At 32.4% G+C, this 72,089-nt stretch overlaps 10 protein-coding genes across 10 annotated transcripts in view; 4 read left to right on the top strand and 6 right to left on the bottom strand.

The window, feature by feature from the left end:
* The window catches only part of TRIADDRAFT_31757 (uncharacterized protein), a gene marked incomplete at both ends in the record, with an annotated part of 1,935 nt that extends 999 nt beyond the window's left edge, over nt 1–936 (bottom strand). The window contains one exon of the mRNA XM_002116926.1: nt 1–936. This exon is cut by the window's left edge and continues 756 nt beyond it. Within this exon, the coding sequence (XP_002116962.1) occupies nt 1–936 (936 nt within the window).
* Nucleotides 937–6,624: 5,688 nt separating this feature from the next.
* TRIADDRAFT_31731 (uncharacterized protein) lies at nt 6,625–8,447 on the bottom strand (the record flags this gene model as incomplete). Its single annotated transcript, XM_002116925.1, has 2 exons — nt 6,625–6,762; nt 6,858–8,447. 2 exons carry the CDS (start codon nt 8,445–8,447, stop codon nt 6,625–6,627), a joined length of 1,728 nt encoding a protein of 575 aa, XP_002116961.1.
* Nucleotides 8,448–16,146: 7,699 nt separating this feature from the next.
* Nucleotides 16,147–16,908, top strand: TRIADDRAFT_5525 (uncharacterized protein; the record flags this gene model as incomplete). The annotated part of the gene is made up of 1 exon (XM_002116991.1): nt 16,147–16,908. A coding segment is annotated over one exon (762 nt), but the record flags the coding sequence as incomplete, so codon positions are not given.
* Nucleotides 16,909–27,985: 11,077 nt separating this feature from the next.
* TRIADDRAFT_5049 (uncharacterized protein) lies at nt 27,986–28,831 on the top strand (the record flags this gene model as incomplete). Its single annotated transcript, XM_002116990.1, has 1 exon — nt 27,986–28,831. A coding segment is annotated over one exon (846 nt), but the record flags the coding sequence as incomplete, so codon positions are not given.
* Nucleotides 28,832–35,232: 6,401 nt separating this feature from the next.
* Nucleotides 35,233–36,338, bottom strand: TRIADDRAFT_61032 (uncharacterized protein; the record flags this gene model as incomplete). The annotated part of the gene is made up of 5 exons (XM_002116924.1): nt 35,233–35,354; nt 35,461–35,698; nt 35,848–35,941; nt 36,077–36,162; nt 36,285–36,338. 5 exons carry the CDS (start codon nt 36,336–36,338, stop codon nt 35,233–35,235), a joined length of 594 nt encoding a protein of 197 aa, XP_002116960.1.
* Nucleotides 36,339–40,033: 3,695 nt separating this feature from the next.
* TRIADDRAFT_61031 (uncharacterized protein) lies at nt 40,034–42,220 on the bottom strand (the record flags this gene model as incomplete). Its single annotated transcript, XM_002116923.1, has 3 exons — nt 40,034–40,060; nt 40,693–40,824; nt 41,567–42,220. 3 exons carry the CDS (start codon nt 42,218–42,220, stop codon nt 40,034–40,036), a joined length of 813 nt encoding a protein of 270 aa, XP_002116959.1.
* Nucleotides 42,221–44,390: 2,170 nt separating this feature from the next.
* TRIADDRAFT_63412 (expressed hypothetical protein) lies at nt 44,391–46,602 on the top strand. Its single transcript, XM_002116989.1, has 5 exons — nt 44,391–44,474; nt 45,415–45,462; nt 45,759–45,961; nt 46,135–46,348; nt 46,443–46,602. Exons 2-5 carry the CDS (start codon nt 45,417–45,419, stop codon nt 46,547–46,549), a joined length of 570 nt encoding a protein of 189 aa, XP_002117025.1. The 5' UTR covers nt 44,391–44,474; nt 45,415–45,416; the 3' UTR covers nt 46,550–46,602.
* Nucleotides 46,603–47,521: 919 nt separating this feature from the next.
* Nucleotides 47,522–50,736, bottom strand: TRIADDRAFT_64312 (expressed hypothetical protein; the record flags this gene model as incomplete). The annotated part of the gene is made up of 7 exons (XM_002116922.1): nt 47,522–47,857; nt 48,315–48,386; nt 48,524–48,631; nt 48,743–48,816; nt 49,071–49,155; nt 49,694–49,815; nt 50,628–50,736. The coding sequence occupies 7 exons, from the start codon at nt 50,734–50,736 to the stop codon at nt 47,786–47,788; spliced, it is 642 nt and encodes a 213-aa protein (XP_002116958.1). The 3' UTR covers nt 47,522–47,785.
* A 3,298-nt stretch (nt 50,737–54,034) lies between these two features.
* Nucleotides 54,035–55,418, bottom strand: TRIADDRAFT_31801 (uncharacterized protein; the record flags this gene model as incomplete). Its single annotated transcript, XM_002116921.1, has 5 exons — nt 54,035–54,133; nt 54,227–54,334; nt 54,646–54,719; nt 54,918–55,002; nt 55,251–55,418. The coding sequence occupies 5 exons, from the start codon at nt 55,416–55,418 to the stop codon at nt 54,035–54,037; spliced, it is 534 nt and encodes a 177-aa protein (XP_002116957.1).
* A 1,469-nt stretch (nt 55,419–56,887) lies between these two features.
* On the top strand, nt 56,888–60,595 carry TRIADDRAFT_61027 (uncharacterized protein; the record flags this gene model as incomplete). The annotated part of the gene is made up of 13 exons (XM_002116988.1): nt 56,888–56,991; nt 57,715–57,754; nt 57,842–57,921; nt 58,085–58,160; nt 58,249–58,344; nt 58,449–58,481; nt 58,585–58,691; nt 58,823–58,975; nt 59,043–59,100; nt 59,195–59,371; nt 59,447–59,505; nt 59,732–59,781; nt 60,507–60,595. 13 exons carry the CDS (start codon nt 56,888–56,890, stop codon nt 60,593–60,595), a joined length of 1,122 nt encoding a protein of 373 aa, XP_002117024.1.
* Between the last annotated feature and the right edge of the window lie 11,494 nt (nt 60,596–72,089).

Here is a 72,089-nt window from a genome sequence, read left to right as displayed (position 1 = left end):
TAATCCAAATCGACCGTTATTAAGTATATTCATAGCAACTTTAAATCCTTCTCCAACTTTTCCTATCATATTCTCGACCGGAACTTTGACATTATCAAAATAAATAGACGCAGTATTAGACGATTTTAATCCCATTTTCTTTTCCGCTGGACCGCTTGTCACACCGGGAAAATCTCTTTCTACAATAAAAGCTGTTATGCCTTCAGTAGTCTCATCGGAATCTTCTTTTCTACGTACAACTCGAGCGAAAACAGTCATGATATCCGCAAAGCCACCATTAGTAATCCATATTTTATTACCATTTAATATATAATGTTTACCATCGTCATCAAGAACTGCTTTAGTTCGTAGAGAAGCAGCATCTGAGCCCGCCATAGGTTCCGTTAGGCAAAAAGCTGCTATCTTTTTACCCGTAGCTAGATCAGGTAGATACTTTTGCTTCTGTTCATCGGTGCCAAATAGTACAAGACCTTTATATCCAATCGATTGATGTCCACCTACGGTGACACTGAATGATAAATCGTATTTTCCAAATATTTCTAATATGCGAGCATATTGTGTATTCTTAAGTCCTAGTCCGCCGTATTGCTCTGGAGCTAGAAATCCCATTCCTCCAATTTCTTTAAATACAGAAAAAGCTTTTTCTAATGTGGTCTCAGCGATATCATTCTGTTTGGCATCGTGAACTTCAGAAAAGTATTTTTCAAATGGATCCAACATGATCTTTAATGTTTCTTTCGATTCATCATTTAAGGCATCTGGATAAGGAAATAGTTGATTAAGTTTAAGTTTACCGCTAAATATTCCTCTAGTGAATGTATCACTCTGATCCTTGTAACGTAAATTCTGTGTTGTCGATAGAAGACGCAAAGGTTTGGCCAATAATTGCCTTGGCAAATGGCGGCATTGACAAACAGAACGATAAAATTTATTCATTCTTACTGAGTTCATTCAGCAATTGATCGTAAAGAATTACAAATGACGAAGAAAATAGCCAGTAACCGTGAATATAAAACAATTTTCGTCGAAGAATAAGTTAGTAATAAGTTAGTAATGAATCTCGAGTAGTTGAAAGCGCTTCTCTTTCTGAAACGTGTAGATCAGTTTGCCCCGTTAGAATGAAAACTAAAAAGATAGTAAAGTGTTCTATCGTATCATCGTAAATAGTTCATACTAAATTAGATCAAATTTAGAAACAATATGATTTTCTAAAAGTAGTCGCGAATCTATAATAAGATATTATTTATGTTAAAGAATTAAGGCATTTGTCTCATTTTTCTCATCGCTATTTATTGTTATGTCATTGGGTCCTTTTGAATCATCGCCGCTTGCATTCTAGAATCAATCGAACTAAATTTGTAAGCAAACAATGCAGTTTACCAGAAATAGCCCTGAAGCCAAAAATAGGATATTGTTTTATTCAAAAATGGACATATTTGTATAAATTACTTTTATAGCCATTGGCTGTTCAAAAACGCAGACATAGGTTTCAAAGTATTGCTGCATCATTGGGGTTCCATTCCAGAGCAATCAAGTAATTCCGTTTCTTGAATATCACTCAAAGTATTGATTCTGTGAGAAATAGTTTTAATATTTACTAGTTTACATCCTATACACGACAGGCAGCGGTTAAATTGTAAATATGTTAATATTCTTTCGTTTCTACTTGATGTCGTCAACGAACTCAACGATAAATCTTTAATCTTTATAGTCAAGCCATGATATTATTGACAATAGTTTTGCTTTCAAATGCCATATGTTCATTATGAGTAAATTGTTAGCAGTAAGTTTGCCAACACCTTTTCAGGAAAAACAATCTCTTATTTCATTTCTTTACTGTCAGTAATTGCTTGCTCCGTATATTTTACATTGATGAAACAGTTTCCTGAGTATTAAGTACACCGAAATGTTTGATTGCAGTACGTTTAATTCTACAATTTTATTACAAGAGGCAATCATTTACACTACACTATAAATTACTTTTAGTTTGAATTCCCCATAGATATTGTCAATATTTCAATTGGCAAATCAATATTTGCAGAGATTGGATTACAGCATCACTCGAATCCTACATACTATTAGTACCTAAAGTTAAAAGCATCCATGTAATACCGTACCAATAAGAAACATCAATCTTGATAGCATTTGCTATGAATATCAGCTTTAAGGGCAATGTAGTATTGCAGGACGTTTAAAATCGGATTAGTGGATCAGGTGCTATTGATATGTTCAAGTGCATCTAATATTTACCAACATTACTATTATGCTAGTTAAATTAAAGGCATTCCAAGAACTCAAATACAGTATTAAACCTTGTGTTGTCATTTCAGCTTTTTACAACATTAATGTATGTAGAAAGTGCACTAGCAATACTAAGGGAAACACGAGAAAATGTAAACTAGTCGCTATTCTTAATAAGCAAGTAATGATAGGGTGATGGCTGGTATGTTGCAATTAGGGGGTAATTACAAAACTCAATCATTGCACCTTGATAGTTGCTGCTACTTCTGGTATCGCTATTAAGAGATTAATTGCATCAATTATCAAAATCAATCATCATTTAATATGTAAGATAATTTCATATCATTTTAAGCCGTCGATTACTTTAAACATTAGTAGTGAATATATGTTATGGCCAATGTCGATAATGCCCGCGTTCTTGTTACCAGGAAAAGCTTTCATGCACATCTCACACTGTATATCTTTAAGTGTTCAATCTTTAGATCAGATTTGATGGAGTTTATCTATTTGTTATAACATTTAAAGTCAAGTAATAGAACATATCTATGGTTTAAATTTTAATTAATCTAGTTGTTACGATGCGTAACTTTAAAAGGATAGTTTTATTTTATGTGCACCAGGAGTTTCTGACGAGACTATAAAAGGCTGGTGCCTGAAGATCACTTTTTAGTTAGTTAGTCGGTTAGATAGCCAACTAGTTTATCAATTGCTATTGAATTGTAAAGACTATAATCTTGGATGTCAAGATTCTTTCAGTAATAATAAATGGTAGTAAATCTCTGACTACCTCGTCTACACTATCTGTGACGCTATATTTATACTATAGCATTCGGTCATTGGAACTAAATTATTTGGTGATATAGCTAATTTCGCCTCTTTATGTCAGTAAGTGGCGTTCTCCGCAAGGATTAGGGTGTGTAGACTACTTTGTCACTAGTGGTGTGCGACACTAGTACATCATATAAGTTAATTGCAATGGTAGCCAATTCATAATGATGACAGCAAAATTGCCAAAAAGCTTAAAATTGGAGATAAGTAGAAGAGGTTATAAATAAAATATCACTCCTATATGCATTGATTAGACTAGCTAGAATTATTATTTAGTGATACCCTTAAATTAAGGCCGCCGTTCATTCCTTCTTATTATTATAGCATTTGCCGACTTTATTAAAAAGCTATGGTGCCGTAATGATAGCAATTCAATAATAAACATGCCCCTTAAGTTCGCCAAATAGTCGAAGGATTTACTAAATAAATAATCACTCATAATATTCAAATATCAGTTGAAAATCTTATCCTGCCGGAGCAACTTTTACCTCAAAATTAGTAATGCAGTAGAACTCATTCACGCTCGTTATACTTCCCGTATAATATACGGCCTGTATATACTCGTATTTGTACTTTTATTGCACGGTTCAAGCTTGCAGTTTTGTAGTCGACTGTTGAATTGAAATGACTAATTAATTATCTTATCATATGTGAAATCATTTTTATTGAATAAAACGCTATACACCATAGGTATAAAGTTCAATTTTAGGCTCTTTCAGGAGTAGTATATGTTTTGTCTATATAAACTTCTAGACTGGCACTTGACTTGATCGATCGGATATTGTGACCTCCTATCGTCAAATGCTATTTGAGTAAACCATGATCTAGTAGGTGGAGCTTTCTAGCAGTCTACGCGAATTGTCTAGATAAATAAGTATCATTTTCTACTGTAATTCATGGCCTAGTATGTGGTCTGTTCTAGTAGCCTATGATATCAGTTCTAGAATATGGTTGGTCTCTTTCTAGCTCTCTAAATGGTTCACACGGCCATCAACCTTTGTAACTCCAAGGCCGTGGAAATTAAGAAGATAGTTTACTGTTAATTAATTATGAAATATTCTATACAAATATTTGATAATATAACCTTGCCCCATGGGCTGACCCTATTTAGATGATATGAATGTCTATTTTGGCCATTCCATTAACCTAGGCCATTTCTTGGCCTTGTTTAGCTAATTAAATAGCCCTTTACTATTAGTTATCAGGGATCCATTGAAGTGATATAAGATCACATAGCAATCGCATTCCAAATTTCTTCTAAGTAAGAGTGGCCTAATTGCCAAGTATATCACACCGATGGTAACATAAAGCATATATTTATCCAATTAATCTCTTTCTTCATTTCTAGTCAAATTCAGATATTTAATTGATCCATATTATAATTTACAGTTTAATTATCTGAATCAAAATTAGGCTGGGTTTATCTGTTCCTATTTTCTACCTATGATTATCATAAACTTCGAATGTTCTAAGCTCTTCACAGTACACACCCACTAGCAAAGTAATGCCCTTTCTATACTCTACGACCTCAATAGGCGGAAACTTTTCAATTACATCGTTTAACATGCAGTCAATTCAACCAGATCAGTTCTAAATGATAGTATTAGACTCTAATATTCTATCAAATTAATCGAAATTTTCTAAAAGAAAATAGTAAATTTAAATTTCATCGGTCCAAGATTCAACGTCTAGACTCAAATCCTGTCAAACATCAAGAAAAGTACATGAAATAATATAACGGGCTAAGATACATAGCCTAGTCTCAGCCATCATTACCCATTCATAACATTTATACTGGCATAATATAACAGAACGTACGGGCTAACTTTTTCTTTTCTAGTCAAGTTTTCGCATTAGATTGGTAATTAATTCAGTACTTTCATCTACTACATCTTCTTTTATCCTTTCTGATTTAAACTTACCTAGTGGAAGTTATATCTCAAGCGAATAGATAGTATGGTAAGTAATAAGGCCCTACTGCAGTCATTCTACAAGCTTCAATATATCCATAATTATAATCGAACTAAAGTCTTATCTAAATAAACTATGCATGTACCGAAGCAAAGTTCAATCATCAGCTATACTCTAAATTCGTATCATATTAATTTGGAAAACTATTATAAATTCTATAGAATGCAAAGATTATCTCCTTACATATTCATCTACCTGTGCAGTAATAAAGTCCAATATCCATTAATATTAACTACTGTGATAATCATAACAAAATAATACCGTAGCTCCAAATTTAAAATTATAAAAATAAATCAATCGCTTAACTAAATATTTATCTAATAAAAGTTAACATTAAGGTCATTATCAAGTTATTATAACTAACCAATTACTCTATGAAAAATAATGTTATACTCTTTATTATACTTTAAATGTATATTAGAAGTACATATAAATACAGTATTTATTAACAGCGAATTATGCCATATATGTTATTATTACCCTGAAAACTTTCGATTAAATCTGGTGATTCTTAACCTATTTAGTTTAAAGATCAGTTCTAGTTAAGTTTTCTATTTCTTCTAGCATTTAAAGACGAACAATATATCTTGTTTACAGTTCAAGTTTCTTATTATGTAAATATCATTAAATAGTTATCAGTCTACTTTTGAAGCATAATTATACTGTACGCTATACACCTGTACATGGTGGAAGATTTTGAGCAGTAATATTATACAAATACAAAGGAGAACTTAATGGCCATATTTTACGTCAAATGCATGAAGTATTACCAGCAAGATGTCATTACAATAGTAGTATTTAGAAATCCAGACGGTATGCAGCCGTGAATTATCGCATACATTGCGTATGATATATCCTACTGATGATTATAGTAGCGTAATAATTTAAGAACAAAGTTTGGAATAAATCGTATGCAAATGAGGGTATCGATAAGATTATTGACCTCGATCTATTTATTTTATAGGCCCATTTTAACTGTCATCAGCTGATTACTTTATCGTAAGAAATAGCTATCGTCTACGTCGATATTTGTAATTAGAGCATGCCTCTACCTAGCCTGTGATGTTATAGTCATTTATATACGAATTAGTAAGGAAAGTGAAAATTCGTGTTAGTTCTCTACCTCTTATGAAATTATCTGAAGGGCTATCGTGTGACTTTCCTAAGTAAAAATTACGAAGTCGTCTAATTTTATCGATGCTATTTTTGTAATAAATTTTTTAAAACAAAATGGATCAAAACAATACTATTCTCGTTTATGTAACTGTGAATTATTTCTAGTGCTGATATAAATCAATATGCAATAGTATTAATTGATGATGCTTCAGATACTTTTACTATAGTATAAAGTTTATTTAAAACTCTAATCCATTATTACCAATCGAGATTTACATCGACGAATAACCTAATTACTACGTATATTTAGTAGCAAATCATGCACACAAAATACCATTAGTAAATTAAAATTGATTTATGCATGTTATTAATGTAATTGCGCGCACGTTGCAGACATTAGTACTCGACTAGTGACAATATCCGAGAACTGAATAGGCTAAATCAGAAAGTGGACAATCGTATTGCCAACTAGAAACCTAACGGCCGAGTAGCTACTATGGCGTCGTTTTGACTAATGTCGCTTGCTATTTGAGAGAAAGCTGCAAAAGTGGTTAAATTTTCCGGATCTTTAATTGCTTGAAGATCTCTTTTTACGCGTGTACAGCCCTATAGTAAAAATAAAAGCAAGAATGGTATTGTAAAAATGCAGATGATATAAAAGAGTAGTAAAAAGGAAATCAAGTCTTGTACTATAAAATCACCTCAACTACAAATGTCTTAGCTAATAGCTGCTCGTGATTAGAGCTTGCCAAGCCTTTATTAATGGCACCAGTAGCTCTAGTAAGTACAGCAGTCATAGCAAATAAATCGACAGCAGAATTAGCCAAACGTGTCAATAAAAATTGCTGATTGCCAATATCTTTGCCATGCTTGTGTAGCAATAGTTTGACTGCTGATGAAAATTCTTCAACACGTTGTGTAACTTTCAATGCAGAATCACGTAAAGGAGTGGCAACGGCTTCAACTAAATCACTATTACCTTGCTCTTTATCTGATTCTTGCGATCCACAGTCTTTCATTGATTTCTGACTCTCTCTCATTCTCTTAGCGGCTGCTTGAATACCAGTAGACGCAACAAATAATCTTAAAGTATCGTTAGCTCCCTCAAAAATACGAAATACCCGAGCATCTCGTAAATGGCGTTCAATGTCATTATCTCTCATATATCCATTCCCACCTAAAACTTGAATACATTCATCGATACAATACCAAGCAGCTTCTGTTGTAAATATTTTACTCATGGCGGTTTCTAGCTGAATATCCGTTATACCTCCATCCATATTATTGCAAAGGAAAAGTGTAATCGATTCAATCGCATAATGAAACATGGCCATTTTGGCTAATTTTTCTTGAATCGCTTGAAATTCGATTAATTTTTGATTAAATTGAACCCTAGTGTTGACGTGATCACTAGCCCGGCGAACTAACTCCCGAGTTGTGCCCACTAAAGATGCATTTATTCCAAATCGACCAGTATTGACAATACTCAGAGCAATTTTAAAACCTTCTCCTACTTTCCCTATTACATTCTCGACTGGAACTTTGACATTATCAAAATAAAGAGCTGCAGTATTACACGACCTCAAACCCATTTTCTTTTCTGGAGGACCATTGGATACGCCAGGAAAATCTTTTTCTATAATGAAAGCTGTTATGCCTTCAGCCGTGTCTTCAGGATCTTCTTTTCTACGTTCAACTCGTGCAAAAACAGTGATGATACCGGCAATGCCACCATTGGTAGTCCACAATTTATTACCATTTAATATGTAATGCTTACCATCGTTATCCAGAACTGCCTTAGTCCGTAAAGCAGCAGCATCTGAACCTGCTGTAGGTTCCGTTAGGGCAAAAGCTGCTATCTTTTTACCTGCAGCCAGATCAGGTAGATATTTTTGCTTCTGCTCTTCAGTACCAAATAACACAAGGCCTTGATATCCAATAGATTGATGTACACCCGCAGTAATCGTAAATGATAAATCATACTTTCCAAATACTTCTACCACTCGACTAAATTGGGCATAATTGAACTCAAGTCCACCGTATTTCTCTGGAGCTTTAAGTCCCAGTCCTCCAATTTCCTTAAACATAGCAAATGGTTTTTCTAGAGTAGTTTCATCGGTATCGTTCTGTTTGGCATCATGAACTTCAGCAAAATACTTTTCGAAATTATTTAACATTATCCTTAATGTCTCTCTCGCTTCGTCATTTAATGTATCAAGATAAGGATGGAATCGTTTGGTTTTTACTTTGCCGCTAAATATTCCTCTAGCGAATGAATCATCTCGATTCATGTTATCGAAAAGTTGTGCAGTCGTCGATAGAGGGTGTAATAGCTTTATTAATGATCCTGTCCGCATGAATTCATTTTGACAGGCAAAACGAAAAACCCTATACATTCTTTCTGAACTTAGCCGATAGTGGAACATGATGACTTACCAATGATCAAGAAAATAATCAGTAGCGCTTTTATTCGAAAATAGTTTCCGTCCAAAGATGAGTAATTCGTTGCAAAGTCTTTCCTTTCTTTAGCTTGGAAATGAATGCAATTTCGATCTGCCCAACGATTGAAAGCAAAAAGAATAACATCCAGTCAAAATGATTGCCCTATTACCCCTTACATTCAAAAGTCAACTTGGGTCAAATTTATAAACAATACGTAACTAGAAACTGTCGGATCATCGATCTAGACTAAATTATTGGTACAATATGGTAATCATGATCCTTGATGTAAATGTTCTGTTATTCTAGCACCTAACCTTTGCCACTATTTTTCTTGTATATATACCTTCAACTGAAGCCTTCCGCTGCTTTGCTGTAATAGTATCCTTGTAAGGAGGACGATCCAATCTCCGCGTAAAACAAGCAGCCTTTGCCGGTATCATAGTAACTTTAATTATATCGAAAATTATTGAAGGCGTGCAAAGGTGATATCATTCAGTGAAATCAATTGCTATCATCACATTACCCTAAATTACATTCAAGGATCTCTAGAGAATTTGAGCAAAAGTAATTTCATAAGCATGTTATTTATTATTATTCTAGTAAGGTCAAATGATATTAATGCAGGACCCCATACTAAGACCACCAATGGAAATTATTTATGTTAAGGAGTCATTCAAGATACTGCACATAGCGCTTGGCAAATAAATCCAGACATTGAGATTGATTCCTTTTCTTTGTTATATTTCACTAGATATCATAAATTTACTTGCAGCCTTCAAGTAGCCTTCAGCACCCAATGACAATAGTCTTTTTCATTTAAATCGAAATAAGCCAGCCATCATGACAAGATTTATAACAGTAAACTACTGTACCGGAGGGTAATAGCAATTTGCAGGAGAATAGCAATCTTTGTTCTGCATGAATGAAAAGCATGGAAATCTCTCCCTATTCAATAGCTCTATAATAGTAATACATTCACATTATTAATCAGTAATTTGTAAGATGCCAAGTGGTGCTACGTATAAATTATAAAAGTATGCAAGTAATTTCATTTCTTGACTTAAATACAAGCAACCAAGTATAACGCAATAGAACTAGAACTATGGATTATTTCATATTGATCATCTTTTCGCCATTCAGCTGAATCCAACAGCGAATGGAAACTAAAGATAGTAATAGATTATGCTGACATATATGCGTACAGTAAACCTGTAGGAGGTGAATAGCAAGTGAATGATTTATGATTTAATACGAGGCAAAATGATGGGTAAAATGCCAGTAAACAGCGAAACGTCGTCTTGTACTGTTTTGCAGTTTTTGTTTAATTAATGCTTTCACTGCAATGGTTGAAAGCTTTTCATAAGTCTTTATTTATACTACTCACCTACTTTGCAATTTAGCATGAACTACAAGTTTACAATCATCAATATGGCTTACTTGATGCAGTTATAGATTAAATACTATCTTACTGCGTTATCTATCCTTAGTACCTGTAGTGCATGGATTGTAAACCTTAGGTTTCCAATCGATAATTCAAAATTTGAGCTATTCAAATACTTTTGTAACGCATAGTACTATACATAAGAGCCTTTTCACCATATTGGCCGTAATTAAAACATATTTCATCAAGACATTCGGGTACAGTTCTACACTATATACTATCATTGAATATCCTTAGCATAGAACTGCTGAAATGTACTGAAATCGTAATATTGCAGTAGCATCCTAACATGATTATATGACCATCTGAACAGAACGAGGCATCGATATCCCAATAATATACTGTCATATCTGCCTTTTTATCTAAAATCTGGCTTTATCTACTTTGTCTAATTTAGCCAGTAGCATTCATTAATACTAACTTAATCTAATGAAAATTAAATATAGTCCTTATATATTTTTAATACGATTATACGACCATCTGAAAATGCTGAGGCATAGATAGCACAGTGACTTACTGTCACCTCTCCCTTTATATCAAATTTTACATTATCTACAATTTACAAGTTGTTACAAGTTAACCAGCTAAATCCATTAGTTAATGCTAATCTAATCTAATCTAATCTAAGTTAGATATAATCTTTATGAGGCATAGATAACGCAGTGACGTACTATACGATAGATTAAAATACGACAGCAAGCATCGTCATGTCTCCTTTTTTTTTATCAAATTTTTACATTACAACTTAACCAGCAACTTTCATTAATACGAACATAATCACGTAATCTGACGAGAGTTAAATATAGTCCTTAAGCCAATCTAATACGATTACACGATCGTCTGAACATGTCGAAAACGCAGTTCATTCTATACAGTTTGCTAGACATGATGATATGCAACAGTCCCAGGTACATGTGCTACCACATCATGCAGTGTCAAATTTACTATAGTAGTATTCGCTAGTCCATTTGCGTTCAGATTGCTGCTAAACATAAAACTACATTTCCACGATTCCACCAATAGCAATCATACGATGCCTTCATTACTTACAAAAATAACGAACAGAAACAATTATTGAGGCAACATTCCTTTTCTTCCAACACTAGCTAAAACTTTGATATCTCTTCTGACGATTTCAACACTAGCAATCACTTCCCTATCAGGAAATTTATTGGCCATGACCTTAGCAGATAAATAGACGTGCAATGATACGAACATGAAACAGAACGATATCCGAAGTCCTAGCTATCCCTACTGTTCTATTTCCAAAGCGACAATCCTAGTACCAGCATGGTCCTTTCTTTCATGGTCTCGAGACCATTATTGCTTCTTTCGATTCGCCAGCGAAGTACATTGTCGATAGACCTTTCGGAAAGATTTAAGATAATAATATTAAAGGATAAAATTTATAGCTTTAATTCGATAACGTACTTGACAACAAATATTAAAGTGTCCTCAAATATAGACAGTAATTAAATATGAGACAAACTCTATTTTTAATAAAAGGGAGTTAACAGATTTACTTGTATGGCAAGCCTTCATACTAGCAATTAAACTTGTTATCTTTCTAATCATGAAAATGATATTACTACTTCACTCAATTTACGATCCACTGTCTCTCCCAAATCAATTTAGGACTGTGCCTTACCTACTTTTCTTAATTAGATAAATGAATGTAATTCGTAATAATTACAGTAAAGGAAGTATAGGATGGAAAGTCTTCTAGACACTTGTTTCAAGGGCAGAATACCCCCAAGCTTAATTATTAGCCACATTCAAATAGTTCGATGCTATCGTATACCCATGGTAATCTTGCTTTAAATAGCTCATCAATTCATCATTATTGTTAGCCAGAAATGATTAATTGCTTATTATTATATTAGGGACCACGGGACCTTACGTTTTTCGCATTTTTGGTCCTTTCGAGAAAAGTCGTAAAGACAAAATATTTTTGAGGCTCTCGATCATGCTTTACTGGTTTTTCTTAATTATACAAATGAATAGCATTAGTAATTGTTGAATGAAAGCCAATCTAAATTTAGGTTGAAAAGTCTTTAATCAAGTCTCCTAACATCATGGGAGAATACGTTCAAACTTATCAGCCACTATGAATTAATTTCAGGTACTATCGAGTACATCTGATAATTTTTCTTAAACTGGTTTCTATTATTATGTCTTTCTTCTTCACTGGTAGACCGCCATTAGATTTTTATTCTATAATGGCTGCCAACCAGAAATAATTGATAGCTCAATACTATACCTTATTTCCTTTTCTCAATTAGCCAAAAGAATAAATTTCGTGTAGATAATAATTGGATTGAAGTAATTAGGAGGCCATACAGTAATCTAAATTGGGGGGGGGGGGCGAAAGGTCTTCTATCAAGGTTCAAATCATCATGGAAGAATACCTTCAAGCTTATTATCGGTAATTAAATAATTTTAGTTACTATCGTGCCTTTATGGAAGCCTTCCTTATGCTGGCTTCTAATATTACGATACCACTCTGTGCCAGCAGATAGGCTTCAGGCCTTCAACTCATCACTGTGGGTAGCCAGAAATGATTGATAGCTTGACGTGATGTTTGTTTATTTGTTGTTGTTTTTGTTGCTAATACTGTTATTTACTTATGCCAAAATTGCCAATAGCCTCCAAGTATAGTACTGTATAGAATTAAAATTCATCTTTATTAATGTAATCATAATAGACTGAACCTATTTTTAGGCGTACGTCATTTCAGTGTAAATGAATATATAATATAATTATAATGATAGCACATTATTATAATTAAGGTATTAAGGATATCTACAGTAATCGTATAAGAATTATTTCAAAAAAAGTATGAAATTTGCAACTCGGTAAATAATTCTATTTACAATTCTACGAAGCAAACAACCTATTACGTGTAGTGCAATGATTGTAAATATGCAAAGAAGTTATTTAGGCAATAATCAAAAAACAATTGCAACATTATTTTCTCTCTTTTATTAATGGATCCCATTAACAGAATCATTACACACATGATTGACAACTATATGACAACGTGATTAAAAATATTGTATAATCTTTCCATTTATAAAGTAAGAGATAGACTATGGCTAGTCAATCTAATTCGATGGATTAAATAGACGATGATGAAGTATTTTAGTTACGCTCCTTGATATAGCCGATCACACCAATTCGAAATTTATAGACAATTAGAATCTCATTACATCTTTATACAAAGATAATATAACTACAGTTCTACTCCAGCCGCGTACAACTACTAAACACTTCTAGAACGAGCTACTAGAATAATCGAAGCAGCCAGCTTATGTATTTTGCATAGCACTCGGAGCTACAATCGGCATAACAACATTCTACTGTATTTTATACAAATTTAAATTATTATTAATTAATAACAACATTTTACGGTGCACCATCATTAATCCAATACGGATACAGCTACAGTATTTGTGTAGACATTATTTCTGCTATTTAGAGTACTTGAATTACAGTTCTATGTTTACCTCTAACCTTAACCTTAATAGTACCTCGACACGCAACTGTACATACTCAGTAGTACTCTAGCATAGGATCTTCCACTACAGTCTACATTCATAAGCTACTAAAGTATACCCGAAGATAAATATAGAAATTCACGCTATCATGATCATACGGAATATGGCTAATAGTCTACAATCTCAATAATAAGTTACGTCACAAACTCCTAATTCCTAATCAAGCCGGACCTACTTAATAGTTCAGCCATTCTAGCGTAGTAATATACATATAAGATCCAAGTAGTTAAATTCAGTGGCCAACAACCAAATTCTCTAAATTTCTATTAAGCTTAAAATTTGTTAGCAAATTGACCAGTCGTTCTTATGCAGCAATAATGATGGCACACAATTTCAAATTTTAAGGCTATTTAATATTACATGCTATGACCGTGTCATTTTTTAATTATTCTAGTGCATTACTCTAGAATGTGCCTTCTCTAATTTATGCAAGGATAAAGAGCATTTTTATTGCTTCTTTGAGAATCTCTTATAAAATATAATTTTTATATTATTTGCTCACCTCCATTCTAAGCTCTATCTTCATTTATTCCTCATATATACGTAACTAAAATCTAACACAATAACTGCTTTGATTGACAACGTAAATTTACGTCAGAGCTGGAATGTAAGGCTCTATAGTAATGTATTATAAACTCTCGGCTGAACCTCTAATAGAGGTAAATAATCATCCATGATAGAAACAAGTTCCTAATTGTCTCATTTAGTTAGACAATCAAGGTATCATAGTACTACTTTCTTCATAATAAATGGTCAAACTTAAAATCAAGTAGATTTACAACGCTATTTTGTATTATATAAATTTGATTAGTTCCCTAGTTAAGGTCAACAATATTTTCAGGCATGTCACGGCGTTAAAGACTAGCATTAAGTAGAAGTTCATGATTTATAGCTTGCTATTAGGTTACAGATTATAACAAAACATATATATTTCATTTTCTCGTAAGAGCAAGTGAATTAGTGTAATGATTTCGGTCTAATTACAATAGTTATGTGTTCGGAAATTCAGTAATAGTACAGTGTAGAACTGTACTGTATGTCTTAATAAAGTAAGTGTCGATTATATTATTAGGGTTTAGAGCTCATGTACTGGTATCTACATACATAATTTATAACAGAGCTCAAACGTTAGATCTAGTTCTGATCATGGTGGCCTCATATTAAATACATCTCTATCAATTTAAGGTACAGCTTAAAATCATACAGACTTAGGACTCGGCATAAATGATAGTCATGCCATTTATTAGTATTAATTCCCATGTATGTAAACTCTGTAACTGCTTAAAAATATGGTTAGAAAGCTCAAGAGCGAATTACTTTTGTTTGCTGAGAAGAGAGTTTGTTAATTTATCATTTATGCGTAAGAAGAAGGTCTATATCGCTGTTATCGTAAAAGTTAAAGAAAAAATTCAAAGTTACCACAGAGAGCTAATCTTGACAGGTAATTCGGGATAGAAGAAGACCGAGAAATATCTCCGGTTATCTTTGTAGTAGAAATGTGTTGGTATGAGTGACCAGCCATAATCGCCATATTTCCTGCTTGAGCTATTGTGCCTTCTAATTTATGAGTAATACCAAATTCTTAAAATATAACCTCAACTATGTGATTGATTGATTTCTAATCCAGTGTGACGATATTTTGTTACATATTTGGGTAACATATTCACTATTTGTTAGCCTCCACTTGCAATAATAAGGTTTTTAAAGCACCAATTAAAACAGAAAGGAATTCTAGAAATTAGCTGCAATACTATTATAAAGTAATTAGATGGTATCTTTCTAACATGCAATACTCTGCACTGCACCTATGCAACCTTTTAAACTAATTAATTACGATATTTATGGAAAATGTACTAAAACTGACTTGTATGACATGATTAATTAATTTAATTATTTAATAAATATGCACCTACTTGATTATTGCGCATAAACCTTCTCATCGGCTAAAGAATTACGAAAGTCAATCATTGCAACAGAGTAAGGTTAAAATTATTACAGTATGTTGCACCGTAAAATACAAGACAGATTATCAATAATTATTAAACAATCCTATAGTATAAAATGCAAAGTATGAAACTATATCGATTACTTTCCTTGATGCACTGATATCATACTGAAAAAAATATTTCGAATCAAACATATTCCAAGTTAAAACTCTTTTCTATTTATATCATACTTAAAATGTCTCGCCTGAAATCCAACTTGAGTTATAAGCAGAAAAGGCTCATTTGTCAATATTCGGTGCAAAATCCCACATTACAACAAAAAGAAATTGGAGAATGGGCAAGAAGAAGGTTCTCCCTACCTTATAGGCCATGTCAAGGAACAATCTCACGAATGTTAAAGAAGAAAGATATTTACCTTAATGACCATGAGGGTATGATTGGCAACAGGCGGAAAACTCGAGCGGGAGGCAAAAGTGATCAACTTGATCAGCAGTTGGCAAATTGGGTGAAGCAATGCGCAAGTCGTGGGATCTTACTCACTGATGACTTAATTAAAAATAAAGGTAGACTACTAGCAGATTCCCTTAATATTACCAATTTAGCCTTTTCCAATGGATGGTTGTACTGCTTTAAAAAAAGACATGGAATCAAATTACGAAAATTAAATAATGGATCTGCATTTCCAATTCTATCACCAGTAGAAGATAATCCAGAATTTGCGCAGATTATTAGCCGTTATGAACTACAAGATATCTACAATATGGATGAAACAGGTTTATTTTATCAAATAACTCCTGATCAGGCACATTTTCTTAAGCTTGATGATAAAGAACGTAAAGGAAAGACAAAATTAACCATCGCTCTAACCGTAAATGCTGACGGTACCGATAAATTACTTCCTCTTGTTATTGGATGTTCCCAGAAGCCTCGTTGCTTCCGAAAGAAATCAGCTGAGCAATTCGGCTTCAAGTATAGATCTAATGCTAAAGCATGGATGACTACATCGATATTTACTGAATGGCTAATGGAAATAAATGATCATTTTAAACGTCAAAATAGACATGCATTACTGATAGTAGATAACTCTCCATCACATAAATATGATGAAACGCTATTAAGCCATGTCAAGATTTTGATCCTTTCTTCTAATACACCAGCTAAATATCAGCCAATGGAGTGTGGTATTATGACTAATTTTAGAAAGCATTACCGCTGCTTACAGGTAACAAATGCTCTAGAAAGAGATAAAGATGGCGACGTAGATATCTATAAAGTCGATCAATTATCGGCCATGAAATGGATTAAGGATGCATGGGATGAGGTTAATCCTGAAGTAATTGCTGAGAGTTTTCGTAATTCTAATATACTTTCTGTAGGATACTTCAGTTCTGTCCAGAAACTACCAGAGATCAAAGATAATGACTTTAATTTTTTATTACCAAATGTAAGTTTTCGAGAAACATTAGATATGTCTAGTCATATTACCCATCCTGCTGAAAATCAAGGAATGCATTATGATGGGATAAAGGGGGAATTTATAAGTCACAGCAAGATTAATGAAGATAGTGTAGAACAATCAATATTCTCTTCTAGTGCAATAACTAACCATCCTACAGTTCTTTTACAGTCAATTAAAATAGTTATTGATCATCTAAATCTCACGGATCCTGAACAAGCATATTTGCTCCCTGGATTACGTAAAATGCAAGAACAAATTCAAGAAAATAATGTTAGCTTGGAGGCCTTAAAGCCAATTTCCGCAACCTCTATTTTATCCGATATCAAGGAAATGCTTACAAAGTGTAACCTGTGATTGATAATATTTCACATTGCATAAAGTAGTACATTCGTCACCTGATAAAGTAAGGTAAATATAACAATATAACGATGTTAACTAAAATCTTGAGTAATTACCTAGTCTTCTTATCAGATTTTTGTAAGTACTATAATCGTAAAATTAGATCTGTTTGCAATGATACTTTATGCATGTCAAGCGATGATAAAACTTGCCTCTTTCAAATTCGGGTGCAGCTTTATTATAAAACCTTGAATTTGCATTTGCACCACGTATAAACTCGAGTTTATCGGCATATTAATGCAATATAGGCTATTTCATAGCTGCTATTCAAGAATCGGCGGTATAATGTTCATTATTGATAATGATAGCTGCTGCGTTCATGTATTAGCAGCAAGAGTAGGTTTATGAAATTACCTGGAACTTGTATAGCTTAAAAGTGACGCTATTTTCATAGTGTTGTACTAATACTGGTTCTGAATAGCTTTGATGAAATTTATTGATCTTGAAAAATTGATTCTAATTTTTTTGAAAGGACAGATATGCAGCACTTTAACACTCACTGGCGAATTGGGATTATTTTCTTCAATTAATATCTGTATTTGTTGATTTTTAGCACTTGTCAGGTTATATTCCAGATAGATAAAATTTACTGTAAACTATAACTTTGAGCTAAATTGAGCATATTCTCTACCGATAATTAATTATCTAAATTAGAGAGAATTATTGGATAGCTTAACGTCATGTAAATAAGCTGTAACTTTCCTAACTTGAGTACTCAATACTAGATCAAGCCAATGTATCCTATAAATTAGATGGCTAGAGCGACATAACATGTAGAAAACTTGCCGTGCAGCTATTTCTTCGAAGAAAAGACTCGAATATTAAATTTAAAGAATTTTGACAGAACAGTTACACGAGTTGAATTTCTGTAAATGTAATAAAGATGTCGCGAACGTTTAGTGTAGCGGAATTCACTGCGAATAAATCATAGCTAGGTCCGTCAGTTGCTTATCATTACATATCAGCAAATGTTTTGGTTTTCAAAATTGAAACGAAAAAACTTAGTAAACCCGCGAAATATTATTTAATTTCTTTACGTAAAAGGCCGTTATTGCTTTTCTAGTCAAAATAGAAGTAATAACCATGTAAAATGAGAATCATACTAGAAAAATCATCTAAGTAGATAAAAAATTTGAAATTCTAATAAACGAATAATTAGATCCCTCAAGGTTTCGGCTGCATGGTTTAAACCTTTGCAAATTTAAATCAAAATTATTAATTTATATGCCAGATTGTTTGGACTTGCCACTGTCTCGATTTCTTAAATATACAACATTTTATTCAAATAAGAATTCAACTTGTAGGGCTTATTCTACGAGAAAATTATGATAATATACACATACGTACGAGTTAGACCTAGATATATCTTACTCAAGCCAAGAAAAGCATACAAGAACTAAGCTAGTGTAATTCGCTAAAAAGTTTTGCTAAAGCTTGAAGATTTCGCTTGATTCAGAAGACTTCAAGTCTCCATACCGCTCAAGAAATAACTGATTTACAATTGAAAGTTCGGATATACTGTAACCATATATTTATCTAAGACCGATAAATAACTTTCAAAACTATCGGAGAATTTTCTTTCAAGGTATTCTCCCGTTGTTGAGCTTGGCAATCGTCTAACTCAAAATCCGAGTTATTAAAATTGAGCAAATCTCTAACATGACATAAGATCAGCAATCATGAAATATGTTATAAGTATAATAGACTATTCTACTTGTTAATGCTACCATAATTCAATTACTACTGTAATAAGCTGAAATTACTACACCCATTTAAATCGAATAGGATCTGGAATTAGGGATGCTATGGTATATAGAAACAATAGAGAATCTTTATTTACGATACGCACTAAATAGAATATTTTAGCAATATCTTCAATCCTATTTCATTTATGCTAGACGAACTTGCTATAATTCAATAAAGTTCCGTATTGCTTTATTCCCATTTCAATAAAGCCCTCATTTTGTAATTAATTAATAGTTAATAACGATACAAGAAGTATTCTAAGCAATATAGGCAGAGGAACATAATCCCTAAATTAATTAGAATATTATATAAATTTCACTATTGAAGCTGATAGTTAAAGCTTTTTGACCGAATTGATTTACTTTAGGTACAATTGGTCCTATTGTAATTAATTTTTAGTATTATACACGCCACTACCCGTTTAACATCACATTTATTTCAATTTATTATTGAAATGAGAACTGCATATACTTATAAAAAACAAGTCTAAAAATTTAAATAAAGATCTATTAAAAGGCATTTTATACAACTCAGTAGCATTTAAAATCACCAAACTCTAGACCAATGTTTACTAACCGAAACCTGCAGTACTAATATAAAGAATTACTATCAAGCCTAGTCAGTTTAATAACACATCGTTCTTCTGTATACACTTTAACTTAAGATTCAAAATAAATTACTCATTCACATACAATTCACTAATTCATCTTTCACTTAATCGATTCATTTTATTCAAATACGATAAAAAAATGAATTCTGAATTTAGCATAATTAATGAGACTCTGTCGGCAGTAAACACTGTGTCTCTGTGAACTTAATATAGTGTTTTGATAAACAAATCGTCTACCACATATAAAGTAACCTAATTAGCTTGAATTTAATTAGTTCATTAAATTACACGTAGCTTATTTATCCCGTTAAATAGCATACCAAAATAATCAGATTTCTGGCACGAGTAAACATCAATAAGCTCAGTTGGTTCCATTAGACATCCAGCTTAATCACCTTTCAGTTAAGATAATTCATCAAGTAACATTTATATTCTTATTACAACTCTAAATTTTGTAACAAGGAAAAATTAAAACTACTACAAAAATTAAACACTACCGGTCGCTGTCTAGTTTGTCTCCCTGAAACCTCTCTATAGTACGACTCTAAATATTGACGATCTTCTATCAGCAAAGGAATAGTAATTCTTCTAGTCTCTTTTTAGATGAACTAAAGCTAAAAGTTACTAAAATGTCTGCCAATTGATAGTTCATCTACATAAGCTTGAGCTATAGCGATATTATCAATAATTAGATATTATTATTAAACGATACACTTAGCTATCAAAACATGTAAGACTTCATAGATAAATTAATATCAAAAGGTTTCAACATAAGTAATCTTACGAAAACTATTTTACGGCTATTAAGCTTAAAGTTACTCCGCGACATTCCTGTATAAATTAAATAATGAATGTACCGTACTTGCAAATTAATGCAACTCTGTCAGAAGCTACGTAAGCTTAAAATGTTAAAAAATAAGATTATTTATTTTCAAAAAAAGTTATCTAATTAGCTTTAGCTGAATTAATTGATTAGAGTAATAGATAATCTAGCTCTTACTTATGCAAAGCCTGCAACAGATTAATGAAGACGATTAGGCTACTTTAATAGAAATGAACAATTTATCCCTTTAATTTTCATTTCTATTAAAGTAGCCAAATCGTCTTCGGCCTACTTAGCTACGAAAGTAAATGTCTAATCTTGTACTCCCATATCTTCATTACCATACTGCGTACTATTCTTTCTATATGATGCAAGTTACTTAAACATAATAAATAGGATTCAAATATAGTTCAATTTTCTTAAGCTAATACATTATCTTTCGACCTGATTATGTATTTTCAAACTTCACATAAAACACATAGTCAGAAAGCTTATAAAATTTATCGGGCCCTAAAGAAGTAGATGCTTATTTTGCTTATTCGAATCAAAGTAATAAAGGTTTCTGTAATCGCAAGTAATTGATTGAGGTAAAATTAAAGTAATTATAATCAGATTAATTCAATAATTCTATAATTTTAATTATTGTGAGACTGTAAGAGCTTTATCCGAAGCTAATCAATAGAATAGCGATGACTGTTATTTTGAACACTGACGTATTTATTTACATATAAATCTAATCTTTTCCATGCTTTTACCTAATATTATGACATTAACATGGTTATAAATATCATCTTAGACCTCTGTTATTCTCAGTTAGTATTATATCAACGCAGGAACAAAAAGATAAAGTTATTACTTCTTTTAAGTAATAAAGTCAAGAGTACACTATTTAAAATCGCTATCAAAATAGCTAACCGTAGCAGCATAAATTTGTTTGAAACTGATTATTATAGAGGTTCTTTGATTTGCTATTCTGCTGTAAAATACTGTACGACGTCATCAATAATGCCAAGGAGGTGAGAAAAAGGACATAAATTTTAATATAATGAATGTCTTTATTCACTTTATTCAAAGAGATCATAGTAATCATAATAGCCTTCAAGCACTAATAAATATGTTAAGAAGAGAATTTCAACCGTCAAAGTAATTAATCTAAATAAAATGAGTTTCTATTACAACTAGATTATAGCCATGTTACCGTTAAAAGAGCTTCAATTTGGAGCGATATATTTATTACTGTTATCCTTTGACAAACTGATAACACCATAGGATAGAATTAAATACTGGTATAATTAAAGATAAAGTATACAGATATTGCCCTTAGACAATCTGTTTCTTAAAATCAGCCATAGAAATAAGATTTTGTGTAATATAAGACTATTAAGTCTAGTAAAAATTTCTGCCATAACTAGCTTCTATGTAATTAATGACATTTAAACTTTATAAAGTATTCAAAAATTTCCCAAATAATAAATTTATGGTCATAACATTTTTGCCTTTTAGTAAATACTTCAGTCCTTCTGAATCATGGATGTAATGTAGTAGAATAAGTACTATTTAGGTTCATTAACCGTCTAGCTATATTATTTTTACATCATCAATGACTTTAATTAGCGTCATATAAATTAACATAAATTATCTTTAATTATATAACAATGATATAAAAAATTCACGATGTCATGTTTACCCCTGATCATTTCTGTTGATAGTGAAAATATAATCAATCTTCTTTTATTCTTGGGAAATAGTAATAAGAATTACTATTACCGTGGTTAATTAATTTTGCGTATATAATAATTACGTTATGAAATAAATAACTATCTCGCATCACACACATTAATTTGAAGTTCATTCTGTAAGGGGATAAATCAAGAATATCGAAAGAGTCCTATAAAATCAAATCTTGGCCGCTTCAGTTTGTAACAGGAATACCTTCATCATGTATTTCCTATCCAATGACAATATAAGAAGAATAGATTATTATGGTTAATAACTTATTCAGACATATGTTCTTCTATAATTTACACCGCTTAACTTAGACCAAAATATTCGAATCATTTGTTTCATCATAAAGCAAAAGTCTGGATGAACCATGTTACAAAAATTAAATTTCGATCATCTGTCGATAATAAGAACACTTTTTATCGTATCTCTTCTTTCCAATCAAAATGATATCGTAAGATAGATTATTACAGCTGATTAAGAAATTATATTTATATTATAGAAATTTTGTTGCTTTACACAGTGTGCAGAACAAGTTCAATTATCCTTTAACATATATATTTCCTACTTAATTGCAATCAAGAACTATTATAATTAGCAGTACGTACATTATTTTGAAAATGCATCCATACGATATAAATCAACATCATTTAAAGCAAGTCATGTAATCATAATATATATATTGATTATTGCTATTGATAGTAAAAGTATTTTCATTGACTTTTACCCAACGATAAGACATCAGTTAGTATGATTAGCATGATTAATTAAGTGTGCATAGATATAATTCTTACATAATCAATAACTTTAATTTAGTAACAATTTTCTCCGAACGAATATCTTCAAGTCTTTCTTTGAAAGGGTAAAACAATCATTTCTAAAGTAAATCGTGCTATAACCTCATTGAATTATTGACAACATAACCTACGGGCATACATATTATCAAATTTTTAAACTATAGAGGGCAAAAAATTATCGTTTTAGAACATTAAATTCTAATTAATTATCTTCATTCATTATATCTAGATAATAATATAAACAATACCTTTGGGCAAAACAAAAATGCGAAACTACATCACCCTTTCCGGCCTAATAATGCTAGATATACTAATAATCAATGTAAAATTACAGTCTATTTGATGAAACATTTGCACTATCTCTAGCACAATACTATGACATCACAATTTATAAACATCAGGAAATGACTAATATATGCTATATGGGTCAAAATTTGAAAAAGCCTAAAAATAAATAGAATGAAATGGTCGATTGAAATTTCGATTACTTCTAAAAAAATTTTTGATAAGACTATGATGAACAGGAAAGATCAAATCATTGATAGAAATTTGACAAAGCCTTTCCATTATGGCTATTCATATAAGGCAATACGAGTGTATGATATTTTCATCACTAAATTCATGAATAATAGTCACTCTTCGATTTACTACACAACTTAATTAAATAATTCATCGATGTCACCTTACGACCTGGTACGTATTTAAATAAGTTTTCAATAGTCCGGCTATAACACTATTATCTATTGAACGGACAAGTACGTCGATCAATTTATCATCTTAGAGTACAAATTCACTTTCCAAATCATTTTAATTATTAAAATGACTATTTACAAGCTTCGAAACCCCGTTGAAATTAATAAGCCGTTGCAGTTTTAAACTTCGAGATCTTAGCACTGCCTATAAATGACTATAATGATTCTGAGTAGAGATATGACAATAATTAAATAATGCGTTACTAGAAGTTAAAGCAAACATGAAAAATTATTTAATTATTTACCCTAGTTACGTTTTATATGTGTGGAATGAAACTAATTTTACTGTTGAAGTAATAACAACAACGAATTTTCCATCTTACGATATAAACAATCTATTAAACGTGATCATTTCCGATTAACTTAGCCGTAGAATCAATCGGATATGAATCCTATAATTCATCTTGAAAACATAACTGTTTCCGGATTGAAATATTATTATTATTGAATGATTTTATACTAGATCGGTGAATATGTTTAGTCTAAAGGATCAACAAGGTTAAAAAACTTTTTTATCATGATCCACTAAAACACTAACAAATATCTCTTTACCTTCCTCTTATCGCTAATACAGTGTTAATTTATGTATCATACGAGATACAAATTATAAATTTAGTAGTCGTTAAATTTCTGTTAGTTAAACTGACTGCATTGCCTAATAACCCTTATGACTTTGTGAAATCTGTGCTATAAATCATTATTTCATAATAGCATATTCCTTAATCGAAATTTAGTTTTAGTACTAATGAATATTTTAAGGATAACTTAGCAACCACCAGATCATGTTTCAATCAGAATGAATTTATAACTATTTTGGACTATTTGTTGTTTCTAACCACGTCGAGACAGTAGAATAAATCATATCGTCTTCACAGGCGATTAAGAATAGAACCGATTATTTAGCCGAGATTGTTCTCAAAACGATTATTTTATACTGGACTTCCGTTTTACTCTGTCCAATTTGTAATTATTATTAATTCAAAATCGGTAAGTGAAGGTATAATCTACCCTTGTCGCTGAATTGATATCCATATTATTTACAAGGGATCTATTTCAATATAAAATTTCTATTTTATGCCTCATCATCCCCATACTTAATAAAATAAAAGTATCCTCGAGTAGCCCTTGAATGGTGCCCATTTTATTCAAAAAGGACTCCTAGATCATAGCCAGTCATATCAGCATAGCAATATGGACAAGCTATAGATGATCCACTTAAATAATTTGGTTTTATTATTATTGTTTAGTTGAATAACATCAATTGCAGCTTTGAATGTTTAGAATAGAATTTCATGTCGTCGTGGTTATAATAGAAATGGATTGAATCTATTTTATTTCTTATTAGCATCCACCTCCTGTGTCTTGTATCTCCTCCCATCATCATGATGGTAGTCCCGTTATGAATAACTTATTGGTAACCTTTATCATCGTCATCATTCAGATCTACTCTATTTGTATCAGGTGTAGAGCTTTATTCGTTATCAATAGATTGAATTGATTGGCCTACAGTAAACAAATCAAATAGTTACTATTGATGACAACATGATGAACAAAATAACTTGACAATAAATTAATTCTAAGCTATTCTAATAGGAAAAACATCAAACAATTCTACGTCCCTTATTACTCTATATCCAATTGACCAGGTGGAAAGAAGAAAAAATTCATCCTGCTAACTCATTCTTTCACCGCTTTAAGTAGACAACAGCGTCTCTAAAAATATTAACATTTTAAAATTGCCTACTACAAAACAACGATATAATACTGCCTGCTGTTTTTTTTCCTTCTATATTTGATGTTAACTTGCTCTAATATGCAACTCCCTTAGACAATTCCAATTTATCCCTAAGGTAATCAACTCTGATAATTGCAATCGTAATCCTATCCAATCGACAGTAATTTCTGTCTGATTTTTCCGGCTTCATCGTTAAATCTTGGTAAGGACAGAAATATTATAATATAAGGAAGATAGAAGTAAAAATTGTTTTTCTAATCGTATTCAACATCATAACTTGATTGATAAAATCCAACTTGAACATCTCACTTTGTTAGTAGAAAGGAATACTTTTTCTTGTAGCAAGGTCTAACCTTCTTGACGCTAGTCTTAGATATATACTGTCCAAGGTTTGCAGATACTCATTCAAAATTATAGAAGATTCTTTCGGTAGTAGGACACTTTAATTCTTCTATCGTGCCCACAAACAACCATTAAACTTTTACGATATACTTAAATCATATGCTATATTTACTGCAGATATCAAATTTGACGTAACTGTCCATTTTGTTATTCCATTTTGATGAGTTGATAGGTTTCTAACCGCAAGCTTTGATATTAGTGTGGTATCTTGACTGTTGTACTAGCTAATCTGTCGCAAAGCCCTACTTTACAGTACATATTATATAGCAAATACTAAACTACCGGGGTTTTTTCTACGCCAACACCCACATTAGCATCCTTTATGTTCAAGTAAAATTGACTAGTTTTACCTCGTTTTTTGAAGGTTAACGATCTATTTTTTAATAACGTCTCAATTTTATTTCAAGAATCGATAGATAATTGATATATGGACGAATTAAAAGCCATACTAATATGTATTCGCAAATTTTGAATTACTTCACATGCAGTTAAATTGCCGATGCTACCATTACTATTTAATACGCCTGCTATAGCAGTTTAGGCAGCAACCTAGGCTTTTTAAATTATTACTCTCCTATTAAAATTCCAGTGATTAATTATATGAATTTTAAGTTTTTACCATAGCTCTTTCTCGTTACTCACATCCAGCGCTTTTTTCCATCATTGAAGCCTAACAGCTAATGATAGTGGATACGATTCCAAAGTAAACTTATCATTTCTTTTATAATTTACAATATTAATACAGGCTGATTGGCTCTAGTCTGGACCACTAGTCATCTCATAAAATAAAGAATATAGTTTTCGTCTACTTTAGCACATTTTATCTAACATAAGGTGGCTAATACAACAACGTCACTCATGTATTAAACATCTGTAAACTTTTCATTAACCCTTTCGCTCACTCTGAAAATCAAAGAGGTTGATTTTTACCAACAACTGTAAATAGAGTCTGTTTATCATTTTATTCACTTTCTTCTGATTACACGCCTGCTTTTATTAAATTTTTGTTCTCCTTGCCTATTACTTTGTCCTAGGAATTGATTATCTCGTGATTTGTGGCCGATATTAATTCTAACATTAATAGCACAGCTTTGCGCCATTGGTAATTAGCCTTGAATTGTTATTTAAGCCGTTAGGTTGACACAAGAAAGTATAATTAAGTTATAACCTTTTAAATCTTTTAATCTAATTCAATATCCATCTGGCCTTACTGAGTGGAGGAAAGACATAAATACGGTGCGCCATATTGTCAACTACATTTCAATTTTGAAAGTAACTTTGAAACGTGATTAAAGCATCAATTCATCATCATCACGAATAGAGCTTCAATTACAATCGACTCTACCATCGCAAGCTTCTTCTTGTTCCGCTATTTCCCTAGATATTAGTCTTGGTTGCAAATTTAGAGTATGAAATTAAGACTGATTAAATAACAAAGAATTCTATAGAAGCTAAGACGAAATCCAATCAAGTCGACAATCAATTTGGTTTGTTTCCTTAATCTACTATCCCTTGAATGATTGTCGTTGCCATTTTGCTGACATTTTTGTTCTCATCCAGTCCATTCTTTCCTTTATTCCTTCAATTTCTAGTGACAACAGTTAACTTATTGGCAAAAATATTTTATTCATCTCAACCAAGGAAAAACCCATTAATAATTTATTCAACAACTTCTGCTAACTATACTTACTCTCTTCTACATAGAAGTTGAGGCATAGGAAGTTTAAATCAGCTAAAGAATTAACAACTCAGATCCTTTTGCATTATTGCTGTCATCCAATTTACAATCTATTTACTCTATTCCACTAGTAGGCACTCCTATTACTAGTTCTATTGAAATCCTTTGGTCTACTCATAGTTTTACATATTTAAGCTAAAAAGAAAAAATACTCTTGTTATCCATTTAAAGCAAAAAAAACGTACATTATGGCTGAGTGTTATACCGAAAATGAATCCATATTTAAAAATATATCAAGAGCTGGCATCGATTTATATTTTGCAGCTTATGTTAGTACATTTTTAATCACCGTGATTGGCAACATCCTCTTAATCACAGTTATCATCCAAAATAAAGGTGGTAATATGAAAAATGTCACCAATGTCTTAATTATTAACATATGCTTATGCAACTTACTGATCGCCTTTAGTGTAGTACCATTTCGACTGGTCGAGGCGGTTTATAAATATTACGTTTTGGGTAGTTTCTCTTGTATCATGATGCCTGCGTTAGAAAAAGTTCTTTTTACTTTAGCTATTCTTCATATTATGGTTTTGGCTATTGTACGCCATCGAGCTATCGTATTTCCATTAAAAGCTAAGCCTAAATTACGCCATGCAATCTATATCTCGTTATTTCTGTGGGCAGTGGCTATCGTTAGCGCAACACCAGTCATGGTGGGAATGCCAGTTCACAATATTACGGCCGATATTTGCTCGGTACAATTTTGTGAGCCTCAATTGTGGTCACCGGGATTTTATCGCATATACTATATTTATCTGGTCTTAATTAATGATATTCCATTAGCCATTACAGTAGCGATTTATATCCACATCTACTTAGTGATTGATCGTCGAAAAGTGGAAGGCAGCGACATTAATTTAACCCTCAAGACCAATTTAAAAGTCCTACGCATGTTGATCGCTATGTTGGTTGCTAGTTTAGTCTGTTGGCTACCTTATTCATCGTTGGTATTTATCCTATCTATCACTACTTTATCCTTTCCTGGCCGTGCAACACTTTTATCCGTCTGTAAATGGATTGCGATTTCCAACTGCTGTTGTGATCCCATAATTTGTGTAGCATTCAATAAAGGCTTCCGCAATGGCTTAAAAGCCGTCTTTTGCGACATCGACTTAGGACCCAGGTACGATATTTCCGCTAGGCAAAGGCAACGAACAGAGAAACGTTTACAATCGACTGATATACGAGCATTTAATGAATCCGTTATATATTATTCTAATATTTAAGTTTCTTTCTTTCTATGCTCAACTTTATTTTTATCCAGACGTACTTTCAAGAATGCTCTAATAACTAGTCTATTTTCCTTGACAAGAAATACTTTACTTCATTATTTTTGATTTCGTATATTGACTTATCGGCTAAATACAGTGGTTACAACTCCTATTTTTTTTTTTTCACTTTTCGCACTCTTTGATATTTTTAGCCTCTTCTTTTTTTTACCCTCCATGTCTTGATATTTTTATTCATTTTCCCTTTTTCAATTTATCTTCATAATTCCTTTGAGAATACAAAATATTACTAACTTACCACCAACAGTATCAAGTTACTTTATCAATATATCTATTTTCAAACGATCACCTATAACCAAAACTAGATTGAGCCGTATTAACACCCATTCGCCTCGATCTGTGCTTGATTTTTATCCAAGTAAGGACATTTATTCGTATGTCTTACTGAATATATTATCAATATATCGAAGTCATTTTGATGCCAGCTATGATGGCTATCCAAACCAAGCCAGCCTTGAATTGTTCCATGAATGAAATTCTTATTCTATCGCAAGACAAAACTGTAATTACCGTTCCATTATCTGCGTCTATCGCGAAACAGTAACTAATTAGTCAGAAATTAGAGATGGTTTGCATCCTATAAACAAAGGCGAGATTGTACTAGTTATCTTTTTCCATTTCTCAAAGTAAATTCTCTCGGTTCGAAATTAAAATTGACATTGAAAGATTGCGCTACTCCTATCATCGACTTTAAGTTTAAGTGGCCACTCAAGAGACTACGCGTATACGTTAGTTTGGTTGTTTATATCAGAAGATAAACATAGCAGGTTTTGTCTGGTTTTTCTATTCTTTTATCCACAATCATTAATCTAACTGTCTGAAATGAATTCAAAGTCTTCAATCTACTTTCTCCTGTAATAATTTCTAATTTATCTTGACAAATTTTTCTACTAAACAAAGTAAACTGGTATTCTTCGGCTATTTTTGTTGCCTTTTCCTTAAAACGCTAAGTAGTAAGGCACCCCCATCCATAGCCTGATTGGAAACCTCTGACAACTGAGATGAATATGAAAATGCCTGGTAATCTAAGCAAAAGAAATTTTCCCTACATTTCTGGCCAATTAAAATTCATCATAAGGTGATATAGTGATTGCAATCTTAGATGAGAGGATATGAAATCTTTCCAATGGTTTGATGAATGTGGTTATTCGATGACTTTAGACCGTGACAAGCTGAAATTAATTTCGAATTTTTTCTTCAATGGCCATCGTGGTATTTATTGACTAATATGGCAAGTATGGCCTTCAGTGACCTATATACATCTTACAAACTGCAATCTTTAAATTTGGTATTACCTTCATACTTCGGAGAAGGAAAAATATCAGTCTTTGTGCCCTTCGAGTTATGGGTTAGCATGAACAAGTTCGGCAAATTGCGTCAATTGCAGTATCGTAGCACTTTCCCCTACATATCGTTGCTTTATTGTTTTATCTTTGAATTTTCTGAGCTCAATTTAGGCACAGAATTGAACCATTGTAGAATCCAATTTTGGGTTCAACATCTATATAAAATAAGATAGCTGTTAGGACAACTAGTTAGGCAAGTCACTAGGCATTTTGCTTTCTGAGTCCTGAAAATTGTCATACTCTACTGATTTTTCTACAGTAGTATCTGTCGGAAAAATCTGAAAACTTAATGATCAACAAAAATTTGCTACCAATTTCATGGCTTAATGTCGTCACTTATATTATGAATATGTCATGGATAACTATATCGATTTCAGAAAATTCAAGGTTCAAAGTCGCTATGAAAAGGAAACTTGGATAGCAGATCTTCACTTATAACCCAATCCTATATTACATTATCAATTTCCACTCAGTCTACATCTCTGGCTTTCCTGTATTTTTTTACAGTTGTTAACCCGTGGCATATCCTATATGATTACTTTATAGTTCTGAATTTTCACACAGAGTGGGCTATATGGAGCCATAGCCAGCCCGACTAAAATGTTTGCGATAAATGAGAACGATATGTTGTGTAATAGAAATTTTTACCAATATTAAAAGAACAACTTCTTCTAATCCGATCAATTACTTCTTGCATCGTTCATTCATACAATTAAATTAAGTTTTTCCATAGTATACAATCAATTTTTTATCGTCAGAACATCTCAAAAATACCAGCCGTAGCATTTAAATAGGTTAAATTTTTCTTTATAATGTTTGTTAGCATAATCAAATTCTATTTTCCTATAAATTATGAATGTCAGCCTTCATAAAAAAGACACTATTCTATGTTATAAACTAATTTTATTTTATCAATTGTGCATCAATTTCATGTACAGCTTAATTATATGCAATACTATCAATTTATTATCTACTATTTTTATTTTCAACCATGACTGATACTCAAAGTTTCATTTCATCGAGAATGTAACTGGTCAGGATGTTCATACCAGATTTTTTCGAAATACTGCCATCCTTTAATACTGTTGCCTACAGAATAATCTAACTGGATGAGCAATAGTTACTTTTAACTATCAGAAAGATACTTTAATTCATGATGTAGAAATTTGGGTATTATTACTTAGTTGGGTGCTAGATAATAAGGGATGGTTAAAGGATTGAACTATCAGTTTCTAAATAGTGAGAACATATGTACATATCTCAAGATAAATGTTGTTAAGACATGAATACTGCCATTACTTTATGGCAAAATGGCTTATGTCGATTCCGAATCAAAGCAGTTAAGAAGCATGGAAATCAAGTTACATCATTTTTTATGCCGATAGAAAGATTTTCACAGCTGAATTGATGGAATAGCTGTTATAAAATACCATGACCATTTAGCTAACCACAAGGTATAGTGAATAATTTAAATTAGCTAGGTAAATAGATAGGTTAACTAGATAAGGAATTGACTATTTAAGCTAAGTACTATGTTTAAATGTGGCTGATTTTCCTCCATCATTATATTGAACTAAAATAATGAGTAATATCATGCCGTAAAATTTGCTCTTATGAAGGTGATAATGAGATCCTTAAGGACTTATCTACCATATATTTTAAACTATTTTTTATATTCATTCTATTTGATAACTTCTAACTATATAATGAAGATAAAAGCACCCAAGAAGCAGATTATTATCATGAGTGTAAAATAGCAAAGCCATAAAAATCTGAAATTGCACATCATCTTGTTTGTATTATTCAAAATGTGTTACAGTATGGGATACCATGTATCAGATAGACGATTAACCACCATCAAATTCAACTGTTAATTATATGGACTTCAGTTCATAGTATAACTAGATAGATATAACTAGTTTATAAACGATAGCTCAGTAAAACTGTAGAAACAATAGAATTTACGGCTTTCTCATTCAAATTAACTGTAACGAAATAGAAAAATGCAAAAATCTATTTCATTGCATGATACATGAAGCTTTCTTATTCAGTATTAGCCAATTGCAGTTCTATTATTTATGCTATAATGTTTACAATATTGAAACGTTGTCTAGTTTTTATCATTCCATAATGATCGATTCGTAAATGTAAACTGGTAACTGTACAGGAGAACTTAGAAAGAATATTATTCAATTTTTAGATTAATATGATACAGATCCAGTTCCAATAATGCTTTAAGAACTTTATGACAAATTGATTGCAAACTTATTTAATTATTTTTTAAATTCTTATTTCCTACAGAGAACCAGGCAAAGGAACTGTTGTAACAACAGTCACGGCATCTAGTCGGCGTCCAAGTTTTTAAGCTTCTTGTGTAATCAAATGGCCTACGTGGTATAGACTGGTCGGGTAAATTTACTTGTAAAGCCCAAAATTTACCCAATAAAATGAACATTGTCTGAAAATTAAAGAAAAATATGCTCTAGCACCTCAGAAATAATGCGTGTACTATGTAAATTTTATTATTTTTCTTACCATACGGTAATATGTGAAATATTAAAGAAGCTGATATCAAATTATGCCATATCCATGGAAGTGTAACTCTAAATTTCAGAAATAGATGATAATTCACTTCTCGTCAGCTGCTAATGGAAGTTACTACGCCATACTCCATGTACCGCTTATTACGAAATGATTTTAAATTACGACAAAGCAGTCCTACGCTGGGGCAGTAAAGCAAATATAATACGATGTGGTCGAGTTAAATTGCACAGTTTTATTACATCGATATTCATCTAAATTCATCTAAATATTGGTCCTCGTTATAATATATGTTTCTTAATAATCACTACTACACTGTATGATTTTTCAGCATAATAAAGTAAATATTACCTAGGAACTATCACTGTACCAGTAACTGACCTGATGATATTACATCAAGCACTAAAGTAAAATCGTTCAATTCTCGATGATAACATATATGAGCTATGTCAATTGTCATAAATTCGGTGAAGATATTTGATCTGTCAGGTCGGCGGCTACTATGAATTTAGTTTATAAATTAGTATGTATATTAAAATATTTTTCCTATTTTTAAGCTTTATCTTGTATGTTCTCGTTTACTCTTATGTTGAATAGCTGTCTGTACATTCATTGTATTGATGAAACGATGCTCGGAATCAAATTACTCTTCATCAACATTTTAGGGCTTGATAATATTATAATCATATATATATATATATGTTATATAGTATATAGCAATAAACTGATTCATTCTTCAACTTTGTTCTTGATATGCTTTGACAGTGCAAGCTCAAATTTAACCATGATTATAATCAAGCGGATATGCTAATTAAAAATATGTAGCATATGTAAAAACTTTATAAAATTTCCATAGAATTCTAGTTTAGTAATTATGATGTTTGTTCCATTTACTATCGATATTTTATTCATCATGAATTTTATTAGCCAGAAAACTAGGTTCTATCAAAGAAAGCGATATTAATAACCACCGTGTCTTTCATATAACTACCAAATCCTTCGTTTGGTTAGCTACATAGATACGTTAGTAACTTCTAACGTCTAATATTAACCATACCAAAATTGAATCAAGCTACTTATTTGCTTGTGTAGTTATAAATTATAAACCCAATTCAAAGAGTTGTGATTACAGCAGCATTATCTAATTTCGTTCCTGTTAATGCATGAAATCATTCCGCGGCTCTGCAAGATTGATACTGCCTGTATAGTTGTATTTGTTTGCTGACTGGAAGGAGAGTAACAACTTGCATGCATGAAAGAGACTTATTACATATCAAAAAGTGAAACACTATAGACATAAATCCAAATAAAATTTACTGCATTGAATGGTATTGAATACAGATTATATGTAATTGTGACATATCCAACTAAATATTATCCAATGAAATGTTACATTGCACCTTAAAAATACTACCATATAAGCCACATCAAAAATTGACATACTTTCCAATTACTATTCAAAAATTGATCTACATTGTCTTGGATAATTGAACAAGACCGTACATCCATCATATTTACCGAACGCAGCCACAAGATATCATTAAAGAATGATCATGTAATTAATCCACTGATAGAAACACTTTTGCCGTATTACAAAATCGGAACATGTACATCGGTTGAATTCATAAACTTGGCAATAAGTATTTGTAATCCTAAATTGGATTACTGATACAGCATTATTTTTATCTTTACTGTACATGGCAAATGGTATAATTTTTCAAATTCAACAAGACATTTGAGACCTCGCTATTTTGCTCGACGTAAAATCTATGCTTCATTATCATATTAATATATGCCGTTTAACTTATTCTCCTTGTAAAGCAACATAAATCCTGAGGCTTGGCCATTACAGTAATTTGTATCATATTACCAGTGTACTAATGCAGTAAAACTACCGTTCAGAAGTGGCTATCAAAAATTATAAGGCAGTATTCAAAGTATTGCAGTAGATAAGACATGATATTTCGCATAAAACATTTACCATAAAAACTATGATATTTGTATCTAATTATATATAACAGTTACAGAGATTCGTAAAGATTCTTCAAGACTGACTGCAATTTTGCATTAGTATTTGCCACTCTAAATTAGCAATATTTATTAACCTAAATTTCAGTTCTCAGAATATCTTTCTAACCAGTATTAACACAACAGAATTTTTGTTAGCGTATAGCATCGTATTTATATCATCTTTATCTAAAAACGATAGAGTATTTTGACATGTTACAAAACTCTAAGAACTTGTTAAACATGAGTAAACAAATATCCTATTCACTTATGTAACCTTCGGATAAGTGAATTCAAGTACATTTTAAATTGTGATTTTAACTATAACTTGCGAATTTCATGAATCAATGGAGAGTTATCTTTACCACTGGATCCAACTGTTGATAGAGTATCACATGAAGCTTCCGATGCAGAACTTCTACGGCGTTCCGTACTAAGTACAACTAGAAGATATTCAGTAACAGACTATCAATTAATCAGGCCTTTGCTTGTAAATAAGTAACCGTTTGAATTGCAACATGTCTTTCTAAAATCTCAAGCTTATCTAACCTTCAGTTTCTATATGATAACAGTTAGAATCTTCTGATAATAGATTCCTCTCGGTAGGTGAGCTACTAGCAACTTGAATAGTACAGACACGAAAGCCATCAGAATCGCTATCGTTATTTTCGTTGCTTTCTGCTTGCTCCTCTCCAGGAATAGCATTTAGAGATATATCACGACCATGAAGTTGAGATAACGCCTCAGATTCAGTGTTATTACTACTGGTATTGTCATCAGATGGGATCTAGACCATACATTAAAGAAATAAAATTGATGGTTCAATGACAATGTCGTATTCATTGATATATGAATAAGCAAAGTGTGTAATTGTTTTGAGATTAATCGAGCCTATTATCATAATTATCAATAAGCGATGCTTCTTTTATTACTTACAAGTCCCAAAGTTCTTAGAAAATTAGATTTACACAAGGGACAAGTTTGTTTATTCTCTAGCCAAGAGTCTACACAAGTTTTATGAAATTCGTGCCTAAAGGATTAAGAAAACTTATTAAATACTACAGAAAGAAAGACTGCTCTGATATTTCTTACCACATAAAGTGAACATTTCAAAAATTAAAGTTAACTATGTGATATCTTTGGATATGCGATGAGGAAAACGTACTTGCAAGGCAAAATTCGTAAAACATCGCCAGCCACAAATTCATCTAAGCAAACGGGGCAAAGGTTATCGTCTTCGGAACTCGGCTCCTATATTAAATTATATTAATAAAGATATATTTGTTAACGGATAACAGTAGTAACAATCTGAAAATGAACAAAGGTAAATCATCTTGCAGTGTGTAAATACTAGAAGTTCTATACAAGCTTACTGATGGTCTTGTAAAACGTTTGGTAGGTAATTTTGAGACTGCCTTCTTGGCCATTGCAGATAATCGTTTCTATAAATAGTAATTAAATTTGGTTACTCATATAAGTAATTAGTAATAATATTGCATATTGTGAGGCAACACGAAGTTCATTCATCTTTAATTAGTATCCTGAGGTTAACAATACAGTCATTTATTATAGAATAGTGAAAAATTTTCATTTGTCAAGACATACGTGGATGATGGCTATTACACTAAGGTATCAATTACTTACAAAAGTTACTACTAAGGTAATGTGCAGAAGTGAAGCTTAGGCGAGCTTTTACGTTACGAAAATACTACCCTAATAGGACTATTATTTCACTGTAAATAAATAACATATATAATACGAGTATGATTGATAATGGTGCCGCGAAAGAACAATTTCATCTCCGCAAATTGTTGTATCAACGCTACTTTAAATATTGATTCAACATTACGGTAAAACTAAAATTACAGGATATTTTTACACGAAACATGCTAAGAATACTTCGTAATGAAAGCGACCAATAAAGTAATGGATTCTTGTAGCTTATAAATAGAAGGGCTATTTTAATGTGCTACAAATTAATATTTAATATCGTCATAGAAATATATAATGCTGATTTACTTTCAATAACAATTAATATTAAATGCTAAAATGGTGAAATCATCTGATGTTATCGTAGTATGGCCTGTGGTTTGACATGTTTCTAAATATAGATGATGGTGAAATTGCGAATACAGTAATCCCAAAATAAACTGTCATAATTAAATACTACTATTACAGTTTGTTAGTCACCATAGCAATGGCTATAAACAGAACGAACACTACATCACTGACTGGGCTTTTAATTATTAGGAATCCAACGTAATGCCTGTTACATCTCAACAGCGAGAGCCTGCATTTATTACTTTTCATTGAAATGATAGAATAGTAATATGAATCTATTAAAACTCTTTGTCTGATCTGGAGTAACAATATCTAATTACACTTTGAATATAATAATTCATAATACTTGCTGTTAACAGGATATAAATCCAACAGAAGAAATACTAAAGTAAATTAATTATCGGCGTTGTATGGGCTCAAGTTCTTAATAATTAATAAAAGTCGTAACTACGACTTATCATTGTTAATGACATCATAAAAGTATTAAAAAAGTGAAGATTTGTCTCATTAAATTGCTCAGTTCCGGTAAGAAAGTTTGGACAAGACGTATTGTGGTAGTTGGAAGTCAACCATTCATAATAAGGCTAGAAACAACTTTCAATGAAGCTGTATTATAACCAATTAGAATACACGTATAACTGCCATACGGTACAGTTAATTTTTTTAAGGAAACTGAATATGCACCTAGAAAAACATTCCCATGTTATATCAAATAGGTGTCTTAGAATAACAAGTTGATTGTATGCAATTGTTGATTAATACTGAGTCAACATTGCCGTAGTCAATAAAATCACGATATGGCGCAGCTATAAAGGCCTATGACAGTAAGGCAGGAAATAACCGAACTTTACTATATATATAATAAGACGTTTTTAAGTAAGTATATATACTTTGAATACACATTCAGATTAAAATCTACTGAAAATGTCTAATAATAGCCGCGATTCCATGTATCAATATTCTCTAAAGAACATATTCTAGCCTATACAGTACACGTTGAAGTCCAGGCGCACTGCCTACACAATATATTTTACAGAATTTGTTGGCAAGTAAAATACTTGATAGCAGGCAAGGAAGTGATGCAGTTTCAAGATGCATATCGTTCAAACTAACAATTATTCTTATTGCAGTCACGGTACGGTATATACTGGCATAACATCAATAGTTAGTCAATCCACATTTACTTCAATAATTTTGGGGTTACTACCTTAATGGAAGGGCACTTGGATAGGGTATTTGAAAAACAATTTGCAAATTGAGTAGTTCCTGTCAATCTGACGGTTTGAAATTGTACAGTAGTGGATATCTTACATATTTGTACTACGCTAAAGCTAAAAATACTATCAATATTGGGTAATCCTTTCATCCATTAATCAAAGCATTAATTACTGCAATTGTAGCATTGAACTTTTTTCATCCATTTTCAATCGCATGTGCTTCAACTTCTTGATTCTACCCACTGATGCGAAATACTTAAGAGAAAACTTGGTGGTCATTTTCCAGAATTGCAAGACTACCACGTTATTCTTTCAACGAATATTGATTAACTATGAGCTCGATTGAACACATTACTACCGTACGCTATAACTTGACTCTACCCATTGATGCAAAAATTTAGGGAAAGTTCTGTAGTCACTTTTGAAATTGGAAAACTAATTCTATTTATTATAGATTATTATAAGAAATATTGATTAATTTTGAGATCGACTGAACACATGGTTACTGTACACTACAGTTGATTCTATCCACAGATGCGAAATTAGGTGATCACTTTCCGAAATTGGAAAAATTACCACATTTATAATCATAATGAATGCTGATTAATTTTAAGCTCGATTACTACTGTACGTTACAGTCTAATTCGACCTACTGATGCGAAAATTAGGCAGGCAATATTTCGGAATTGGCACCATATTTATTATTTCGAATATTGAGTAATTTTGAGCTCGATTGGATACATTACTACTGTACTGTGCGTTACAGTTCAATTCTACCCACCGATGTGAAAATTAGTTGATCGGTTTTGCGAAATTGGGAAAAAAATTGACTACATTCATTATTACATCGAATATTGATTCATCTTGAACTCGACTGGACACGTTACTACAGTACTGTACGTTACAATTTAATTTGACCCACCGGTGTGAAAATTAGTTGATCGATTTTTCGAAATCGGAAAAAATTGACCATATTCATTATTATATTAAATATTGATTCATTTTGAGCTCGATTGAACCCATTACTACAGTACTGTACGTTTACAGTTTTAATTCTAGCCACCGATGTGAAAATTAGTTGATCGATTTTGCGAAATTGGGAAAAATTTGACTACATTTTTCATTATTATAGAGAAATACAGATTGACTTTGAGCAACAATCTGGACACATTACTATGTTGCAGCTTGACTCTGCCTATTGATACCAAAATGTTCGGAAAAGTCATTACATTAAATATTGATTCATTTTGAGCTCGATTGAACCCATTACTACGGTACTGTACGTTTACAGTTTTAATTCTAGCCACCGATGTGAAAATTAGTTGATCGATTTTGCGAAATTGGGAAAAATTTGACTACATTTTTCATTATTATAGAGAAATACAGATTGACTTTGAGCAACAATGTGGACACATTACTACGTTCCAGCTTGACTCTGCCTATTGATACCAAAATATTCGGAAAAGTCATTACATTAAATATTGATTCATTTTGGGCTCGATTGAACCCATTACTACAGTACTGTACGTTTACAGTTTTAATTCTAGCCACCGATGTGAAAATTAGTTGATCGATTTTGCGAAATTGGGAAAAATTTGACTACATTTTTCATTATTATAGAGAAATACAGATTGACTTTGAGCAACACTGGACACATTACTACGTTCCAGCTTGACTCTGCCTATTGATACCAAAATGTTCGGAAAAGCCAGTGAGTGACCTTTTCCGGGAATTGAACAATCACTTTATTATTAATTTGAAGTTACACTGGACCCATTACAAGTTTACAAAGTTGACGACTTTGATAAAGTCAGGGATCTCTGACGTGAAAATGTTGCCAAAAATCAGCAAAAACTGCTTTCGCTATTCCCCTGAAAATATATGCGAGACATTGGTTCTGTAGGTCTTCTTTTATTGCGGTAGTCCAGGATCGTCACCATGGTCACACCACTCCTGTACTGACGGACGACAGTACAGTACTTGCACTTAGTGTCACTCGGTACCACGCGTCGGCTTTCCAGATTGGCGATAGGGCACGTTTTACATTCTAACGTTGTTACACTTCAACCGTTGTCCATGGGTGAGTGCACGGTCCGGTACCGTACTGTACCGGTCCAGTACCTGTATGTGTGTCACTGTGTGTGTGACCTGTAGACTGACTTGTCCCCTGAACTAGTTGCGGGCTGGCGGACGGTAACTCAGAGACGTTTTAACCCCCCCCCCCCCCCTATTAGCTGTCATAATAATATCTATACAGTATAGTATAGTGCAGTAGTATAGAGTTAACCCCCAAAATTGGGGGGGCCACCATGGACAGTACTGCCAATTCATGGCGAAAGTCGCTGGAAATGGAAGGATTCAAAATAACTTGAAATGAAATTTAGGTCTAAAACTCATAGTATAAACTGCCCAGTGAAAAGTAGAGGAAGTGCTTGAAGTATCAACGGGCTCTAAATTAAGTAGAATGGATCAATAGATAAGAACTTAGTGGTCCATGACTAACTAGCGTGTGGGTTGGAGACTGCCGGATAACACCAAGTCCAATTATTACGTTACCAAAACCAAAAATATTGACATAAGTCAACTTGAATCCTTTACGACATTGATGAAATGTTATTAACTCATGTATTTCGATCTATAATTCGACAGATTGAAAGAGATAATAAATGGACTGTAGTCGATGGATTTCAATCTGTCGAACTAGTCGATGAATTAATCATTGTAACCAATTAAGATAAAGTCAAACTGAAATCGACTCTTCAATAACTTTGCCACTGTAAATTATGAATAGTGTGTCAAAAAGGAAGAGAATGACACTGGCTGGTAGCGCAATACAGTGGCAATCACTTTAGGATACAATCAATTGAAATGGATAATATCAAAAATGGAATGAGCTAAGCATCAGACATAAAAGAAGAGAAAAGAATTTCAATAAGTAATAACCTATCCAAGCGATAGTCTAATTTACGCTGCTTTGCACATTGAGTCAGTGTAATGGACAGTTCAAGCCTGTAGATAATAAGGCCTTTGATATGGAATTCATGAGCTAAATGCACTACCGTAAACCTTTTCCTAATAAAGTGCATTAATTTATCCTCGTATTTGTGTATCCCGTCAGTTATCGTTACTATTGTATCATTTCAAATGGTAGCGTACGTTGAGGCATAAAAATGGAGAGTAAAGCTAGAATTGAGTTGTTCTCAAAGTAAGACATTGTATGGTTGACAAAATGTTGTTCAACATCTAATTGGTATCACTGTCTCTTTTTTGAAAATTATCAACAGCAATAACAAATTGTCAATTTACTCGGTACTGATCGACTCTGACAACAAAAAAAAGTGATATCCCAAGCAATGAAGTAAGATAGTAACACAAACCTGATTCCTTTGACGATTTTTCAAATAGCGAAAACGTTGAAAATAATAAACTAATAACCATCCCAGTGATACCACCATAAAGATTATAAACGATACCGAAACGAAAAAGATGGATGTACGATTGAAATCCCAATGATCGACCGTACTTCCAGTAGTGATTCGAACGTACACTTGGGTTCCATTCCTCATAATATGAAGTAAGTCGTTGCCAGTCGATTTGGTAGTTGAAACAGAAATGAAATTGCGCACATGCTTGTCAGTCATAATGAGTTCATCGCCATCCATGTTATCGTAGATGATGATACCACTGGCATTTAATTTTTTAGCAGCATCAATCTTCTGGTTAAAGTAGCAAGAACCACGGCGTACAAAAGCAATCCATCGTTCATTATTACGGATAGGGCCATAATTGTCGGAGTGGCAGCCTTCCGATACTACTGCAGTAATAAGCATCCCTTCAGCAGGGTTTACTGCTGAATTTTTACCGTAGTAAAATTTATCCCTATAATATCTGCTAAACGTGATGTTTTTATATGTCCATGTAACATTAATTTGAGCGTAAGTAAAATCGGCGCGACGATAACAATCGACCGATTGGAGTAATGAACAAGTAATAACCAATACTAGTGCGACCACACTTAGCCGATAATTCATATTTGTAGATTGATAATGTTGAACAATGTTTTTGGAAAAAAGGATCTGGCTGTGACAAATGGAATTAGTGCAGCAGTAGTATGCCGATGAATAGCGTCCACTGTACAAGACAGCCGGCTACGAGGTTGACGTTTTTTTCTTCTTCTTACAGTTTTACGAATGAGCTATTTTGCTTTGTAACTTTTCAGTTAATATTGAAATGCTATTCTAAATTCTCGTCCAATTCAAAACGTTTGAATTGTACTAGTATCCACCACCTAACTAGTCCAAGCAGTATTCCAGTCAAGCCCTCGATGTTAAAATGATTTTCTCGACTTGATTTTGTGATCAACTTTGCTGTTGTTTTTTTTTTGTTATGGCCAAGACAAACTGTGTCACTGCTAGAGTACTGTACAGTGTACAATGTACAGTGTACAGTATATTCTGTCATTGTCTGTACAGTACACTGTACTGTACTACTGTAGAGTACAGTAACATGACTCTATGACGCTAAAACCCCTGCTTCAATTGGGTACCCCCCCCCCGATCTATTTTTCATGTCCTCTGGGTCAAATCTTTTTATTCTCCTTCTTTCTTTTCTGTCATTGAATTCTAGTTACCAGGTACTCGGATAAAAACTACCACAGAGATAGAATCCAAAAAAATTTTTAAAGTAGGAAATAGTAATTGCCTACACTTTTCAAACAGGAAGAGCATTACAGTGAGGTACCGTGGTCTGATGTCCGGTCTTGTACGGTACCATGGTCCATCGATTACTGTACTGGACAGTGGACACTGGATACCACGCTGGACATGGATCATTTCCCGAGGACGGACGGACTTTTTTCACCGAACGAGGCAGGCGGACAATGTCGAAAATAACTCCTGTACTGTATTTAGTATGGCACTTCCGCGTTTGTTTTCTAAATCTTTGGTACTAATTCAAATAATATTGACGATCTTATATAGCTGTTTTCAAGTAGAACTTTAGTAATAGATAATAAGACTCAACTGAATATGACTTAATTAAGAAAAAGCCAGTCCGTTCAGAATCGACCGTCTGCATACTAAAAGTGCCGTCATAGCGAAACGTGTTTGCCGTACTATTTTGCCAAGATGAGGCTGGCAATGTCTGTCCGTCCAAGGGTGATCCGTCCATGTTGCAGCTGCTTTAAAATGCATAGCACGGTGTCATACCTTAGTATACAGTACTGTACTACTACGGTGCAGTTCGTTATGCGCACTGTGGACATTCAAGTGATATCGCCCAAACTTGAACTGGTGATACGACAGAAATAATGTCACACAGTCTTTGAAAATGCACAGCACGGTGTCATACCTTAGTATACAGTACTGTACTGCTACGGTGCAGTTCGTTATGCGCACTGTGGACATTCAAGTGATATCGCTCAAACTTGAACTGGTGATACGACAGAAATGATGTCACACAATCTTTGAAGTGATGCCGCGCAAACTTTAAAATGCATAGCACAGTGTCATACCTTAGTATACAGTACTGTACTGCTACGGTGCAGTTCGTTATGCGCACTGTGGACATTCAAGTGATATCGCCCAAACTTGAACTGGTGATACGACAGAAATGATGTCACACAGTCTTTGAAAATGCACAGCACGGTGTCATACCTTAGTATACAGTACTGTACTGCTACGGTGCAGTTCGTTATGCACACTGTGGACATTGAAGTGATGTCGCCCAAACTTGAACTGGTGATACGACAGAAATAATTGTCAGACAATCTTTGAAGTTGCGCGACATCACTTGAAGATTGTGGAACATCATTTCTGTAGCGTATCACCAGTTCTTACGTCGTATTGCCCTGAGCCTGGTGAGCCCACCGTCTACTGTAGTTAGTCCTATTTCCACGTTTGAAAACAAAGAACATACCGTACTGTACTGTACAGTGTACAGTACCTTGCACTCGTTCCTGTGCATACTGTACTGTACACTGGACATTGTCAGTTGGTCACGTGGACTGGTCCACGCAAGTCAGGTGCAGCATTCGTCATGATCCCGTACAGTACAGTATACTGTACACTGTCAAATCTGGACTGGACTGTACGGTGCTGTACTGTAGACTCGGGTGCCACTGTACTAGACTGTATTGCATTATACCACATCGCCAATCTAACCTAAAAACTGGTCATAACCATAGCAGTGAGCAGACTGTTCGAGCACGTTGGCCGCTTAAAATACTATAAAGTCATCGTCGTTCCTTTTTTCCAGCCCTTCGCGTTCATGTGGATTTCGTTGCAGGTATGTCTGATCCAATCATCATGTCGATATCTTGCCAATCCCAACTACTTTTACCACTAATCATGCTTTTTCCCAGTCAGAATGATTGATTTTATAGTTAGATTGACTTATTTGATGTTCAAATGGAGCGATTACTAGTTGTTCGCTTCATCATTTTACCCTTGATGCTTTTGCCTATTTATAAAATGGCTGACCAAATCGCCACGAATCGTCGTGTTGGTCGACTGTAATTTTGATTCAATTTGGCCAGTTTGTTATGACTTAGTAGTATAGATAGAGAGAGATGATTGTGAATTATCCAAAGAGTAAAGTCATCATTACTGAAATACAGTAGGCAATTTGGATTACAACGTTCATCGCATTATCATTTTCAACACGACTATGACGATCAGTTGAAATGCTGTAGACTGGTATACCTAGTGGTACAATAATTGCAACAGGAAATCGTTCGATACCTCTTGATTCAATAACTTAGATAACTTCATATTACTACGACGCATTATTTAGGATACATGCGACGAAGATCTTATAGTAGTGTAGAAGAGGAAATAATATGCGATCGCCCTTAGTCTCATACAATCGTAGTCCAATCATGATACAAAAACGATCAGTTTGAGTCCTTGGATTAGCTGATGATAGTCTGCAATAGCGTAGGATAAAAAGTTTCCCATATTGCTGCTCGATATCAGATCATGGCGGTATAATTATCTATTCTTTGTGCTAAATTCATTATATTGCTTAAAATGAATCAGATACCAATGCTTGTGTGGTGGTACTATCTCTTCTGCGACTACATTTGAATTACGTCTCAGACTCATCAATCATCAACTGCAAACTCCATAAACTACCATTCCCTCATTATCTAACATAAACTATTTTAGCTTAAAAAACTTAAGGACTGTGTCATTAATGCTGCTATTTCTTTTTAAACTACTAATAGCCATGAAGACCATATTGTCTACTGCATACGTCAAGATTCCTGACGATAGTAAGTCAAAATCTCAATTGTAGATTCGAAAAATGAACATATTCACCAGTGTTTAGTTGTTCGATGCATGGATGGAGAACCGATGTTTTCTTCTAGTCAAATACGCAAATTTTCAAACTTTGCATTGTAGCCTATCTATTAACGCAAATTGTATAAGCTATGGTAGTGAGTTTGACGTTACAGTGTATTCAGATTAGGATAGAATGCAAGTTTGATGCGTTACGTTACTGTCGGTAACTTTCCAAGCATGACGGGAGTGCTCGTTGCTAATTTTAATCGTTTGACATATTTTACAGTTACCATTAAAGCCAGTAGGCGAAAGATTACCGTCAGTGGTAAACGAGGTACTCTAAGCCGAGAATTTAAACACCTGAAATTGGAACTAAAGGTGATCGGTAAAAAATTAAGAGTAGATGTCTGGTTCGCCGACAGACGAGAATTGGCCTGTGTTCGCACTGTTTGCAGCCATATCGAAAATATGATTAAAGGCGTTACATATGTAAGTTCTATTTAACGAAGCCACCTGTGATGATGACATTTCAACTTTTCCCTTGAATGCATGGGATAAAATTTTCCCTATATCATACATGTAACGATAATAGTTAAAATCGTAAAAACAATGATGCTATACGTTGGATTATTGATCCTATACTTAATTTATTTCCTTAAAAGGGCTATCTTTACAGAATGAGATCAGTATATGCCCATTTCCCAATCAACGTCAATATTACCGAAGATGGTAAACTAGTTGAGATTAGAAACTTTTTGGGGGAGAAAGTTATCAGACGAGTAAGAATGAGAGATGGTGTAACTTGTAAAGTATCCCAAAAGCAAAAGGATGAATATACTGTATCAGGCAATGACATCGAACTTGTTTCGCAATCGGGTAAGTAAAATTTACCAACGTTTTCTTAATCATCGCGCTAAATTTACTTCATCATAAATTCTTCCTTATTAACTAAAATCATTTTTTCCATTAGCTGCTCTTCTCCAACAATCAACGACGGTCAAAGCGAAAGATATCCGCAAATTTCTCGATGGAATTTACGTGTCGAATAAGGAGACAATTGACGCTATGGAAATTTAAGTGTACATTTCGTAATGCAGATTCCTCAATAAATGTGTAACGCTTTAAATAAATGAAAACGTTGTCCTCTTCCTGAGAGATGATATAATATATGATAGTGTCATGAGAAGCTGGAGGTGCTAAGCTAATGTATTTTTATTTTATACACGTACAGTATTATCTTATTAGTATCTTTTGACTTCGATCGAGCATAATGTTTTACCATAGTGCAGTTAAAGATCTTTGTAGTCGAGTCTAGAAATATGAAAATTACAACAAGAATTGCTATTTCTGCTTTGGATGTGTTCCTTATACTTTATTATTGTGAACTTGGCATTAGCTTATGCTTAAGACAGGTGGCTAAAATTTAGACTAAAAATACAAGCTCAAGATGGTACAGTAATTTCCCCTTTTTAATGTACTGATACATAATTGAATTGGATAATAATTATTACTACAAAAAAGGGGTAGTGGTCACTGTTCAGTAGGGTTAAGAAGTAATCGCTACTGATGTTACTCGTTAGCCGATTCATATTCTACTAATCGGTTCTCAGACGGTTACTGTAGTGCAGCTTGAATGAACTAGCAGAAAGCTATTTGTGTAACCATTAATTTAGGAGTCCTATTATCGTTAATTGTAAGCTTATCGGTACATTTTCGTATTTTACAAATATAGTATTTGCACATTACAGCACATTCGTCAACGATCTTCAGAGCATGAAGGCAATGTTGAAATTACTAATGAAACTCGTGGAAATTGTCATTTTATATCGTACTGTAATTAAAATTACATTTCATTCAGAAGTATATGCTTTCGTTGATAATTTTCAATTAAAAAGATCATATTGTAACGTCTATTGCTACATTACAATCGTTAATCTAGTAGCTCATTACTTCGATGTTCAGATAAAGGCCATTCGACTAGTAGTTATCTCGTAGAATATCTTGTGCATTGTAGGACAAAAATCCAGGCAAAGTAAAATTATACTTACACAAAAGTAAGGTAAACTTTATTGCAGGCTTGTAATTCCTACGATAAATATGCAAACGGTATGTATAGTGAAACAATTTATAATATTAGCTAAACCACCTGGACACTCGATTTGAGAATTGTAATAAGAAGCACTACCTCAATTTCAATTAGTTTAAATTACAAAAAATAATGATGCCAATCCAGCACTGATATTCGAGCTACCAGTTCAGAGATTGTGTACGTATTAAGCGATACATTAAATATAATTTTTTTTTAACATGATATTAAAGTTCTTCCTTTCGTTGTTGCTCCTTTTTGAAGTCCTTATAGCGATATTTCGGTTGATTATCAAAAACCTATAAAAAAAATGAGGAATTGTAAATTATAAACAGGGCTATTACATAATTAGTAAAACTTTTAAATTTGAGCGTGTAAAATTGTAAGCAGTAACCTCGATACACTTCAATATCGTTCAATTTAGCGTACACGGTTCCAGTATAGTAATTGTAGGCATTTTAAAAGACTGCTAGCAGACATGAATAGCTATGCACTGATCTATTCTTTGTGTTGTGATAAATATAACTTATTCTAGACACTAAAACGTTTTAAGAGTATTGAAGAGGCCGATCATCGATATACTACTAGTACGCAAACAAATTATATAATTATACTATCGTATATGATAATGCACTTAGTTGGCCTAGTACAACCCCAAATCAAATTTTCATTACGATGTTGTCCAAGCATCCAGAGTACTTAATTATACTGCAATACTACATGTATAGATGAAATTTTGTCACCCTGAGAAATTACCTCTTCCTGCCAGCCAATGAAAGGATTTTGATATGATGCTTCGCGTGGTACTATGCTAAACTCTTTCGCAGCCTGAACATAATGTCATGAAGATTAAAATTGTTATCATACCGTCTATAAACAATGTCTCATTTCTTGAGATCCGTATATAGAAATGTAATCATGCTGAAGAATATACAAGCGACATTGAGTAAAAATTTACTACTTACCACATCTAAAATATTCTTATCCGATTCACTAAGTAGGGATTTAGACTTCTGACAAAATTCTACAGCCCACTTGAAAGAATCAGAGTATTCTGGATTCTCGCTAATTAACTGTATATGCGAATACAAAGCAAAATGATGATTAAGCTAAATTATTCCATGCTATATCAATTCGACACACCCCCCCCCCAAAAAAAAATCAAAATTACAATCTAAACTCACGTCTCGTGTAACTTTAAAAATTCGAGCGGCAATTTCAGAAATGAACAGGGTATTTTCAAAAATTACCGCAATAGCTGAAAGATAATTCATAATATCTTTAGAAAAGTACAAAAATAAGCATAAAACTTGGCCGTGGTACTACTGCATTAGGACAATAGCGTATACTAGACAAGCTAGCTTCCCACAGCAAGAAGTAATGTATGCTAAAATTTGTGATTCTTTAATAAAACACCGCTTTTTGTGTTACAACTACTAGCTCAATCTCTAACTTTAATGACGAAGCTAGCATGATCGATTTTACAGTTAATCATTATTACATAATATGTACCTCCAGTCAAATTTTTATCCATTGGCAATGGCATATCTGATGTATAGCCGGCTTCATCCACCGCCTTTTTCAATTCTGTAAAACCCTGAAAATAAATACAGTAATTAAATTAAGGTAACTGATGAAAGCTCGTAATGCGGATTATCTATGTAATGACATCAAGATTTTATCGTTACCAAAACTAGCCTGATATTAAATCTAACTACAACTGACGGAAAATTAAAGCACTGCTTACAAGATATTTATCGAGTCAATGATGGTAGTAATTAAATACTTTACTCGACGGATGTACGGTCATGTATATGCTCAAAGTAACTATTTCAAATGCAATCAACTCTGTTAATACTAACTCTTTTAGATGGCTAATTAACGGCATGCCTATTTTTATGCTATTATTTTCAGGATTAAAGTATGAAACACCTCTACTAAAATCAATAGCATTAAATATTAACTAATTAATGGTATCGTTATTATATTAAGCTTTAAGGTAATACGTACGATCAAATCGATATCTTTAATTTGGCTGACATTTTGATTGTAATTATTTACGTCGTGATTAATTGTACGTATATATTCTTAATGCTATCTCCAAAGTTATGACATTCTAGTTAGCTATAAACTACCTTGACGCTAGTATTGAAAAGATATTGAACGTAGGTTTTCCGATCATCTTCTAGTTGGAGGCTAGCAATTATTTTGATTCTTTCAAATTGATCCTTCCTCAGTTCCTCAATTTGCTCTTTAACTGTATTAGAGAAATGTAAATAATGCAACTGTTAATAAGTATACAAAAAAACATTCATTTCTCATTATAATGCATGTAAAATTAAGGCATAGATAGATGTAGGCCACATTAGTATCTCCTGAAGAAGCAGAGTGAAAAATTAATTATATGGGCTATTTTGCGAATTCTATCATTGAGTTACCTACACCTGGAGATAAATCTTAATGGCTTTAATATTAAATTCACGTCTATCATTACATAGCAATAAAGAGTAGTTAATTTTGTTCATGTTCTATCAATCACAGAGTTGGGTGACGGATGTTTAATTAATTAATACTCTGTTTACAAAAGGCGTTGCTAAATGTAACATACGACTGGAATCGAAATGTAAATCTTTCTCGTTTTCGTACATTAGCAACTTTTTTATTGCCAGGAAGCATTCTAATATCCATTACTGCGTTTGATTCACGTAGCAAATAATTCGAACAGTAAAACGTTGGAAAAGCTGAATTATTTTAACAGTCTCTTCCTGCAACCGGGTAAGATACGTAAATAGATATATTCTGCACATAAACTACCTTGAAGCCAACTTTGTAGACAGAAAATCGTACCGTATGCAGCAGGCACATATTAGTATGAATATGAAATGCACGAGAAAGAAGTAATTGTACACTCATCATTAGCAATATCATAGCCATTTAATACTCCCCAGCGAATTGAATTTTGCTAATGAAGCTTGTACAAACTTTTAATGTATTCGCAGCCAGTAAAGATTTTTCTAGAGTGTTCAACATAAATTATAAAAATGCCCATCATACTGTACGTGTACCTACATTTTTTAACGATATCTTCTGGTGTATCTGCTGCCTCTGTCGTGCTTTGATCGGATTTTTCCTCCTGTTTCTCTTCCGTTTTCTCTTCTCCGCTAACAACTAGTGCCATTACGATGAGTAAAAAATAGGAAAACTTCCAGACTGACTTCATTTTCTTTAGTTCAACTATAAACTTCTCGTCAAAGATGGATGATTTTACTTGCTGTACTTGATAAGATCACTTTTGATCAATTAGAGTGTACTGTATACGGTATGACAAATAATTCAATGACAACGTTTCCAATCACTGCGATCAACTTCAATCTAAATTATCTTTAATCAATTGTCATTCAACTAAGATTCAAGGCAATTGAGTGAGTTATTGGTGGTCCTCGCTGCGAACTCGTTCTTTAAATAGCGATCTAGGATAGGTAAACCAATATAAGTTAATTAATTTTTGCGCTAGGCCGCCAGACACAATTGTCGTTAATGTAATTCAATGCAGAGACATCAACGCTGACCACTTGTCGGGTTGTTGGGGCTATGACAAATAGATGCAACTGTGCTCACAGCAGCATCAATGACTATTTATAACAAGCTCCAACTAAAGACAGGTTAAAATTCTATTCAATCGACTACAGAAATATGAATGATGTCCCAGGAAATTTTGTCCCGAAAACGAGGATGTCTAAGTAATCATGATAGTATTCTCAATAGCCATATTTACCATAACAAAGGCCTAGAAAGAAGAATCTTTACTTACAATGTTTACCTACGGACTTGATTATCAAGGACAATAAAAGTTCTCACCAGGAATGATATTGTTATGAAAGTATGAGAACATCCAGATTCAATTATCAATGGAGGATACAACAAAGCAATAGCGATTTCGATAAATAGAAATTACAACTTCCTTCCTATTCTCTAGAACTAAAGTATAGTATAACTACAGAAAATAGTGACACAGTGTTGAAAGTCGCGTAATCCAGGGTAATTTACTAGTTGAAAATAATGCTTAATCTATTATTCGGAGCGCTATATGCCGACTCTTGCACGACAATGCATTACAATTTGCAGCGATGATCTTAGCCAACTGAAACAGTTGGATACATTTTAATACGCGTTAATTTCTGATTGGCCGATAGCGACATTTATAATTTACAATTTAATGGCTATGCTAAAAAAACAATTTGGATAACTCTGTCAAGCTGTCGGTCCACGTTAGAAGAATCAATTCATTAAGGCCCAAAATGATAGCTATAAATCGTAGAGAAAAATGAATATAAATTTGTTATTAGGATGTTATTAATCATCACTAATTGTTATTACATCTGGCAGTACGTAATAAACGACTACAAAAATGCACATTCTCCCCTTGTAATGCACTATAGAGAGGAAATTGGGGAATAACTCTTTTCAATGGGGAACTTTTACCAGTTATAAATGGTAGAGAAAATCAATTACATTTGTTAACTTTTCTTGAATTGTAATAATTTCAGTTGGCAGTAAGAAATGACCAATAACAGTAACTAGAGCGGAATAATAGGCCGTAACAACGTCCATTCCTGTCTTCTATAATGAAGATAATCAATTTGGCAATAGCTACCTTTACTGTCACTACACTTAAAAGAATATTAGACAAATAGTTTAGATGCTAAATTACTGTATCAATGGATCCTCAATGCTACACTGAATATTCTTGTCCGCTGTACCAATTACAGTAGATAAAGAAAATTGGGGCATATTTAAATTAAGATTACGTACATTATCTAAACGTGTCTTTATACGTGCTGCATCTAAGAATTATTGAAGTGTATACTAATTTGCAAAAAAATAATAAAAACATATATGATAGTCTATCTAAGGGATCCTGTTGAGGTATATTCTTGTCTACTGTGTCAATATAATATGAAAATTGGTTTTATCCACTAAGCTAAAGTGAATAGGGAAAAATTTAGTACACTCATCCCCATCCCGTAGTAATTATTCTCAAATACTTATCATTACTAGTCTAGGTTGATGTAAAAATGGACAGAAGTTATCCAGTCCTAGTGAATTTAGACTATATTATAGTGTTTTCATTATTTTTTTTTAACGAACATCTTTTGAAGACGGTCACGCTGAAGCCGTGCGTTTATTGCTAATTGAGAGTGGATTACATGATTAGCTTATAGATAATATATATCCGTACGTACGGAAATAAATGTAATATCGATACAGATAATTATTATAATACCGTAATGATATAAGCTGGAACAATCAATTCTTTCAGCTTGTAATCATAAATAAACTAATTATGCATCGATCGTAATCTCGTAACAATATATAACCAGGTAAGGGATTAGGCATGTTTAGATAGAAAGACAAGGGCATTGTTCATCTCTGGCAAAATATCATTGCTACAATAATTGATTGCTTCATCTAGAGGCAAATTTAAATGTATCATTAATGATTGATGATGTTATTTGCTATTTAATCGTTTTCTTATTTCCCAGTAAAGTACGATAGAGATCATTTATCCTTGACATAAAATAACCTTTGATTCGACACTCACTACTTCACGTGAACAAATAAGCATGTAGTGAGGTATATTTTTATTCATCGTTTTAATAATTTAATTAGTTCGAATTTAATGTAGGGGTTTATTCATATATTGTTGACTTTATAACTGCAGATCTTCCTTAACGATGGATTACTACTGCATAATAACTAATACAATGGATTTTTTGATCGGACATCACTTGGTTTATTGCGCGATATTTCTCACCGATTCAATAACTGGCTATGTTATACATGATCAGCAGAGCATTATAAAAGATCACAAAAGAACCCTTTGCTTATCAGCGTATGAGATATTAACTGAATTCACCATTATTCAACACGTTAAATGTACTTTGATAAATTCTGACAAGTTCATCATGGAAAAATGGCACATAGCATAAGGCAAAAGAATTTGCCTTATTCTTCATGTATCTTTCGATACAGTATTAATTCTGCATATTAATACTGAAAATAATACAAAGAGAAAGTTTCACAATCGGATTTAAAAAATGTTACACGCTGCAATATTAATTATATTACAGTCGTGTCAGGAAAATTATATATTTATAGTTCAGTCTTCTTGGATTTTCTTTTCTTCCTTTTGTTTTTTTTAGATCTAGATTTTGATTTCGATGACTGAGCCTTACTCTTCAGTTTATGGTCTAATTGTTCCTTATTCTGAAAACGGAGTAAGAGAATGTCAGCGAAATTTATCAGTTAATCTAATTAAGTGTGGATATTCATTACCATATATAAACTTTTGTAATTATAACGAAAGTGTACATTTCTGACATAACAGTATGCATAAGTACATCTTATATACGACAAAGGACTACACGCGGCACATGGCACATATTTTGCTGTACTGCAGTTTTACTTATGAATAACTAACTGGATATTACCATTTTCTCACGATCATTTTCTTTCTTGCTATAGGGATTAACATAGTTAGCATCTCTTGGAATAAGTTTCAACTCTTGAGACATCTATTCAAAATTTTCAATAAATAAAGCAGTGAAAATGTGTAATACATTAATAAAATGAGCGGGAGGTTAAACACACTGAATAGAAATCCTTACTAAATTTAGTAATTTCTTGTGTGGACCATGGAATATTGAAACAGAATCATTACAAAATCCGACACTCCAGTGAATGGCATATCTCCATTCTGTTTTCCTATCATATATCTTAAATACATAAGATAAAAGTCCTAAATACTCATAATAACTATGCAAGTAACCGCATCCATTGTTATCACGGAAAATGATACGTAATATAAGATGTCAATCGTTTAAAGAGGCTAAAGCGGTCGGATGCAGAAGTTATAGGAAATACTCCTCGATGTATGATTGCATTTAAATATATCAATAACCAACTATCATGGATGACATATAAAAATATAGCCTTATTTGATGCAAAGTTAAGTATAAGTCTACCAGTAAAGTGGGTGCTACAGTAACTAGAAAAGACTTGAGCGAGCATCAGCTCATTGACTCACCTTATGAGTAATATCTGGTAATCTTAGGGCAATTTCACCGAAAAAGGCAGTATTTTCATATATCTTGGATATAGCTAATCAGATAGAAGTTACTATTACATAAGGCTAGTTAATGCGTTGATATCACTACAAGGAAAGTAACGCAAGATGATCAACATAGCTTAACTAAAAATTTCAATACTACTATAGTACTGTATTGCACGAGTACGTTATTATTTATAACAAAGCTTCTATTTTGGTTCGAAATGAGAAAATGGGCATTTGTAGCTAACCATCACGAATTTTTTCATCTTTAGGGAAAGCCATCTCCGGTATATATCCAGTATCAATAATGACAGCTTTCGATTCAAATAGTACCTATAATAAGGATAGGATACTGCTTTTAGTTGCAAGTCATTTTAGCCTACTTCGTACACGCAATGTTGAGTTATACACAGACTAAATGTATACCATATATATCCATAGCTAGTAAGCTATGGATGACGAAAGTAGAATTGAGCAATGGAGACTACCGTAGTTGCCTTTAAAATTGTTAAATTGATGCCATCACTTTATCCCTTAAAACTAGTAACCATAAGCGCTACTATGTGAACTCAAAAACAGACCTCAAAGATTTTTTGGATCATTGCTTCCGCCATTTTGTATTGCTTGGTGTAGGCCTTGAACTTGCTTATTGCGATTAGAGCATCGGTTTGTTGCCTACGTCTCAATGCGAATAATTTACGATCTGCTAGCCCATTTGTACGACAATAGTACAAGTATGTCAATGGCATTAGAGCAAATACCAAGTTAACGAAAATAACCACGAGAGCGAGCAATAAAATAAAGGAATATTTTAATGTGAGAGTATCTATTCCTTTACACGACTACTGTGTATTTTAATATCAAAAGATGTCAGCATACGCATTCCTCTGTGATTTCGACTACGTGTTGTAGCCTCCAAAATAGGCGTTATAAGCTCATCTACAAGTAACAACTCGCCATTGCTAATTACTGTATTTTTTCTACACGTAACTGCGCGAAATTGTAACAAAATAACAACTTAGTCACACTTATAAAGATACAAGCCAGTAGCTGGGATTCATCCTCTTTGAGCTTGTGATTGTCAAGACGTTGTTGGCTTGGACTAGTGGTCGCATTGGTGGTTGGATCGTCGCTGGTATTTGTGGAAGAATCCTTTAAAGGCCATACCAAAACAGCGAAAGAAAGTATGACAACGATAGCGTAATATCGCACCAACATACTGGATAATTTGGAGGCTACAATCACCAATCGCTCCAAATCAACAAGAATCCACGTCAATAAATCAATCAATGTCCTTATTCTTCAACAGTAACCTCTGCAATCAAACGTTCAAAATGTTCATTGATAATCCCAAAACTACAAATGACAGTGTTCAGTTGTTGCAACAACTACCTTTCCAAATACAGAAGTTATTGTCCAATTTTTGTTCCTTTCTCGACAGTAACCTTTCTCTCTTTCTAACTTTGAATGAATCCTCCATAGTAGCCGTGCCTTCTAGGTGCTTGCTGCCTAGTAATCTACAATTGCACACAGCGAGTTTACCATGGTGACGAGCATTGTACAGTACAGTACAGTATAGTACATGTGGACAATACGGCACTGTCTCGTACAGTACCGTACAGTACATTGTACAAATGTACTGTAATTATTACGGTTGACTGTACTGTACAGTACAGTACTGTATGCAGAACTGTACTGTACAGTACAGTACTGTATGCAGAACTGTACTGTACACCGCTACCGTATATTTGTTCGATTGTAGTACTGTACACTGTACAGACCATCCGCGAGCTAAAGGATCACCTGCTAGCTTGAAATTGCAAATCCAAGGCTGCAGACTTGATGCTCTACATGAATTCATTCGCATCTTGCAAGTTCTAATCTGTCTTTACACTCCATGACTTTTGAAAACGAGTCGAATGCTTAATCTTCTGGCGTATTGAAGGTGTCATCAGAAGGAAGTAAGTGTCATATTACATGCGTAGTACTATGGCACATCGTTGGATGTCCTTATTAACGTACTGTGTTGTTTCATCTTGCAGTCGTGCTAGCCTGCAAGATCATCGCTTGGAAGCTGTTGAAATACTTGTTTCTACCATCCGAAAAACGAGATAGAGATCGAATTCATCTGTTCTACATAGTCGATCGTGTTGTATTGTTGTTGAATCATTAATTAAATAGTGGTCTTGTGGGGTATGGTTGCATTCGATCGAGAAATATGAATCACGGAGTCTTTTATACGTTGAGAAAACACTGGAAAAAATCCACATTTGCTGCTATTGCTGCTCTTTATGGAATACATTTCATGACGCAAAAGCATAGGTATAAATCTTGTGTGTAACTTGTCATACCAACGTTAATGTCAAGCTGGGCTTTACAGACGATCTTTCCGATTAGTTTTACTAAAATAACAGGTATCATCCATTTAAAATTAATGAATGGTACAAAAATTCAATTGGTTGACTATGATACGCGTACTATATCAACTTCAAATGCGTTCTCCCATAGCAGCATTACATTGGACAAAGTACAGTAGTTTCGTAATAAGCTGAAAGTACGAAAACTTTATGAAATTATTATGAGAATGCAATATTGCAGTGGATGTTCTGTATATACACGATACGAACTTTAAATTTAGATACAATCTTACACGCCAGGTCGTTAAACCAACTCGTTCTGTAAGCTGAAACTTCGGAAACTTCATTGGTTTAGTCTAACCTTCAGACATAATCTTGTGTATGTCATCGTTGGACTACTTAGTTCTTAAAGCTGTGATTACTACTTGACAACTTTGCCTTCCAGTTTGTCTAGACGGAGAGCTATTGTAACACTTTGTAACTATCCGTGAAGGCGTGATTAAATATGCTCGAATAATATTCTTGCAAGTTCAATATACATTTTGCAGTGTTGTACACAAAGACAGTAAATCGTATGTCCAGTAGCACAATTTATCAAAGTGTCAGCAGTGATTTTCTATAGAGATAGTCTCTAAATACCGTCGTTGTGCGTTAGCACTTTCTTAATCACTCCCTTTATTATACTTAGAGCTAATATTGTCAGAAGAAGATTATGCCAAGAGGCAGTGGTAAGAAGCACATTTTTATTACAATTACAAAATCCATTTAAATCTTTGTCCTGCGGATTAACTGCAGCAATTTATCACCATTATTAGCAATATGGTAGACAGACTATCAAATCAACGGCAAAGCAGCGTCGAGTTGTGGTATTTTTTAATCCGAAAGCAGGCAGCGGGTATGTTAGCCAATCTGCTAGTATCATCGTAAGATTGTTCTGTCTTACATAAAATGATAATTAATCAATCAATTAATAAATACACGTATGTTATAGCATTTCATAGTATACGTACGGAATACTTAAAAATGTTATTTTTGCATTGCGGTGGGAAAATTTACAGAAAAACTAGAAAATTGTTGAAAGATGACGCCGTACCAATCTTTAACCTTGCTGGGATTGATGTTGTTTATATCGAGGTAATTTATCATTACAACGCAACTTTTAATCTGTGTTTGAATGCGGTAATTAATAATCGCTTCGTCGAATTATTCTACCAAATATTAGCTTGATTATGTTGGTCAAGCCAAAACCTTGGTAAATTATTTAGATGAAACTACCGATACTATAGTAATAGCTGGTGGCAGTGGCACAGTAATGGAGGTACCGTATAAGCAACTTACTAAATCTCATTTTCTATAGATATAACAATGAGTCCATCATAATTATGGCAGCACTGTTAAGTTTTTATTTCGTTTATAACATAGGTAATTACTGGATTACTAACCAAGTACGATGAGGTATATAACTGCTAAAGTCGTATCCATATTTCCTATTAAATTAGATTCTTTTGTCAGCATAACCAAAATCAATTTTTGGGCTTTCGGTATTGCTAAATGATAGGAATCGAAACAGTGTCCGCTACCAATTGGTATTATACCTCTAGGAGATGAAAACACACTATTTGAGAAATTATTACCCGATCGTTGTAAGAATATACCCAAAGCCAGGTTGTGCACTTCGATTAAAAACACATGAAAACGTTCAATGAAAAATAGCCAATTTCAATTTAACCTCAGTGTCTTTACACTAGTGTACACTGAAGTAATTATTCTACAAAAATTTCCTGTTTAACGTATAGAATTATCGGTGAGGCCGCCTTATCTATTGTCAAAAAGGAGAGTAGGATGATTGATGTAATGAAAATTAGCCCTCAAGAATCTGGTAAAACTATATATTCTCTATCATCTGTTAAATGGGGAATTTTTAGAGACATCGCCAGCGATTACGACAGGTTAAATTCTTTCTAGATTATACCACAAAATATTACCGTTTTAAAATTAGCTATTTCTCTTCTGTAGATACTGGTTATTTGGACCTTTAAAGAAACGCATGGCTTATATTCCCCCAGTTTTATTTGTATGTCTGATATGTTTTAGTATTAATTGCGGTCCAATTTGATAATATAATTGAAGGTAACTCATTGAGCTGTCTTAAATATTTCAATCAATAGAATTGGCCTCCAAAGTATAGTATTGATATAGGTTTCGGCGCATCCGATAATCAGAAAAGTTTGAAAAACAACGACATAAAGGATACCATTGATAACAATCCGATGATTAAAGAAATAAACAAAAATATTAAAACATTTAATAGCTTTCAAGTTGAAATCGATGCAAATCAAACCAAAGTAATTCAATAAACTTGAATTTTTCCCTATTTTCTTATTTGATCATTATGTAAGTTGATTATTTATATTTAACAGAATCTTGCTGTTTCTATTTGGCCTGAAATTATCGATAAAAAAGAATTTATCTTAAAGGGGTAAGTTAGAATAGATTTTAAAATTTCATTTTGTACTGATCAAGGTGTTAAATGCGTATGCTTAATAAAAACAGGTGGCAGCAAATAAACCAGAAACATTCGGAAAATAATACTGAAAGTATGTCTTAAGACGTAGCCCTTACCGTAGCTAGCCGTAGATATATCTGATGGTCTTATGGTTCATTCTGATACTTAACTATATTGCAATTAAAATTTTAAATTGTAGAGCTGAAAACATTAACACCCAGCGAAATATTTTTACGACCGTCAAGGAATGTAAGTTTATTCTATAATTTACGAAGTCTCAAGAATGAGGTTACTACATAGTTTAGAAGTAATTATACTCAATTATAGACTTTGTAAATTTGCTTGCAGGACATGTGGTATACCATTGATGGAGAAGATTATGAAGCTTATCCAATACTGATCAAATTATTGCCTAACCATATTCAAATGTATTACCCTAGTTAGAGTTCTACGTTGAGCATTTTCTTACAATTCTTTGTTTTCGTCAATAAGATCTTGACGTTGTAACAAATAAGTAGTGTAAAATTATTCCATGTAACGGTTGACTATTAGCTAGGTGATGCCTACTGTACGACATACGAAGTAAGATATTTTATCTAAATATAGGAATTTTCCATTCAAACAAATGATAAATTTTAATTATGGTTGATATTTAAATTATTCTGCATCTAGCAAAACTTTAATCATTATTGAGATTGATCAACTTTACCTATTTGTTTCATTGGCGGTAAAGATCCACAATACGCTATTGAGTGTAACGGAAATAAGGAGATTACTCGTATTTTGTTCGATGGAGCGTTATGATACATTGTAAAACTTTAATAACTCAAGATCATGATTCAGTAACTTCAAAACCTCAACTCATCTAGCTAGATATTTTTTATGATTGTGCTATGATTCGTGACTGGCAGCTCATCTACGCATTAAATATTTCGTACGAAAATTTTTTCATATTGCTCTTGTATAATTGCAAGATAACTGGGATCATGGTACTTCAAACAGAAGTTTTCAAGCAATATCTTCTCGCTTCGCGATTATAGCAACCTCAATAGAGGCATCGTAATCAAATGCGCGAATGCAAATGTTAATAAAGTATTCACTAACTTTCGTGAATCAATTTGCTGCTTAATATTTATTTATGTATATGTACTTGTCACAAAACAGCTTTGCAAAAAGATAACGTAATGTACGATCAGTAAGTCAATTCCTTGAACCACGTATCAAGGAACGATATCTGCACTATTCAGAAACACTTGCTGTACTAGCAGACTACACAAAGACTTAAACGCCCCGTATTTTACGTTATACACTAAGTTTGAAAATCCACTCTATTACACGATATGCTACATTTATATACTATTCCTCAATAGTTCATGAGTCATAGTTAGTACGATTAACTTTGTAATCATGTACTGAATTAGATATTAAATATAGCTACTGTTCCCTTAAAGCAGACAACAGTATTTACGAACATAGACATCTGGTGACTAATACAGAATAGTCAGATTACGATATGTCCAATCACAGAACATTTCCACGATAATTTACTATCTACCATAAGTAAATTACAATCGCAATGATTCGAACTGTAAGTAGATGATTTGCATTACCTATTACAACCTTTTATTTCAGTATGTGTATAAGTGTCGCTATCATAAAAAGCCAGTGCTATATCAAAACACAGTATATCCAAATTAGAAGTTAACTAAATAAGGATAGGCTAACAGAATTATCCTAACATAGATATTTCTACTCTAATACAGTATATAACACAGTCACAGTACTTAGCAGATATAAAATGTACATTGCACGCTGCACGGGTCTGTTATAAGGGAAATTAAATAATTTGGAAGTACAAAAAAATGTTTTTAGGAAGATATCTTAATGCTCTATCCATTAACATGATACCTGGACGCAATATAGACTTAAAGTAAAGGCAAGACAATAACTGTATAAATGTGCAGCGTATATGCAACAATCTTTTCAAATCAGGAACACTTGTCAAGTTACGGAGTTTTGAAAGGAACTATCAGCGTACACTATATCTAGGTATACTGGCTATACACAACGCCTTGATCTATCGAGTATTCGATCGCTCGTTCCTGGATCTAAAAAAGAAATTTTTATTCGACATTGAATTTGATTATCCATATTTGAACTTTCATTAGCCAAGTACAAGTTTGACTTAATCAGTCCTGATACTTGATAATAATGCCGGATTTATTGCGACTGTAAAGTAATTCTCAATTATAATTATCACTAATAATACTCTTGAGAATAGTTAATCCTTCTTAAGTACATAAATACCTTTTTTTCACTTAGTTAAACTGTAAAATACGCTTCTAAGTTAACATAAGAACCAACCAGAACCTAAGGCATTAAAATGTAAGGCTTCCACAGCGCATACTAAAGTATAAATGAGTACTACTTAATTTCGTGGAATTTTTTAGCGAAATTTTACCTTTGTTACGGTCACGTTAGCATTACAATGTGATAGCATATTTTAGCATTGGTTAATCTCGAAATCACAACGTTTTTACCATGTTATTCGAGTTTTAATAAATACTATGTTTTTATTCTTTACTCCCCAATACATAAAACTTTTACCATTGGTATGTTATCTTACAGTTTATGCCTAGGCTTATAGAAACTGAGTATCCAAACGGCCGAAAATTAGAATAGTATCATAAAACGTTGGTAACGGCATTTCGTTGCACAGGTCATGGTTTCTTTCTCTGTAAAGCAACTTTAATTTCTACCCTAGAATTCGAATTATGTTCATTTACTCTTACAATGTGATACTAAGTAAGTGCACGAAATTTCCAAATGCTAGAATTACTTTATAATCAATGATTACAGCTACAGTTTTAGTTGAAATACGTATTTAATTCAATTACTCACTTGCTAACATTAATTTCCACTCTCAAATTTGTAATACTATGTTACATGGTGAATATACTATGATACTAAAATAGTGTTATGAAATGTTTATAACGGCTTTGCCCTTATAACGATTTTAATCTGCTGACCTACTGAAGTTAGTTTTCTTTCTGGAATTTGTACCGTAATATTAAATTTTTACTATACGTGATATTAAAAAGAAGGCACGAAATCTTACATAGCAGAATTTACTTTGACATTTATTTAATTTCCACTCTGGAATTCGCAATGCCATAATACGTCGCAAATATACCTGCGAATTTGTGACAGTAAAATATGAGCGCGAAATGATATCGAATAGTTAACTCTTAATTTAAATCGGTATGCTCATTACTAGTCCTACATTCCGAGTGTTTTATTTAGAAATAATCAATTCCCAGTTAGCTTAAACTTTGAATTAAAATAATAACCGTAGAAACCCCAATAAAGCTAAGGGATCGCGAATGATAATTAAGCATTACAGAGTTAACGACTATGATAAAATTTAAGTATTTATCATTTCTTTATAGCAGCAATTTCTCGTTAATTTTTTTAAGAAAAAGTAGCTACACAGTAAGTTAGAGCAGACATTCAATAATCTTGCCATTCCGGTACCTCATTTGCTTCATGAACTAGCTAAAATCATTTCTTATGATCATATAATTCAACTAAATGATATTACACGATAAAAATCCATAAAAATTCTCCCAGAATGAAATATTTATTTAAATAATTTGTATAATTTTAAAACTCAGCCGAATAAAATTTTTTTTACTAGTCTTTCTTAATCTCATTTAATTAAAGATAACTTCGTCACACAAGAATCAATCATTCGTAATAATTTCATATCTTACAATATAATTTCGTAACATTTCTTATCACATTTGCAATTATTCTAGCGTATATTAGTACTATAGCGGAATCACTTCAACCCCAGTATAAATTATAAAGATTATCCAATGTTTAACTTTGATATAAATCCAAGGATGATCTAGACATTGATTACATAGACCATTGTTGATTAAAAGATGACAGATGTTCATATACTGATATACCCCAATTAAAATTTAGAACTAATTAAGATTGCAAAGACAAAGGTATGTTCTGTCATAACAAGGTCTAAAATATCAATAAGACAAGCACTATTGATGCATATCATTTCGGGCGGAAGAAGTCAATATTCCATTATGACAGGAATATAAGCAACAGACATAAAGAATTATATTTCGATATCATGTTAATACTATACAATAACATGAAAGTAATTATGATCTTAAGTTGATGATTTATTATTGGATGGAAGTCATGATCTAAATGTATTAACATGTTTTGGAAGTGTAATCACCAGTATCTCATTTTTAGACTATTAGCAATAACTCAATACTGTACATTCAATATACTGGCATTTACTACAACTATTTGCATTATCAAAAGATGACGAAACATGCGTTGATGGCATGGTCATGCAGTAGTTTTATCACGTAAGAAGCATATACCGATAAGATATGAAAACTATTTCAATTGCATAAAGTCTGGTAATCACAATAACAACATGGTCTTATAGTACGTAACATTGCAGTAAAGCATAAATTAATTAATTGCTACTAGATATGTTCAATTAATGCTTGATATTACTGACTTACAATCGTTTAAGTGAACATCATACGTAATGAATAGAAACAACATCATTGACGATATTTATCTAGAATTTCATTACTAAGGCACTATGCGTGCATAAGGCTTAATTAAATGTATTTGAGAATTTTAGAGGGAATCAACATTGCAAATTGTAACAATAGGCATGAAATGGAATGATGAAAGGGCTAAAAATAATTCTACAATCGGTAAAATCTGAATAAAATGATCGATAATTAGCACTGTAGAAGTTGCGTCATTTGGTGATTCAAAAATTTCTGTAATCAATTAGATCAAATTAGTAACTTTAGTTTTGAGATATTCTACAGTTCTTATTATTCTTAGAATTATAACTTTAACGTTATCCATCAAAAAAAAAGGCACCGATTAATACTATACAAGATATAATGTAAGAAATAAATCATTTCATTTGTAATTACGGTAAAATATTAAGCTAATTATCTCTATTTCAAAAGTGCTTGTATGACCTGAAGAAAATTCAGTAAGGAAATAGTATCGTGTTACTGAAACATTTAATTCAAATTTCTGATATAACTAGAGTCTGACTTTTATCATCTATACAGAATAGGAATTAGTTCGGTATAAGCTGAAAACATAACTCCATAGAATCTTGCAGACCATTTCAATTTTTAACATGGCGCTTCATCATTTCGTACCGCAATCAATTAAATTCATATATATTGATATATAACTAGCCTATAATTTTGATTTAGCACTGGGTATACAGTAATTTAGAAACCAGTAAGATTATCATATGTAGCTTTAATCTTAGCAGAAAGCGAGTAATTATCACTACGTGCTGTACCAGGAATTTTTGAAATTTACTTCATTATTTTCGCTACATTACCGACTTTGTCTGCTAACAGCACACAAAAATATGGATGGAGAAACTTCAGGCGAGATAATAAGATCATTATGCAGTGTAATCTTTTTGAAACCGTAAAATTTATAGCCAAGCAATTCCCATGAGTTTCTAATTATTGAGATAAAATGTAATATAAAAGGAAGAATCTTAACATATCAACTTTAAAGGGATCTCAAGGTAAACATACTCATGGAGGCATAATGTAATCGATCAATTATCCGGTGGTAGAAGAGAGTAAAATGATTTATAATCATTACAACGTCGTATGTACTATAATTATGCGAAGTCTTACTATATTTATTAATTTTGCTATAATTTAAATTAGAAATATTCCTTAATCAATATAGAGAGAGTAATGATGGAATAAATTTAAGCACTCATCCATTTTAACAAGATGACATTAAAAAAGTAAATAGAAGAAAATTCTTAAATTTCTGAAAATATCGTACGGTAAAATTAAATCACTAATAGTTGCTACTAATTTGCTTGAAAGTCTAAAATCAATAAATGCTAGGAGCACTATACAATTGTTATAATAATTGCTAGCATTTGGGTAATTTTCTACGTTAGTAAGACCTGTTCCATAATTTTAGTTACTATAGCCCGGAACTAATCAATCCAACTCGCTACTTACTTTATATTAAACTATCAATTCCTAAATAGTTAGTATTAAATAGTATGAATCCATTGTCAATTGCTCTCAATACCCATTTAATCAATGAACTTTTTATATTCTAGATCGCTATTCTAATGGAAATATATGGCTTACTTTCTATCAATTACCAAAACATCTGGTTGTATTTTAACAATATACCTGCTCCGGCGCTTTTTAAATTGTAATTATCTGAAATAGACTTTGATATGATATATTAACTATTTCCTAGAAATCGTTTAATATAAAATGGCTACTATTACGTCATACTAATGCACCTATTACTGCTTAATATCTAGTACCATACCTTATTTCCTGAATTTATGCCATTTTATTGCTGATAACAGTTTTCATTTGGAGGTCTACCTTTCTATTGAATTTTAACGCCATTAGTAAAGTTTTTCAAAAACCTAAACCTGTAAGAATAGATAAATTAATTAGTTAGTTAGATTCAAACAAGAAGTTCATTAGATCCTAATTTCAACAACAAAAACATTAACTTTTGAAACTATATATTTGGAAGAATTACTTACCGTACGTTATGGAATAGCGGGCAAATACAAAAATTAGAGGAAATTTAAAAGTATGCAGGGCTATTTCGAAGCAGCCTAATTAATTTAGATTAAATACTGTATGAATAAATAGAACACGCTCTCAACGTTAAATTACTCACTGGAGACAAATTATCGAGCCAATTGCAGAACTCTTCGAATCCACAATAGGGTTGTATAATTAGTGAAGATGCGCTACTGATGCATGTTTATCTATGATAAATATTCTAGTTTAATTTTCGTACTATTATTATTTTTTGGACGAAAATCTCCTCCTCTTTCAAATGAGAATTAATTAGCTCATCTTAAAATTCTTCTAGTATTTGCCGTAATGTATCGAAGCTAATACCAAATCGTATCGAGCTTTCTCAGAAAAATATAACTCTGCTTGCTAGCACTGTAGATTGATTACCTACCAAATTGTCACGAAATTGAAACTCAGTTGCTGTACACTAAATAGATATTTATCATTGCTCAATCAGTCTATTTTAAATGATTAAATTGCTTCTTAAATCGATCGGTAATGCCTATATTTATCGTTTGTTCAGGAGTAAAGGCCACAATAATACCTACAAATATAAATTTATAAATTCACGAACTGCATCAAAAGAAATTGATATACTCATTAGATCTCTATTTAACACTAGCACTTTATCGGTTTGGGATATGATAGCAACAACATACACCTATATTACGTAAACTACTCCAGCAGCGTTAAAATAAATCTTTAGTATTTGGATATAGGTTTGCATATTATCAAAGTTTTACCTTTATCAAATAGATGACAAGGCTACTTCATGGCTTTATCAATGATGTTTACCAGCATTTTATAACATATATCATAGCTATAGAGTAACTTTTGCATAACTATCGTAAAATACTTTCCATAACGAAACTTATCTAGGGAGGTATTAATATTATATTACCCATAACGTTTTAAGCAATTTTGATAGATAGCCGTGATGTTGAAACACGTTATCTATAAATCGACAATTAGTGTTTACGAGCATTTCGATTTACTATAATTTGAGTGACTTTTCAATAAAATTTGGGTTCAGTTCTGTCCAAGAGAGACTAGTGGAGTTACTGTCCCTCCTAACGTTAGGAGATTGTCAGTATTTCGAATTTTGCTGAAGATAAATATCGGGAAGTATAAACCTAACAATAGACCGTTAGTTTATTTTTATAATAGTTCTACTTTTCGTCATTACAAATTTAGATTTGTAACAATCATATACTCAGATGCTTAAAAGCATGATATTAAGCCATAATAATCAAGTGTAAATTACAATATATGTAGCACTTTGCTATGGAAAAGTTTTTGAAATCTAACATAGAAAGGCACGGCTGTAATCTTCATTTTTAATTACATGCGTAGCATGTTACTGCAATTTTTAGTATTCAAAAAAATAATTCCTATAGTTTTCAGCTATTCGTAATCAATGACAATCTATTGACTTTCTTTGGTGCGTATGCTGTCATTATTATAACCAGAGACATTAAATTAAGTTTCGGATCTTATTTAAGGCTATAAAATATAGTTTGAAACCGTTTTAGGATTCCATTCTTTACATATTTCTGTCTTTAATTGACATTTATCTTCTAATCAATAATAGCGTAGATCAAAAGTAGAAATGTCAATGTCTACCATTTGATTTAATTGAATACAAAATTCTACTCTCTTGCTGACAACTGATTTACTATTGTTAACTGAGAAGTCAAATACAGCAATATTCTATTAGATACCATTACTACCTTGTGATAAAATCAAATCACGATAATTCCAAAGTTGTAGAAAACTAGAACTTTATTAGATCTAAAACAAAGACTAGCTATACACAGATCTACTCTAGCCGGATACTACTACTAAAAACTTCTAGAAAGAACAATCAGATAATGCAATGTCTCCTACTTTTATACCATCCGTAGCCTTCGCATCTACCATCAGCATAGCATCATTCTATCATATTTTAAACATATTCAGCTTATTATTAGTCACAGTATTTTATAGTGAATTATCATTAATCCAATGTAGAAATGATTACAGTATTTTCATAGATATTATTCCTACCACTCAAAGTACAATGAACTAAGCATATCCTAATATATGATTTACAATTCTATTTCTACCTCTAACCATATTATTAACTAAACACCTTACTGTAAATAGTCATCTGTACTCTAGCATACTGTAAGGTCTATCCTTATAATCTATAATTATGGGCTACTAAATATATATCATAAGATAAATATAGAAAGACACTACCTTACATGATACTAAACATGGCTAATAGCCTACAATCACAATACTAAGTTACTTTACATACCCTTTACGCCTAGCACGTAAAACCTAAAGTTACTCCAATAATTTATTCTAGGAGACTTTGTTATGCTTAATAATTCTAACCAAATTCATGATTTTTCCAATTCAGTAACATTGTTATTTGTGATACTTTTACCTAAGTGATAAAATACAAAACAGCTTTTTCAACCACACCCTCAAAATTATCTTATTTTTTTACAGGCGGATAACATTTACGTCATTAATTGCTTCTGATTTTTTGATTTGATAATTGGCTGTTGAATAATAAATGAAACTGCTTAAGAGATGAATGTTTCTCGTTAACTAGACTACGTTATTCATTATTTCCTATACGTATAAGCTTAGAATATATATGAATGGCAAATTGTATGCCACAGTTGAAGCTTCTCTTTTACGCTTCAGGCTTGAATATGATAAATTGTCAGTCATTTCAGCTAGTATATTAATTATAAAAAGTCATTGATTAGTTTTTTTATGCTACGAAGGTAACCAAACAAACGACGGATAATAACATTTACGTCATATATGGCTTCCAAACTATTGCCCAAGGTAAGAGAAAACGAATGGAGTAAATAAACAGATTGGTTATGATTAGCTTAACATGTTGCTTGCTATATTAAACGCATAAACCATGAGATGTTGATCAGACTTTTTTCCTGATGGATTAGTAAGTAAAAATGGTATGCCATCTTATATATTAAAATATAGCCCAAACCAGACTATACGTATGAAAATGACTTTCTGAATTTACGTATAAACAAATAAAATTTTCGCCTACCACTCATTCTCCTGCCATATGTAAATGATAAATTAACAACAACTATTCATCATGTTAAATACGTTAAATGTCTGTAATATCACTCATAAATAATCAACATTATATTTTTGCTAATCATTTGCAATTGTTAAAATTAAATGAAAAGATTTATAATCACGCACATGTAGCGTTGCTAACGTGATTATGATCAAAATGAAGAGATATCATGATATGTTATCTGTCAAATTTTTTATAGTTGAAATATTTTATCCGTTTTAAAAGGTTATTGTTACCTTTACATACTAATAAGTATAACTTCAACTCCGCTAGATCATGATGATAGATGCTTTTTTAGCCATCAAACCAAAAAATTTTAGCACTAAACATTCTACTGCCTGCATTAGTGATATTAAGACTGATTAGAATTTATCAGTAGTAAATCTAAATGGAAATAATAGGTATCTAAGTTAATAGCAAAGTAATAACTTATCTCTTTTTTAAATCGCAAGAATTTTAATCTTGGTAATAATAATTGTAAGAATTACGAGATTTCTGTTTACAAGCATTTCCTTTTGATAGTAAAATCTTGTAATCATAGCATGAATAGAAAGTCTAAGGCCAATTCTAACATTATATTCACATCAATTTTAATCTTTTGGACAATGGTCGTAAAAATTGCAATATTTCTGTTTACACGGAATCTTTTATTTCAGCATTATTAGTCAACGTTGAGTTCGGATATGACGTCAAATCAAGAGGAATAGCCATTTTTATTATTAAATAACATCTGCTCTACATGCCAAATAGATCTCATTGGCAATTTAAGCGGAAAATAAGTGTTGCACTATTCTTTCACTATGCAAGGATATTATCTGCCTCAGAAAAACATCAACGTCAATGTTTATACAATTCCATGCTGATAAAGGTGGAAACATTAGAGTTGACATAGTTAGATATGGAAATGACGATCTCTAAAGTAGATTCCCAAACAATTCATAATAGAACTTGAAGTATTTCCAATACATGTAAGCGAATAACGGACAATTGACGTTCAAAAGCAAGCAACTTAAATACACGCATTATAAATTTGGCTTATGCTGTCTTGATTAATGATATTGGATGCTTGCTATTGTTTTCGTTGTTGTTTTATCAGAGGTTATTGTTACTATTGACTAAAATGAAAAGGAGATATCGGAAATATTAGAGAATGGTCCAAAATTTTGCTTAGATAAATTGGCAAAACGACTATGAACAAAGTTGTCTGCATGAATGATAAGATGATTAATAAATACCCTACTTATGACATAATGTGAATAATAAGCAATAGAATTAGATACTAGTAAATTAAAAAAACAATAGTGATCATCTTTATTTTAAAAAATAAAATGTCGCTAAAAATCATCTTTAATTAGGTTATCCTTGTTTTCATCTCGTCTACGTTGTAAAGACGATGATAGTACCAATTAATATTACGCTTCGATCTGTTCATACCTTCAAATCAGTCTTAAAGTAATACATATAAAATTTTACTTGAGACAGAGTGTAGATACGGTTCCATTCTTACTGGACTAGTTTAAGTTAAGACTCTATGCATATAAAATGAAATAAGGTCATAATATGGCTACAAATCAGAATTAATTCTGAATACAATCTTTAAATATAAATAAACATGTGCAAATCATTTCCTGTGCGGTTCTTAGGTATACAGTTATTAAATAATTTTTTTGACCATCATACTATAAGAATGAAAAACACGTTAGCCTGACAGAATATAAAATAAACTACAAGCACATGCCATATTTTCTAAATTATTTTATGAGAATTTTTTCCTGAAGTTTGTTACTCTTCATGTTTCAAAAGATTTTTAATCGCCGCATAACCGTGATGTTGAAGATATGCATTATGGTAAATTATTATCTGACGCTATAGTATTTATGGTAGAAACCTAATTCTGCGAAGTTGCCAAGAACTAATGTACAACGCATTACCAGGCATATACGCGCATATTAATTTGTTTTTTATCGTTGCTTCATTTTCTATTATAATAAAATACGCGTATATTTTATGCTGGCTACTATTGATTTGTGGATAATGTGAACATAACTTGGAAAGTGAATAAAACTGATAAACGATGAGTGAGCTAATACAAGATTCATGGGTAGGAGTAATTATATCTCGAAATTGAGTTCTTCAACTGATAAAGTGCTAATTACCCGTCTTGACTAGAGGCAATGACTAGCAATTTTAAAAAACAAAACAAATTATTTTTCATCGATGCAAATGTAAAAATATCCAATGCTGTGTCTTAATGACTTTGATAAATTGAGTTGATTTAAATGGACAATAAAATTCTACTCAGAATTATTGACAATTACCAAAGTTGATATTTTCCAGATACAAAGACATTTCATCTTGACAACTAGAAAAATTTATATGCTTCTTATATGTCCTATAACAGGCAAGATTAAAGTGAAAAATTAATTACTATACTCCTACTACACTATTCAAACACAAGTATTTATTCCTTAGCATTGATATTCTTAAACTATAACCATCGTTACATCCTTAAACAGCATCAGATCTTCTCCTAGAAAGCTTCATAAAGAAGCAAACTATTGCTATTGCTTTCATACGTTGCAAATTCGCTAAACGATGCTTAATATTACATGAGATAACCAGGTATAATTTTCGTAAACTATTAATCATAAAACTTGCATGCTTCCCATCAACTAGATTTATACATTTATAATTAGAGCAATTCCTATTGTAAGTGACTAGTTGTAATATAATATCACTATATTATATTAACCAAATTTAGAGATCTATTTCTTCAC

Source organism: Trichoplax adhaerens, genomic scaffold, assembly GCF_000150275.1.
Source record: "Trichoplax adhaerens TRIADscaffold_19 genomic scaffold, whole genome shotgun sequence".
NCBI classification, from domain to species: Eukaryota; Metazoa; Placozoa; class Uniplacotomia; order Trichoplacea; family Trichoplacidae; genus Trichoplax; species Trichoplax adhaerens.
The sequence above is the reverse complement of the archived record's forward strand: the minus strand, read 5'-3'. Positions and strand labels throughout refer to the sequence as shown.

Excerpts from the sequence above, each read along its gene's own strand:
- TRIADDRAFT_63412 (XM_002116989.1), top strand. The coding sequence starts at position 45,417 with ATGAAGACCATATTGTCTACTGCATACGTCAAGATTCCTGACGATA. Across the intron at positions 45,962-46,134 it reads TGATTAAAGGCGTTACATAT|GGCTATCTTTACAGAATGAG; the intron begins GTAAGTTCTATT and ends TTTCCTTAAAAG. Across the intron at positions 46,349-46,442 it reads CGAACTTGTTTCGCAATCGG|CTGCTCTTCTCCAACAATCA; the intron begins GTAAGTAAAATT and ends TTTTTCCATTAG.